The 72089-nt window shown below is 38.4% G+C and overlaps 2 protein-coding genes, 1 long non-coding RNA gene and 2 pseudogenes across 3 annotated transcripts; 3 read left to right on the plus strand and 2 right to left on the minus strand.

The window, feature by feature from the left end:
* Positions 1-9676: 9676 nt before the first annotated feature.
* Positions 9677-11477, minus strand: LOC110067857 (uncharacterized). Its single transcript, XR_002298705.2, has 2 exons — positions 10279-11477; positions 9677-10189 (listed from the first exon to the last, which is right to left on the minus strand). It is a non-coding gene; the product is annotated as an uncharacterized LOC110067857 (long non-coding RNA).
* Positions 11478-15911: 4434 nt separating this feature from the next.
* LOC110067885 (uncharacterized) lies at positions 15912-32149 on the plus strand. Its single transcript, XM_020775228.2, has 12 exons — positions 15912-16535; positions 17121-17172; positions 22387-22476; positions 24564-24704; positions 24950-25044; positions 25858-25929; positions 26876-26921; positions 27187-27219; positions 27514-27543; positions 28497-28520; positions 28824-28943; positions 29482-32149. Exons 1-12 carry the CDS (start codon positions 16281-16283, stop codon positions 29922-29924), a joined length of 1401 nt encoding a protein of 466 aa, XP_020630887.1. The 5' UTR covers positions 15912-16280; the 3' UTR covers positions 29925-32149.
* A 3585-nt stretch (positions 32150-35734) lies between these two features.
* On the plus strand, positions 35735-37237 carry LOC149102235 (uncharacterized). Its single transcript, XM_089274546.1, has one exon. It carries the CDS (start codon positions 35735-35737, stop codon positions 37235-37237), a length of 1503 nt encoding a protein of 500 aa, XP_089130672.1.
* A 15299-nt stretch (positions 37238-52536) lies between these two features.
* Positions 52537-55744, minus strand: LOC149102236 (uncharacterized; annotated as a pseudogene).
* Positions 55745-68243: 12499 nt separating this feature from the next.
* Positions 68244-70109, plus strand: LOC149102237 (52 kDa repressor of the inhibitor of the protein kinase-like; annotated as a pseudogene).
* Positions 70110-72089: the final 1980 nt, after the last annotated feature.

Consider the following 72089-nt stretch of genomic DNA (forward strand, 5'->3'; position numbering starts at 1 on the left):
CAATTGTGTGTCCATGCGTCGCCATGGCAACCGTAAATAAATTTTTATGCAAGTCTTGCGGAAAATCTTTGTTTTTTTACACAATTCTATATTTTTCCAGTTTTCTCCGTCATTGCAGAAATTCTTTTTTTTTTTTTTTTACATTTCACAAGCATTTTGGCTCGAATCGACAATTTTTTTGAAACGGATTTCACTATAAAAGTTAACGTTAAGAAACAACCACGTATATATACTTAATGTACTCTTTGCCCTTCTCTACCTTACAGCCCAGTACCTTTACAGTTCTCTTCATGTTTTTCCTGCTTGTGAGGGCTTCGTCCTCCGTTGGCGCACTTGATAAGAGGTCTGGAGACGAGCATGATGTCATAGGGTCCTTTTCTACCGATCCGGAAGAGGACGAAATTATCCTGAACGAGGAAAATCTTCGTCCTCAATATAGCCAAACAGAAGACACGGCAACCTATGACGACTTCCCGCTACAAGGAATTATGAGGAACCTCAGAGAAAAAAGAAACATATGCTATAAGCCTAAAAAATCAAGACTTTCACGGTATAGAGTTGTTCACGAGTGCAGCGATCACTGCAGATGTACAGCGCGTGTTAAGTGTGAATGAGGCAAATAAGTTGGCTGTACAGGCAGGATAATATGCTGGAGTTGACAAGACGATTAACGGATCAGGGCTATAACGACTCTACAAATATGATTTTGAAAGTGACATTGCTTTTCTTGGAAGATGTAACTTAAGTAGCTTTTTAGCTAGGCGGAGTTGGTGCTATATAAATAGAAAATTACATTACATTACATTACAATAAATAACCTGAAGTAAATAAAATGAAATAATTAAAGATCATATCTTGTAATACCAAGTATATTTGTATATGTAATATGACTACATGCTGTCCAATTTGGAAATAATTGGATGAGAAAAATTCCGAGGACAGCCAAAATTGGACGAGGCCGTAGGCCTATTAATTATATAGCATCCAAAAGCAGATGAACATGGCGAAAAAGCAGATGAACATGGCGAACTTACGGACTCGTAGTATGTTGTAACTCTTGTCGTTGTTCTTTAGATGGCGGTCTAAGGAGCCTTGCATAACAGCAAGGCTATCTGGCTCGTATTTATTTCCGTTTTGCAGTCTTGCCTCTGCATAAAATCGGCAAAGGACGTCGTCAAGCTCGTCTTCGGGAATCTCCTCAACCTTTCTCACTTCGCTTCGCTCAGCACACCCTGGTTTTTTTTGCTTCTTTGACAGTTCTAGTTGTGATTAGTCTCCCTCATCTCGGGTAAATCAGTCGCAACTATCTCTGGAAACCTAGCTGAAGACTCCATTTGAAAGTTTGAGACGTCAAAAAGGTGGAGAGAAAAGTTGGGAAATTCCGCCATTATCAAAACATAATAAGACTTAGCGAGCTACCATCGCTCGCTGACGTTTGATAGCAGTGATAATAGCTGCAAACTGATTGGCCAATACTCGGTTCTTTTATTTATCTTGGCATTTGATTGGTTGATGGAAAGTATCCAGATTTTTCTTAAATTGGACAGTTTGTTCAAAGCTGAACTAAACGTTCGAGCAAAAACTATCCAATTTATTTTAAATTTGGACAGTTGGCAAAAATTAATAAAAAATAGATCTGTTGGCAATATTGGATTTTGATGCAGCTATATAATTAACAATTAGTATATTCTCAGCTCCGACTATTGCATTTCTAGCTCTCTGATTGGCTCAAAAACTCCGACTATGAGCCATTAGTCGGAGTTTTACCTTATATGGAAAACAGTGCGCCAAGTTTAAAAATTTTCCGCTCTGTAAAATTGTTGAAATAAAAATCGGCGGCAAAAACCCGATTAAGAATATACTAAAACAATTATTCCATTCGACCTTGTTGGATATGAAGTGATCATAACCAACTCGCGCTACGCGCTCGTTGGTTATTTATCACTTCATATCCAACGCGGTTTCATGGAATAATTGTTAATTAGACCCGTAGCCCGCAAGGGCTACGGGTCAATAGCCCATGAGGCGAAGCCGAATGGGCTATAGACCCGTGGTCCTTGAGGGCGAAGGGTCTAATTGTTGTAGTACCACCCAACTAGTCGGACAGAAAAGGCAATAACAAAGTTAGCAAATGCAAGTTGGAGAAATATTTATTTGGGGATAAAACGAGAGAAAACGTCACGCTCGATAGCGCCAATTTCGCTACTCGAGGACTATTACTAATAGTCCTCTAGTAGCGTAGCCAATCAAAATGCAGGATTTGCATTAGTCCACTAGTTGGGTGATACTAATTAGTAATTAGAATCAGCCTGAAGTTTTCCCAGGTTAAATTTTAACTACCGTACTATACCCTTTGGGAAAAGTGGTAAAAGATTTTGGCTAACCGATAATCAAACTAAAAAATTTTTTTTTAGAAAGTGGTAGCGTGTATTCTCAAACAAAAAAAAAATAAAGATAAAAGTGGAGTTGCGAAAATCACCATTGAGCTGATCTGATTTCATTAATGACTGACGTGCTAGGTTAATAGTCTTCTGTTACTGCTAATGTTTGCGTAAAGGAGACCATTCAGCGCTATTATGACAAGCAGACGTCCTTCCTTATAAAACCGCTCAATGCATGCACCATAGCCTCTTCCAGGCGTTCAGTTACGAAAAACAGTGAGCGAAAAATAGGGGAGAAGGGCGGCGAGAGAAAGCGAAAGAACGCCTGTGGGCAAACTTAAGGTCGTTCCACTATACCAGGATCTGGTATACCTTCTGATTGGTTAATTTTGACAGGTTTTGTCAACTCTCGAGCATTATTGACGCAGATGAGAAATTCGGATATCGAGGCGGTCAGAGACCTTTCAACGAGTGACGCGGTGTTCAAATCTGTGAGAAGAAGAAGAAGCCCAAGGACAAAGCAATACTCTACAAAATACAGCTAACAAATGACTCCTAAGCAAAGGAAACAAAATGGTTGTTCCCTTATATGCACTGGAATACCATGACACAGAAACCGGACCGTTGAATCGTTCTTGGAGTTTCAGATTTTTCTCATGTCTTGCTAATTTGTAACCGTCACATCGTCAGACATGCTAGAATTATAAGCTGAAGTATGTTTCTACTAGAACGTCCTTGTATTTTCAGCTAAAACCTTACTTGTACTTGTTGTCGGTTTGTGAATCTTTCGTTTAATGTTAGCAAAAAAATATGCTGACAGCTGAAAACCGCTAGCCGGCAGTCATGTTACGGGCCTTGTTAGTTTTGGCAGTCTATAAGTCGGCGGACGGACTTTTTGTTAAGTTTGCCCACACGCGTTCTTTCGCTTTTTCTCGCAGCGCTTCACCCCTATTTTTGTGCCCGCCGTTTTTAGCGCTGCGCCCCAGCTAACTAAAAGCCTGGATGGGGCTACATGCGCCAGTAAGTAATAAGAATGAAACGTAAGAGTGGTGCTTTTCTCTTAGGCGAAGACACCATTTTAAGTAGATGCTGTGTAAGTACCTCTTACTAACCGAGTTCGAGGGCCGCACTGTAAGTTACGGACCGAGAAAACGAGGTTAGTAAGATATTTATTACATCTCTACTGTGTGCCTGACGGGTTCGGGAACAATTTCTATTCACGCGTATATTTCGCGGCTTCAAATTTCTGACGCACGGCTCGAAAGCAAACCGAGTCTATTTGGTATCGTTGTTAATGACAGTTAAGTCGTTAGCACGTTTTTTATACCAATTTCAGAAGAAACAGAAAGTTTTAAACGTTTACTTGCTAAAAATTAAGAACACTTGGCAATAAATCACGAAACATTTTTGCAATAAAAACAGCTTTAAATTTTAGCGAGCCGTACAGTAGGATACGGCCTGCTAAATTGATCAATCACAGCGAGTGTACTAACTGAGAGATATAATACTAGTCCGTAAAATATGATCAATAATAGCCAGGAGTCCCGCATCTCATAACACAAAACAAGTAGAAAAGGTTAACAGGGATGAATATGATCATACCCTTTGCTACATTTTGTAAGTTTAAAGTATATTTGACAGACATGATTTTATTTGCTTGATAGAATCTACCTGAGATCATGATAACGAAACCGAAAAAACATGGATATAGTTTATGTCTTTCACCGCGCTTTAGCCGTCTGAAAACATTTCGGTGGGCCAAAACCTAATTATAAGAAAGATAGAATCTTGTTTTGGGGCTAATCGTTTCTACAACAGACAGCAAAAAAGATAGTTTTGTTATGTCAACGAAGAGGATTGAGAGGCGAGGAGAAGTCCTCGAGTGTGGGCGATTGACACTTGGACTCTCTGTAATTATCAGTTATAATTGTGCCATTTGGTTGTCAGGCAAGACGGCCAACAGCGGCCACTGCGTGTGAAATTAAATTATTTTTATGTCTCGTCCACGGACATTTTAACAAGCCGAACAGCTGAAGAGATAAATGGTACATGGTGTGAGGATATGCCAATTGTCTAGATCAGCCAATCAGCATTAAGTTCAACCATGTGCTCGAGTTGTTGTTCGTTTTACATCATGGCCGTGTAGCATTGCGTCGTTCTCAGAATAAATTAAGTTCTGTTGAGTTTACTGTTTATCAGTTTATCGAGCCTGATTTATACATGATGTCAGAAGTAAACAGTCCAAGTAGCGACTGGTAAAGACGGTCTTCGTTTCATTTAGGCGACGTGCAGCTCGACACGTTCAGCGAAGACTTCAAAGTGCAGTGAAAATGCCAGCCGACGGTGAAAACGCCACTCCGCCATCGACAAGCGGTACGAGCACTACTAAATTTTCGTGTAACGTTTCTTTACCTCCGAAAATAGAGGTACGCTGTGAAAATCTCTTCAAAGAATGGAAACATTGGCGACAGGTATGGGATGCCTATGAAGAGGTTACCGAATTGCGAAACAAAACAAGCCTCTTTCGCGTAGCTACGTTTATTACTTGTAATAGAAAGGAGGCTCTCGAAGTTCACAAAGGCAGACATATACAAAGGCTGGAGTTATGGGCAAATCATTGGATCGGGAAAACAAACATCATCTACGAGAGATATAAATTCAATACGTTCGCAGGAACAGGCAAAATCAATCGACACTTACATCACTACGCTTTGAGCGCTCGCCGAAACTTGCGAGCTTGGAACCTTGAAAGATGACCCTATCCGCGATAGAATCGTTTGTGGTGCCCGTGATAATGGCATACGAAGAAAACTACTTCATGAATCTGGATTAACGCTGTCGAAATGTGTTGACATCTGTCGGGCGAATGAGGCTACCGCAGTGCAGCACAGCTGAAAGACATGGCGCCGAGCCAAACTACCTAACAAGGAGCGAACGCGATCAACCAGAAAGAAGGTTCCAAGAAGCCGAAGGCACCCAAAGAAAATGGTAAAGATCCAAAAGATCAGCTAAGCGCCGAATGCAAATACTGTGGTAATAAGCACGAGCGGAAAAGAGACAAATGCCCTGCATACGGAAAAACATGCTCTTCGTGTGTAAAAGCCAACCATTTTGAAGCAAAGTGTTCCAAGAATTCCCGCGAATGGAAGAAGAAGCGTTCATCACAGAGTCTTCTTATTCTTCAGAAGAAGAGATCTTGTCTGTGTCTTTGGACCACACCGCCAACGCCGTGGATATGTCAAAGTTCAAGAACAAAATTTTCGCCCACATGGAGATTGCAAATTAGTTACTGATGATACAAGTCGATTCAGGAGCTTCCTGCAATGTGCTACCCGTAAGTTTCTTCCAAGAGACACCGAAATTAAGAAGACCAACTTGAAGTTAACCACGTATTCTAAAATTAATTTGAAGGTGCTGGTCGTGGCAAAAATATCTCTGCGGAACCCAAAGAACAGGAAAAAGTATCGTGCTGAATTTGCAATTATTGCTGAAGACTACACTCCACTTCTTGGCTCTTCAGCAGCACAACAATTGGGACTAATAACTGTCCAACAGGACAACATCTTGCAAGTCAAGGAAAGTTATTAGGAACTTAATATGGAAAGAATCACTGCGACTTACCCCGATGTCTTTCAAGGTCTAGGTTGTATGGAAGGAGCTCTTCACCTAGAAGTTGATGAGAGTGCTTTGCCTTCAACCATGCCTCCCCGTCGCGTGCCTCTCACCCTGAAAGAAAGGCTGAAAGAGGAGCTAGCCCGCTTAGAAAAGGCTAATGTGATAAAGAGAGAAGAAGAACCAACAGACTGGGTGTCTAGCCTTGTTATAACAGAAAAACTAAATGGAAAATTAATTAAGAGTGTGCATCGACCCTCGGTATCTTAATAAAGCCCTTAAAAGAAGCCAATATCCGCTGCCAGTAATCGAGGACATACTCCCAGAACTAGTCGATGTCAAGGTATTCTCGAAAGCAGACCTTAAAGACGGATTCTTACAGATACTGCTTGACCAGGAATGCAGTAAGCTAACAACGTTCCAGACCCCCTGGGGCCGGTACAGATATCTGCGGATGCCCTTCGGAATCTCCCCTGCTCCAGAATGTTTTCGGCGGAAGTTGAACCAAAATCTTGAAGGACTTGAAGGGATCTACAAGGTAGCAGATGACATCTTAATTACAGGCCGTGTCACAAGCAAGGACGAAGCCGTGAAAAACCATGATGCCAATTTACTGAAGCTGTTAGAGAGATGCCGGGAGAGGAATTTAAAAGCTAAACCGAGAGAAACTATAGTTGAAATGTACAGACCCCCTTTATTGGCCATGTACTGACGCCTGAAGGAATCAAGCCTGACCCTAGAAAGGTGGAGGCTGTACTAAAGATGGAAAGACCCAGTGATGTGGCCGCAGTCCGAGGATTGGTAAGCTAAGTTAACTGCTTGTCAAAGTTTCTAAGCAAACTTCCAGATCTGTGTGAACCACTAAGGCGACTCACCCACAAGGGCGTCCAGTGGAGCTGGTCAACCTAGCAAGAGAAAGCCTTTGAAAGCGTGAAGCAAGCTGTTACTTCAGCTCCAATTCTGCGATATTTCAATTCTAGTAAACCTGTTGAGGGCCAAGGGGACGTGTAAGATTTGTGCTTATGCAAAATGGTCTACCAGTATCCTACTCAAGAAGAGCTCTTACCACAAGTGAAAGAAACTATTCTCAAGTTGAGAATGAACTGTTGGCCCAAATTGAGAAAGAACTGTTGATTAATCTTTCAAATCTTTGATTTACCTTTGAAAGTCAACCTTCTAGTCCTGTCCCAAGTTCCGATAACTAGTCAAAAATTTAAGGCTCAAGCTAAAGGAAAAATCTCTGACTGAAGATGTTATGCTATAGAAAGCACCAAACCGAACCAATAATTTTGGTTAACGTGATTATTGGAAAACTTCTTAACCTGCGGTGAAACCTGGGGTCAAAACGCAACTTTTGGCAAAGTTTAAAGACATTTTTTTCATGGAGTTCAGAGCCACCAAATTAAACTGAGGGTAAAGATGGCCCAATTGCATATTTCATGCTTAATTTGTCTAAGCCATCAACTTAACCTGTGACGGCATTTTATGTCTTCCACTGCAATCTTAAGAGATACGTTGAAATGTAAAAACTTTGGTGCTCTGTCTTGACCACTTATCTTTCTAAGTAATACCAGAACCTGTAATTTGCACCCCTAAGCGGACAGATAACGAATGTCCCGCCCCTTCCACATGGAGGTCCCCTAAAAAAAAAAAAAAAAGAAAAAAATTGTTCAAATGTTGTTGTTCAGTAGAGATCAATGCGCTTAGCTACCCCTAACTAGTCTGTTTTCGACAGTCTGCTTTCTTGTGGAAGTAAATATTTAACACTTATTTCACAGCGCGCGTTGGATATGACAAAGTAGATAGTCACCGAGGCGCGTGTGCAATAATTGTTTTATTAAAAGTGCCTCAAAATACAGAAAACTACAATAATAATAATAATAATAATAACGCCCCCCAAAATTACCGCACGCTAACCATATTTGTAGAGCATGGTATAATGGCTCATATACCTCGATCACTAAGTCAATGAAAACCTTGAATTGCATCCTCCAAAGATTCCATTTTCAATAAAACGAGATAAAAGCTGTCTATATGCCTGTTATCTAGTAGTATACGTAATCGTAGATTAAAGAGTGCGTTCGAGTTTTGGTAGGTTTGTAATGTTAAGAAGAGCAAAAATTCTAGAAACAGCATTTTGTGCCTGAGCTGTTACGTAGGCGTGAAATTGGCCTCCCTCAACGAATGTTGACAACGCGTTGACAACGCTCCTAACATAAGCTAATCATATTTTTGCGTTGTGAGAACAACACATAATTCAAACTCCCTGGCTTAGGCGCTAGTCCCTCCTTCCGCGCGCCCCTCGCCCCCAGGATGTCACGGGGCCAGTTTTTTCTTGTAGTTTTTCGCGTCACGCACGAAGGACTAAGCGAAAGAGGGACTACTGATATTCTAGGTGTTATATGGTTGATATTACGCATGACTCATGCATATTTTGTGATGAAAAGAATATCTACAAGGTTGTAATGATATTTTTTCAATTTAATATGGTTAATTTAAAGCCGATTTATAGGGTACATGTTTTTTGTAAGTGACGAGTTTATGTAAAGTCTATGACACGAATTGTTTTGTGTAAATCAATCTTGTCGTCGTAGGATGTTGAAACATGTATCGAAAGACTACCGACAACTGTATTGACCAGATCTAAATAAAATATGCTAATCGTCCTGGTACGTGAGCGTTTTCTGTTTCGCTTGTCACATCCGACAATCTCATGCATGTGTTACCATTCCTCGCTTCTTATGTGTAAGCCAGAAACTCTAAACGTTGTCAGTAGCAGGATCGATTTTGATTGGTTGACTAATCGGACGCAAAGGAGTTCGATTGAACCATGTTTTGCTAGCTTGGTGTGCAAGAGTTCGGTATTTTCGATAATCTTCTAGGATCGCTCGATTCCCGCCCGCTGGTCAAGCGTAGCGATCTCCCTGGGGAGAAATTGTACTAACTGCGCAAGATCCTAGTCTAACCTAACATACGACATAGTGTCTGGCGGTTCTTGACATTTGACACTGGAGTTTCCCAGTTGGTCATAAGGTTACTAAAGGTACCTAAAAGGGATCTAAGTTGCTAGTTGTTAATAATGAGTACTGCAGTTGAAAGGTGTGCATAAGTGTGCAGCCAGAATTTAAAAAAGATATGTTGTATAGTAATATAGGTACTATCTATTATATAGTACCTGAGCTTTGCAATCAATTTGGTTTTAGAGAAATTAAGCCTTCAGAAATTCTTAATTAAGACTCAAGTAATTTTAAATGATAAATTGACTTCATTGGACTCTACTCTAGTTAAGAGAAAATTATTTCTTTGGAACGGTTTACTAAAATTCCGCCAAACATTTTTAGTTTTGAGAAAACCTGAATTAAGTTAATAGCCTTTTTCAAAACAATCTCTTCGCGAAAAAGTATGTCTACGCGCCAGATGGCCAAGGGCGTTGGACGGTGAAGTAGTTGGGCATTCTGTTTTAAAGTGGTCTGGGTAAATTTGTGCTCATAAAACTTGCAGGATACGCAGGAAGGTTAGCATGTTTATTTAACTCAAACAACCTAGTAATGGAAAGGCATTCAGCGATGAATCATTACTTCGTTATGATTAAGGTAACATTGATCAGTTCTCATTATCAAAATTGAAACAGTTTTAAACTTTTTTAAATGTCGTTTTTCTAAATTGAGGACACTTAATGCTAGTAACAGCTTATTGTTGTTTATACAATTCGTTTTTATCTTTATAAACTTGTCCGTTGCAAATATCAAGTTCACTTCCGAGTCTTACTTCCTTTTCTCCGACTGAACTGCTTGCTAACCACTCAGGCACGTGGAAAGACATTTCTTACACACGGTCAGGGTGTGCGTGACCCTAATTGTTTTGGGGCCCTGACAACAGCAACCTGGCTCACATTGATAGTACGTGTACGTCTTGTCACCCTTCGTATATGGGTGCGGGCGCTTTTCACAGTTTTGTCCTTTCAACGCTATGTCTGAGGATAGATCGCAAGAGATTGCCGTATCTTCTTCTTAGTAAAGCTTTGCTGAACGTTTGCCTATGTCCTACATGGTTTCTGCTTCTCCTTGATCGGTAGAGTGGTTGTCTACCACATCAGTGTGCTCTAAAGCGTTTCTATAAAATCTGCTGCCACGCGATCTTGCAGAAGCTGCAGCGATGGCAAGTAGGTAAGCCATGAACCCTTTAAATGGGAACGTCTGCAAGGTATAGAAAAGGAAGGGTCGTGAGTATATATTTATGATACAAACGGCCAGGAAATGATTAATTAAAATATTATCCAATATACCTTAGAACCTGGCGGGAGTATGTTGATAACTTCGGCTGCACTTGTCCACGAGGATCTTAACTAGCCACTAAAAGTACCTATTTCACTGGCGTGGTTCTTAGTGAATATAGATCGCGACAGGTGAATTCTTACGCACATGCTCTTGACACAACACCTGCTCATGTGCCGCCTCCAAGCCTGGTCGGCGGAACAAAACGCTTCTTGTTTGCGAGACAAAAACAAGCGTGCTCTACAGTTGTATTCAATAACATAATTTAAGCTATAAATAGATACACAATTCTTACAACTTCACTTTGTAGTACCTCAATCATAATGACTCTTGCAAAATGACTCTTGTAGAACTGGGTGAATCATGACTTACTAGAGATGTCCGAGCCTGCGATGCAGCCGGACGAGTCACAAAATCCTATCAGAACCGGCGGTTTATATTGTCTGCGACGCAGGCTTGCCTGTAGACGTCCGAGCTTTGGAAAACTATCGTTTCGTTTTTCAGACCTAAGCCGGACATAGTAAGGCCAAAGAATAGACTGAATTGTTAGTTAGTAACTTGCATGCCATCAGGAAATATATTCTTCTTCGGGTTAAGTTATTCAGTTCTGTCAGCAAGCGAATAACAGGTGAATTAATAATTAATGATGATGCTTTCGACAAACTCGTTGCTTACTGCTCATTATCATTTTTATTTTCTGGTTCTTAGTTTGCTCGTTCCCTTTTTTTTTTTTGTTTTATTTTTTTCATTCGTTCGTGCTTTTGACTGAATTTTGTTGAGGTGAGAACGACTGCGTCTAAACTATAAAGAGAGAGAGGCCCGGATATGTGACGTGGGTCGGAAAGGTTGTTTAAAAAACGGAGCTAAGTGTAAATGAAAAACGTACTACTCCTCTTCTTTCAATAGCGAAGAGGCATTTGTATATTGAATTATAATTATACCAAAGATAAACAAGTAGGCCGTTTGTATATCCGACGAGTGAGAGTGTGTTCGGTCTTATGAGGCAAGGACTACCTGACAGTTGATTGGTATGCAATGATGCCTCAGTTATAGGAGATAACGAGTAGCAAGTAATGATTCTTCACGATTTAAAGGGATTGGAAGTTACCTGAAAAGTTATTCACCAGAATTACAAGTTTGACGTGATGAGGAAGAAGGCGGATGACGCCGTTGAAGCTGTACCAGCGATCCCACCTTAAACAAATTTTAAGCTGACCTGGTTCTATTGTTAACTACTGTATACTTAATTCACATTAGATGTAGGACGAACGAGATCAAATTTTATTGGAAGACGCCTACAAGAACAACAAAAACGACACCTGGGCTTTGGCCATTCAATTTTGTTTAACTGTTATCGCACCGCTCTGAGTTCAAGTTAGACTCCTTCTCTTAATTTATCGTGTAGTAATAAACTATTTTCGTCATAGAAAGCAGTCGTGGAAAGGTACTAGTTTAATTAAAACAGTGTGTTCACTGCAACAAATCACTAAGTTGTTAAGGGCCATCAATGTCTCAAACAACTTTTTAAAAAGGAAGCTCCTAACGCATGACATATTTACATTCAGATATTAGGTTTTATGATCATGATCTTTTACGGAGGCAGGCTGTTGAAACAAGATAATGAATAATTAAACTTTAACTAGGACATACGGAAGCCATGGAAATTTGAACCGAGCAAATAAGAGATGTTCAGCTGTAGGCGTGTTGAGGTAGGAAGACTGAAACTTTGTAAGTTTGACTTTTGGGATGCAATATTTCAAAATAAAGTGTATATAAATAATATCACCACGCGCGCGGAAAGACATACGATCAGCTAAAGGGGGGCCTCTTAATTCCTCGCCATATATCATACCAGCTTTCTTTTATTTTATTTGAACCGTTTCTTTATTTACATTGCATGAGCAAAGAAAATATAGAGCGAAAGAAAAATGAGAAATAACAGTTTAGAAAACAGCGTGTAAGGGAAATCGCATGCTCAGACCTGCATTTCTATTTCACATTTAGACTATTCCCTTTCGATTTCTATCGCGTGATAATTGACGATTGCGCAGTCCGAGTCAGCTATTACGCACAGAAATCGAAAGCGAATAATCTTATTGCTTTAGCATAAATGTACTAGTAGTGTTTTTAATCCAACATTTTACATAAATCCTCTTCAGAGACACTTCGAACACGCAAAGAAGCGGCCGCCATTTTGTTAACAAGCGTACACTGCTGGGCCACTCACTAAGTTCAACAGAATAGATAGTGAGTAGCGTAGCCACATGTAATCAGGGAACGGTATTCGTGATAGAACGCTAATAGATTTATACTAAAACTCGATACAAAGACAGAACTAGCACGAACTGTTGGCGTATTTTGGTAAAGAGACAAACCGACTAATTTTTTTCCTTTTCACGAAGTGTTTCCTTTAATTTAAAGAAATAAAAAGTAATTTCTTTTCGTGTTTCTATCGAGTTATAGAATTACAAATACCACGACTTTTCTCGTTCTCCCAAACTTCCGCTCGTGTTTGTATTTCTTCGCCCCCTGAGACGAAACCTCGTACAAAACAGTTTGACAGGAACTATATTTCCACGTGAATAGTTTCGCAAAGAGACTCGTTTTGACTTTGAGATGAGAGGGCAACTTGGAGGTAACTCTTTAAAAATAAGCAATAAGGATGCTGGGTGGGACACTAAGAAAATGCAAATGCAAATGATCACAAATGCAAACGTTGTTTGGTTCATTTCCATCTTAATGGTTGCTTTCAAGACAGCGCTTACAAGTTCCCCGCACAAGAATGGATTGTCAAAATAAAGTCGATACATCTTAGTTTACACTGGGACGGAAAACAATATTTTTCCAACACAAGAGTAGATCCTCGATTTCCCAAGCCTCACAAGAAACTCCGGTTCAAGAGTTCAAACTGAAATGTGTACGAAAGAGAAAACTCTAAGTGTCTTTATCATACGAGCGCGTTAGTTCAGTCAGCCAAACAGATTGCTCTGTTGCCCGGTAAGTTCAATATTTTCCAACCATTGCACTGAAAACTGTCTCGAGTGATCCCTTGCGACCCACTCTTGAAGGATTTCTCGTAGTTTCATAAGCCGGTCAGTCCGTCGATCCGTCGATCCGTTGGTCCGTCGGTCTGTCGGTCCGTCAGTCATTCATTCATTCATTCATTCATTCATTCATTCATTCATTCATTCATTCATTCATTCATTCATCCAGTCAGTCATTCATTCTGTCAGTCAGTCAGTCAGTCAATCAGTTACTCAGTCAGTCAGTCAGTCAGTCAGTCAGTCAGTCACTCAGTCACTCAGTCACTCAGTCAGTCAGAAAACTGAAGTTTTCCATCTGCCCGTTTCCATGACAATGTCCGGGCTTATCCCAAAACCAATTGCGACAGGCCGGAAATCTTTGGCCGAGTACGATCAGGCCCTCTTTTTTTTTTTTTTTCGGCCAACGGGGAAAAGGGAAAAAAACGCTAGATCGCGTTCTTTTGTTTTTCTTTTCCCCATTCGCAGAAACTGAAAGCACGTCATCGCAAGGAAGATGAACGTGGGAACCTGATCTCAACTGAGTGTCGTTCTTGATACCATACTGAAAGCTACAATAGCTGATCCATCATTGCCAAATGTAATCTCATGCGTGGCAAACAAGTGTGGTGCTAGTTTCCCAGATTAGGAATTGTACCTCGTTCTATCCGGAACTTATGTCTGCTGAGCTTAGCGTAAGAGTCCGGGCCAGTAGTGTCGGTTATGGCCTTGAGGGGAAGCTTTCTGACGGAATGTCGATCGTTTGACTCCCACGAAATAAACAGCCGTCGAAACGGAGTGATGGGAATTACTTTCGACCGTGAGAGGAGAATCGCTGTTCTAGACCGAGGGGTGATTTTGTCGGTTTCTAGGGAGCCATGCCAATCCCAGGCGTTATACAAATTTTGGAGGGCGACTCTGGTTCATCTTACGACAGACTGGGGTCGAGAGACCAAGTGATACACCAATGGGGGATAGTAGAGCCGCTGGGCAGAAGAAGTTGTAAAGTCCTTAATTTGGCGGTTATAAGAAGACATTGCCAGGATAGGGTTCAATGTAGAGACAATTGGGAGCCGGGATCAAATGTGTAACGGTTCTGGAGAGCTGGCCGTGCCGCTTGATTGTCTGCAGAAAGATGTGTTGAAGGTTGCTGTGGAGCTGAACTGGCGGGCAGGTTGGCATCTTCACCTATAGAGTCTGAAACCAGAGCTGAGCTGACAACCATGGGGATATGCCGCAGGTGACATGATTCTGCTTTTGTCACTGTCATTCTAGGGATTAAATGAAATAATGGAGGACTGACGTAAACTGATGTTGAGGCTGGTCCATTCCAACTGAGCGAGAACGTCCACGCCAATGGAGTCTGGGTCATAATACTGGCTGTTGCAGCAGTGGAGATGGGTATCTGTGAAACTTGAAAGCGATCGACGGAATGGTGTTCCCAGGCACGATCTAAGCTTTGAACGAGCTCGACCCAGGTGAAGCTGCCATTCGTAGTGAGGCAATAGGCGCGTTGCCGTTCCTACTAAATTCTTCGCGGAGAGCTCTATGCCTGTGTCTTGAGCCCTAACCCCACACTGCCAAGGGCGGCCAAGCTTAGACTGGATCAATCCAGTGGTTGATGTAGGGCACTGTGGCGTCATTGTTGGATAATACTTTCAGAACGTGAGTATTTCGCTTAGATAACTAATTGTGGACACTCAAATAATAATGACAAAAATAAATGAATAGACAAATGAATAAGTGATATACACATTTTAAAAAAGGTATTTGTGACTAGATTACATAAATTCATCAAGTGGCGTACATAACACACTTTGTGTACGTGCCCCCAATTAAAACAGGAAGGTCTCTTTGTCTAATGTTATTTTTAAAATTGTTCAGTGTCGTTCGCTGCCTATCACATGGGTTAAGTTTTGACCAGAGATCCGGTCCTAAGAATCTTATTGAACATGATGTTTACCATATCGGACTGAGGAGAAGCGAGGCACATTAAAGTCAGCATTTCATAAGGAATATCCCTTGTTACAGTCGTAAAAATTTCTGCCATGTAATCGAGGAAAAGGCCGTTTTTAACTTTGTACATTAATTAAAAATCGCAAAATCTTGCAGTCGTCTGCTGTAGCTGAGATGCCAGCTTTGTATGACTTAGAAGATTTTCATGGGTGTCTGTTTTGGAGCCGAGAATGACTCAAGCTCGTTCTTGTACCCTTTCTACCTGTTGGAATGCTTACAGAAATGCCATACAATATGGCAGTAGGTCAGGTTTGGAAGAAGTGCTGTTAGACACAACCGAAGTTTGGACTTGTATGGAATCAGGCTGCGGAGTCTTGCCAGCACCCCCTACTTTCCGGCTGGCCTTTTTGCATATGTCGCTTATGAGATCAGTAAAGGTGAGTTCTTCCAATTTGTTTTTGGTTTGAGTTCTTGATTATAAATTTTCAAGGTGCATGCGCCCTCAACGTCCTTGGCGCACTTTTGAGGCACTGTCGCTAAGACTTGAAATTTCTTCGGCTTAGCTTAGAGAAAATTTTGCCTTGGACCACTGCGATTCATTTCCTAATATAATACTTTGGATCGAGAGGGCGGAGATTACAGCTTCCGATAGTAGTAGCCGATATGCGCTCAGGCACCCATGCGTATAGTTTTGATTGACCCAGAACGCATCTGGTATCACGTCTGATGCGTCTGGCGGGAATCTTGATCACGAGGTGGCCATTTGCCCGCAGGCAGGAGACCATTACGAGTCAGTCGACGAGCTATTTGTAATGGCGAGTAACAGGGAAAACTTTTCCCAGTTCTGATTATCCATCCTAAACTCGTTAACGTATCCAGCTGAAGCTGCTTGTGACACGCAATCTCCTCACCAGGAGACATAAGTAATGTGAGCTATTCATATTATATCGTCGACGTAAATGACGAGACGTAAAATAAACCGAATAGGCGGTACTGATTGTCAATTTTAATTCACAATACTAAAATAACACAGCAACATGTCACGCGAGTTGTACTCTGATCAAGGAATAGGCACGAGAAAGGTGGCAATGTTGCTCATTGCAGCTGCAATTCTTTGCCTGCTTGGCTTTTTTCAGAGTTTTGGAGCTTCGCAATATCGAAGCACTGGCGGACGCGTAGTCGATTCCAAAGATTCTGGCACTCAACCAGCTGACTCAAAGGCACGTTGCTTACTTAACTGTGGCGTCCATCGCATGGATCCCAACTGGATGGATTCAAATGGGGCTTTCAAGGTATCAAGAGAACCTGAATACACTGTTCACTTCTACTTCGTTTAAATCATAATTTTAACTCGTTATTTCATGCATGACGCTTAAAACAGTCAAAGTACGTGCAACTATGCAAAATGTTAATTGAAAACGCCATGGAGTGAAACAGCACGTGTCATTGAATATGCAAGGAGGTTTGCATATATAAAAAACACTCAGTGATTTTTACTGCTTTCAGCTGTCTGCCCCACACATTTGCGATTGCAGTGATTTAAAACTAGAGGCTACTCTGAATAGTAGTACAACAGGACAACTAAATAACAAATTTGGGGCTAACCGATCGATAACCGACGTTTTTAATAGCTCTGACTAGGGTGATCACATGTCACATGTTCAAATTCTCGTGTCATTGAATAATACTAAGAGCAATGCTTTGCTCAAGGTGCGAATTGTGGGGATCAAACAAGGAAATGATACGTATCTGTACTGTTTTACTACTGATACATTACGATAAAACTAACTGGGGTATCCCAAGATCTCATTAAATACTTTCCTCCAAGATTGTAATTCTATCTGCGTAGACAGAGACCCATTACTTCTTTCCCACAGGCAGCAAGTCGTCACTCTTGTTTTGAAAAGTGTCTAGCAAGCAATAAACAAGGTAATTTTACTTTCCAGGCAAAAGAGATAATTTAATCTGATACACTTTTTGCTGTGGTCCGACACAACAACAACTTTTAAAATATTTAAATTAATTCATCATGAATTAATTAGAGCAATTAGTGCATAGGAGTCCAATATTGTGGATAGAATGAATACCGAGATCAGACTTCACAAGTGGAAATTTGTTTTTAGTTCAGTTTGAAAGGGCGATAGGCCGGCGTCACTGCGTTCCATTTTAAGGTATCAGTATCCCCAAAATTGACCATTTTTTCAAAAAAAATGGTTTTCGCTTTTTCAGGTAGATCCTTTTACGATCTTCCATTTAGAAAAATAATACGGAAAAAGATTGAGTCTAAAAAGTTGAAAACAGAAACTTTTCTTTGCGTTAATTACCTGTAATTGATAGCTGTCAAAGGGTTGTCAAGAGAAGTAAATTTACATCGCAATCGCGGCCTAGGACGAATACCAAACGTTTGTGTTTGGTATAGTCGACGAGCTGTTCTGAGTGTTCTCCCGCGAAAGTTCGTGTCCCCTTGCAAGTGCGAAGAAAGCACTCGGGGGGAAAAGGTTTCAAAAACATTCGATCAGAATTGAGCTGATACGTATCTGCGTAGGTTCCTGTTTCGAGTTGTTTGCACTGGACAAGAGAGACGTTTGACATTCTCTAAGCGTTATTTCCTTGGGGCTTTCGTCGTTCGAAGGGGTAACGGTAACATCTTCGCTCAATCGATATCACGTGTATTCCCTTTACATTTTGATACGTTGTTTACGAGTGTACTCTTCCGTTGTCTACGGCATCTCTAAAGCTTCGTTTTCACTAGCGACGCAAACACAAGGGCGTGCGTAAACACAATAATTCTTATTTCACCATGAAAATGGCCTTAATGCAGGCATAAGCACAAGCGCAAGGATCAAAATTTTCCTTTTTTTTGTGCTTGCGCTTATACTTGCGTTTGCACTGCAACAAGTGAAAACGAAATACCGCTCAGGCATAACACAAGCACAAGGATATTTACCACACTTGGTTATGTTTGGCCGATGAAAACCCTGGATCCAGATTACCTCGGGCTTAAACAGTTTTACAACATGGCGGAAGACTCGGATGATTTTGCTTGTGCTTATGTTTCCGTCGATTTTCGTTTTCACTTGGGTCATCTCAATCGCTTGCGCTTGCAATTGCGCTTGTGTTTGCGCTTGTGCTTGCGCTTGTGCTTGCACTTGTGCTTGCGTTTGTGCTTGCGCTTGTGCTAGCGCTTGTGCTTACGCTTGCGCTTGTGCTTGCGCTTCTGCTTGCGCTTGTGCTTGCGTCGCTAGTGACAACTAGGGCTTAAACTAAGGCGTTTTGCAAATCAAAAAGAACAACAAAAAAAAAAACAAAACGAAAATTATTTTCTCACTAGCCTGGGGGCATGAACAGTGGAATTCAGATCTTGCAAAGGATACCATCTCGCCAGAGAAAACATTCGCGACTCTCAGTTTGTAACTGATACGAGCTCTATTGGCACAGTAAAATGAGCCTTCACTATGTCGATCAACGGGTCATCGTTTTCAAACTTTTGTGTATTTATCGCATTACATCGGAAGAAAGCCCAGAGTATATTTTCCTTCGTATATCTCCAAACTCGTTCCCACATTTCAAAACGAAAATTTCATCGAGTGAGGCGCACATTTTGAGTTCGTTTCCGGCGAATTTTCGACGTTTGTAGCTGAAATTTGGAGAGAGTGTTGCCCGATAATTAGGGAAAAAAACGTATTGTGTAAGTTTTTGCTATTCTAAAGAAGAGAATACAAGTTTTATCAACTCTCAAAGTTAAACTACGTGTCAAAAACAAACTAGACGAGCAATCAAAATCAGAAACAAACTTGGTGAACCTCTCTACTTTGGGAAATTGGGCGCTGAATTCGGGACACATTTAATTTTAACGAATACACCTTCGTCAGTGATTCTTAAGCTTTCGGAAAATATTTGCGTCTAACGTTCGACCGTAAAGCGGCGCCAACGAGAGAGGGTTATTTGGGGTGCACGGATACCTTTATACACGATTAACAATACACAATATTTGGCACAACTCCGATGTAAAAATGGTAGGCTACCAAAATGAAAAAAAAAAAAAAAAAAGAGCTTAAAACTCGTCCAGAACAGTCAAGAGTTGGTCTCTTCGTCACGTCCTTATCGTACATTAAACTACAAATTCACGTCGAGACATTGTATCCTCTGGATCCTCTTACTGGGAGTTCATCGTTAGGTATACCAATTTTATGCTGCTTATATATAGAGAGGATATTACACGGTGGCGAGAAGATATGAATTTTATGTTCGAGTGGTAAGAACATAAAATTCATATCTTCGAGCCAACGTGTAATGTTCTTTTTATTATATGGAGACTAAATATTGAAACCAATTCAACAAAAGCAAAAGGCGGGAATCGTGACGTCATTGAACGATACGACACTCACAAAGGTGACATACGGAAAATACGCCACTCGGGTCCTGGATGAAGTGGCGTATGGAATCTACGAGTGGTTTAGTTCCCAGTAAAACACTCTTCTCCATATAATAAATGTATATATATTCACCGTAAAGATACTGTTATTGTGTAAGTGACTTTTCTCAATCCGTGCCGAACCAATTTTTACCCGTGCTCGGTATTGGAATAGAACTAGCTTGCAATGGAGGCTCATGCTGGGGAATATCATTAGAAAGGGATGAATCTCATTTGCATTTGAAAACACTGATTTCGTGTATTTTAGTAATTCGGTTATTAAAGCATGGCCCGCCTAGATTAGCCTTTGCTAGTTGCGGGCATGCCCTTTTTTTATTTAAATATGATTTGAAAATAACAAAGTTTATAGAGTGTAAGACTCCCCGCATTAGCCTCAGTTGCAAGCTAGTTCCAGCCCAATACCGGGAATACGAAAATGGTCTGCCAATTCCAATTAAGGTGATTCCTTAGTATTGCATTGTGCAACCCTACTGCGCACAATTTTTGCGTCATTAGTCCGCACACATTTCCCTCGACTACGCTCGATAGCGAAATAAATGCTCCTTTTCTCTTAAAGGAGCATGGTGACCCCCACTTTTTATGTCATAATTTCTATGAGAACAATATCCTCAATAACTGAGAAAAAAATTAGCAGAAATCTATGGCTACTTTTTTAGCAAATGAAATAAATACTACAGAGGGAGACATAACGGGCTCAACAGCGCGTGTCCAAATTGTTTCCTTTAAAGACGGTGCCTACTAAATACAAAGGTTTTTGCGCCAGGTTAGGACCATGCGGAAAAAGTAGATCTTTTCAAGGGCTGTTGAAATCCACAACGAAAACTGGGGGTAGCCACGCATTTTTTCGAGATAATTAGCCTTGAATCTCAACAAAAATGCTGACATCAGCATTTTTCTGAAAAAGAAGAAAAGAATATTTCCTGAGAGATTTCCTTTGAATTCGCCTTTGCATACAGAAAAGCAAACACATTTATAAAGACCTTAAAACTGCATGGTAAATGGTAACATAAAAACCATTTTTGATATGTTTTAATAACAAAATCGTTGCAACAAAGCTCTTAGCGTCTCTGACAGCCTTCCTCGGGCTCAGCTGAAATACAGTCTAAACACCTTTTGCTCACAACCAGAAACTAACCACGTGTCGAATAGGCTTGCCACTTCCATTTCGTAACATAAAATGTAGGGGTAACCACGCGTTTTTAAAAGTTATTCATCTTTTTTGAAAACCTTTTACGGTGCCCGTTACATTTTTCCCTGTCACCTCCCTGCTAAGTAAAACAATTGCGTATCTCGCACTTGTTTTGCGCGCGCACTACGTCATCTGCAGGTACGTGTTTACAATTGGATTTCAGTATAATTTTCGAGAGATAAGAGTTAGTTTTTCAGCCGGAAGACGGTATCAGTTGGTGCTTAGCGATATGCTACTATTGTGGTATTCCTGGTTTAAGCACAGGTTCATTAAACTTGATTTGGTCACAGAGGAAAATTTTGCTTTCATTTTAGTCGTGTATTTGGTAGCGTAGTTGATTGCCTCATTGTCAACCCTAGCGCGCGCGTGGCGCTTAAACCATGCCTTGCGTGATGCGCAGAATGTGTGCGCACCAACAAAAGTAGGCACCGTCCTTAAAGGATAAAAAATGCAGGCTATTTGAAGACATTTTCTCTGGGACGTAGATGAATGAACAATCAAAGAAAGCCAAACTCTCTGTGATATAACACGTTGCATTGAAAAATAATCGAGCTTATTTGTTGCGCACAGAGATTACCAAAAGTCACCTAAATAGCCGTATTTCTCAGCATTGTGGCGGGAAAACAAGGACGGTGACCCCCTCTTTTTACTACGTTTTTAATATCTCCTTGTCCTGTAAGAACAGCATACCAAGTTTCATCGGAAATCTATGGCGGGTTCTTTTACTAGGGAATCACCTTAAAAGTCAGCAGTGAAAATTAGTGCTTAAAATCAGTGAAATACCCTTACCAATTGTCCAAAAACATTTTCTAGGTGCATTCAACACTTTTAATCTTCTCCGAACTCTCACGTCAACTTAAAAGATGCATATGTTCTACTTATCGTTTGTTCCCAAGGAAATACAACTCGTATCTTGACATTTTTGTTATTACTACCTCGGTACTGATTTTAAAACTTGCTGTTTTCTTAGTCATTTCAACGACGTCTACACCCATCTCAACACAATTACTATCGACCAAATTCACACGAACATCGTGCTTTAAATATAATGTTCATACTAGGTGCAATGGGCTCCTGTACATACTTATACAGGGTTTTTTGGAAGTGAAAAACTCGTCATGTGACTTTTCAATGGGCATCAATTTGGTATCATTTTAAAGCTTAGTCCATCTCAACGGCTGCTACACCCATCTCATATTGCCAGTAGTTTTCACCAGTGGTATTGACAGATACCGAATTGGCAGACAACTTCGATTTAGCTTGGGTTCCGACGTCGTGATGGACAATTTTAAGACTGAATTATAAGACCCGCTGTCTCCCGAGACGAAATCCCTTGTGACTTTCTCCTTGTTCCTTGAACAATCACCCATGTACTTCCTGTAGCTCAGTGCAAGATTATGTAATTAATTAACTGTTCCCTGATTTGCGGGAAAACGAAACACGTAGCAACTGTCGACTACAGGTAGCCTGTCAACCGGCATCTTTACTGATCAGTGCCTGTTCGTGTTTGTAATTGCAGACAAATTAGAATTCTACGAAAAAGGCTCAAGTATCGTGGAAAATCAACTTTTATTACCATTTCCCAAGAGAAAAAGGCGTAATGTAAATGGTAAGAAAATGTATAATCAAATATTAATATTTACCTGGGGATACCAAGAATGGTGTTTACTCGCTTGGGACTAGGACGTTGAATATAAGAAGTGGGAGAAAATTGCTTTAAACCTGGGCTTAACGCCGTACTTTTCACCAGCCGAACTGAAAACGAGGTTAGATCGACCAAAGTTAATTAAGCTCGTCATGTCTAACGCTGAACTGTAATACAGGGAAGGTAAGTTTTCGCCGTTTTTCCCGCAGTTTTCCGTCCGAAAAGATCGCTGTAGGGTTTTGCAATCACGCCCTTGCATATCGAAAGCCAATAATCCAATCAGAAATAAAACCAAAACCCAATTGTGACTCGTTCCCACACGTTTTCCCGCGCTTCGTGTCAGTTACATGCATTTAGTTCGAGTTTTGATTGGTTCATGGGATTGTCTTTATACTTTGTGATTGGCTTGAGTGTTTACTTTGGTTTTGGTCGGTTACGAGAGTCAATTTGAAAACCGCTCTACATTGACTTTTAATATTTCGTCCCATGGAAAAGTCATTTCCGGGAATTTAATAGGAAATAGACCGTGTCAAGATGCCCAGAACGATGTCAGTTGTCAAAGTCTCGAAACAGACAGATTCGCAAATATGCGAAAAAAATAAATTACATAGTACTTTGTTATCCTTTCCTAAAGTATACGACCCTATACTGTAGTATGACTGTATCCTAAAGTTATGTAACTCTAGGTGAGGGGCACTTCAGAATTGGAGACAAGGCTGTAATGTATGCATGGTATTTGTGCTATGAAACTGTATTTAAAACTGGATCATTGGATAATGCAATTCGAGAGTTTTCATTGGCTTAGCCATCATGGGTTATGAGCCATTATACCATGCTCCAAAAATAAGGTGAGCGTACGCGCGAGTTTTTTTTGTTGTTGTTGTTGTTGTTTTTAATTTTTGACTTTTTTATTTTAATTTTAGTCTATTTTTCTATATTTTGGGGGCGTTTTTAATAAAACAATTGTTTCATTCGCGCCTGTTGGATATGAGGTGATTATTGCCAACTCATATCCAACGCGCGCTGTGAAATAATTGTTAAATATTCGAAACAGTAATAATAATAATAGGTTTGAAATAGGTTTTAATAGTTTATTTCTTTTACTTACTTTTACCTTGTATATACCAATTTGTATGGAATATGTTAATTAATGTTATGATGATGATAGTAGTATTAGTATTAGTTGTAGTAACCATGATATCATGATTAGATACGGAAACATGTTTTACAGGTTTAACAGACATCAAATTATGTAAATATTATAGCATTTTGTAAAGCTTAGCTCTAGTTTTTGTCACAATAAACACTCCATCATTTTTTTTACTAAAAAAAGAAATAAAATAATAATAATAATAATAATAATAATAATAATAATAATAAAAAACACACACGAAGAACATGCCGATGGCAAGCAAGGTTTCTTTGCCCGAGTCTCTGCAGGGGCGTAGCTGGGGGGGGGGGGGGGGGAGAGGGGGGTTCTGGGGTGCCCGTGACCCCCGACATGACAATCTGGTGAGAACCCTCATCTGGACACAGTGTGACCCCCCCCCCCCTTTGAAAAATCCTGGCTACGCCCCTGCTCTCATGCCACGCTGAGTAATAGCGTACTTCTTCACCCGTGGGCTCTCTGCCAGTTCCCAACTTCCGCAGTTTCTCAGTTTTGCTCAGATGCTTCACTACTCCTGTAAATGTTCGTGGCAGGACGGGTACAATAGTTTAGATTCTCCCACTAATCTGCCTTGTATTCCAACATGCGATCCCTTATCAACTCTTCAGTTTACGTACCTGAAAGGCACAAGTTGATGCGAGCCTACGTAGGTTGTTCACAAACTGATCAATCGTCTCTGTTTCTCCTTAATTTTGCAGTGTAATTCGTAGCGCTCTTAGGTAGCACTAGCTTCCAGTGAATCCAGATGCTTAGGAAGTTTGAGTGCTGTTTTCGTTTCCATTTCGTAGTCTTTCGTAGTCTTCGTATTGCCCATAGGGCCCTTTGATGGCCCTTTGATGTATTTTTTGTTACATATAGATATTTAGATTCTGATATATTGCAGATGGTCGGGCACAAGAAATATGTCCACAAGCTGCAACAAATGCCACCAAAAACAAGTACGCAACTGTGGAAAATATAAATTACTTTCAATATGAGAATTCAAACAGATGGTATTATAACATATCGTGGAAACCCTTAAACGGTAAGTCTAGATTACATTCTAATAGTCCGAGACCAGACGCATTAATTTACTCAATGAATATACAAATGCAAATTTTAATTTCTAAGTCAGCGAGGGCTGCCTGAACTCTGAGTTCAAATGAATCGATTGGACGCATCGACGGCTGCTGAGAACTTTCACATACTCTCACCATGCCAGCTCTCGTCGTAGTTCGTTTTGATCTGCATTAAAATTAACTTTTTGCTTTCTGGCCATTTACGCATTAGAATCCTTTGTGGACTTTACACTGACTGGATATGCCTTCATCTACTGGAATAACTATTTACGGAGTAATGCGATAAGATACATAAGGCGACAAAAGGTATCAAGAATTTTATTTTGAATGTTGTTGTTTTTTTAAGTGATTCTTCTGTTGCCACTATTAATTACTACTAATACTGCTACTAGTTTGCTGGTTCTACGTTCTCCTGCTAATTCAGTGAATTTCTGACGCCACCACTTCTTTCTCCTGTTCACACTACTACTGCCCCAGTTAATAATGCGGCTACATAAAGTCGCTACTCCGCCCTATATCATATCTGCTAAAACCAAGATATTCGCCAGGCATTTAATAGAAAGATCCCCTGTTAAATATCATCCAGACCCACGATTAATTAACCACCTATACTGGTTTGCCCGACTCCGCCAAATCGATCGTATGGAAACGTAAACGACGTCTATCCCCATGCAATCCCCATCTTACGCACACGGAAATTTTCAAATCTACTAGAGGCAGGGAGGTGTACATTTTATCAGGGCCGGGAAGACAAAGAACGTCGAACGCCATCGGGTTTGCGAAGCATCAGACATTACTCTCAGCTACTAACACTAAGCAATGAGGTGCACACTGTTAAAGTCGTTTTGCCCCTACTGAGTGCTTCTTTCCTCCTGCTTAAAAAGTAATTTTCGATACTTTTGGATATATTTGAAATACCTTCTTTATACTAAGCCCTTTTAAACCTGGGAATGCAAACGGGGTAATTATATATCAGTGAATAGACATAAAACTAGGAAAAAATTATTCCCAAATCATCTTGAAACATGAAGTATGACAAGCTGTATGGATGCTGCTTTGAGGTTTGTTAACTTGCTGATAACTGTTTGTTTGTTTGTTTATTTCTTTGCGCTCTCGAAGAACGAGACGTACGTTACCTATGATGAACCTGAATCAAGTATCGTAAACAACGACTTGTATTTCAAATTTTGTGTAAGTATTATAAGAATTGCAACAGTGACAGAAGTCTTCAGCGGTTTTGAATTTTACTTATTAAATTTAAATTAAATTCAGCGATGTAAATTTTGTGTATTCGGGTTCGGAGTACCACTATAGAGTGCGCAAATGAATCAGGACATATGCTTTACACAACTGCCTTATTAGAACTGAACAAAGCTAGTCTTATGTATAATGATATAGTGGTATAATCACGTGATTGCGGCCTAGGGTGTTCTAATCAATGATTACCGAGACAATGACGTTTGGGCTTAAAATGATGTCATGCATCCAGATACATGGAAAGAGTTTGTTATTTGATTTACTCGCCATCCTTCAACAAAAGCAGCAATTAGCTAGTTAGTAAGCCTGTTTTAACGTCAATACCGCATGGATGAATAAATTTTCAGTTTTGGCTATTCTCTTCTTTTACCATTCGCTCTTGTGTGACAAACAATGGCAGATCGCGTCCCTAAATGTTAGTGAAAACATAAATGTGAAAACAAACTTGGTGACCGAAAAATAAAACAGCTCTTGAACTTGATTGTCGCAAAATATCGTGTTTGCCAGTGTCTCGCAGATCAAGTATTTGACCGCCCTCGGCTTCCGCAAATAATTGATCTGCTCGCCACTGAAAAATCATAATATTTGGCTCGACCTCGTCCAATATTTGTGAATTATTTGTATTACAGAGGCCTTTGGCCTCATGCGTCTCATGGCGCCATAAGGACTGATCAAAACGAGTAAAGTAGAGCCAAAAGACTGTTGGAAGAATAATCAGCGTGATCCCTGGCATCATCCAGTTGATGGTTTGTTTAGATGAAATAAATGTATTATATTTTGTGAGTGTTTATTACTAACCCACTGACTTTTCTTTTCTTTTCTTTTCTTTCTTTCTTTTTTTTTTTTTTTTTTTTTTTCATTGTTTCCGTGATATCTAAAGGTTATTGCTCTTCCTTGTCAGTCGATCGCAGAAATTCATTTAAATGGTAAGTCAGCTGACAAATATGGGTACTTATTAATTGGGAGTATACGTTTTGTATCTTTCAACTGTGTTGGCAAATGATTCCGTTACTTGATCGCTCTTCATGATATCCATATCGCCTAAACTTACGGCGTCCGTTTTACTTTAAACAGGCATTTCAAATTAGTCAAAATCTTATGTGTAAAATTGTTCCTAGATAGTTTTATTACCATTAATCAGTCTTAATTTCAAAGTTATTATTTCTTTATTTTTTCTATTTTCTTCTTCAGAGACAGTACATCCAAGAAATGTTACACAGACAGGTAAGGCCGTCGAAACTAACATTGTGAAAGTTATAGCGGAGCTCCTGCGAGCCGACGAAGGTGCGCTAGCAGAGCCCAATACTACAATTCCTGGTAACCCATCGGACTAAAAAAACCTTAGGTTGTTAAGTGTCACGTTCATGCTCCATGATTACACATTCCTTCATGGCTATAATATAACCGACTGTTATCATGATTTTAATTCATTTGGTAATCATCCAGCGACCAGTGTACATTTGCCTTACATGAATATGATATATCAACCTAAAAAAGATGCTTTGTGTTTTTGTTTAGGTATATCAACACCTACACCTACACCTACAGGTGAGCTAAATAGAAGGAAGGAAAAACAGAAATAAACCGCACCTGAATAGATGATTGGGAGGTTCAATGGCCTTACCACCGTTACCGCGTTGCTTGTATTACCGATCGATACTGATCTCGGGGTCCCGGTCTAGACGCACATTTTCATAGGTTTTTGTATACTTGCACAGTTGTCCAAAAGACACAAACTGCCTCACTTAGGTTGCTAAATGGGATAAGGGTGCCGGCGAATTGCAGTTATAAGCAAAACCTGAAGCCCGTGTTAATTGTCCTTCCCCTTTGACTTTAAAAGCACTAAGGTGATTTCGATTGTTCTGGCAATTCTAACAAATAGAGTTAGAAGGTATTTAATTGGTTCATTGGTTAGCTTTATTATATAGAAAGCTGGCGGTAACCTGGTTAGCAATATGACATAAACTACTTGCATCAACACGTATATACCTATTTTCCAGTAAGAGTCCTCGATGAACACTCAGTAGCTACTTATTCTTACTTACAAAAGCCCCGGGATCATTCCCTTCCCTGAAGCCACACGAGTGTTGGTCATCTGAGTGACAGCACTAAAACAGCAGGATTCAGAAATTAAGTGGAGACCAGGCCGAGCCACGCATTGCTTTATACTTGGGATAAAACTGAATAACTCCCGCCCAGGGCTTTATATCGCACAGGTAGTTTTTCAACTTTAACATTAGCAAACAGTCCCGGTAGCTGTATTGTTTTCATTTTTATTTCGCTAGGTTACAGTCTAGCCTACAGAACAGGCGGATTTGCGGAGCAAAACGCGAGGCTTAATCCGCCTGCTCCTGAAGGCTACGCTTTTGCTGCATGTACAACTAACGCGTACTAGCGCGAATTCTAAAGGTGTAAATCTAAATTAATATTAGTGACATTATCTCAAAGTTCCCTTTCATTAATGATTTTGTTTTCTTCTTTTTTAATGAAATCAACCAAAGATTCTCCTACAATCAATAAAACAGGTATTTATGCATTCAAGGCTTAACGTTTCAGATTGTGTGTAGGAAATATGTCTGTGGGACGATTTGTAAGTTTAAGCGTTATTTCTCAGTTTAGCCAAGATGATGATGATGATGATGATGATTATGCTTGTGACACGCGAAAGGCGAAAAGTAGTATTTTTTAACGAAAATGTGTAATTGTGAATTATTCACACTCTATTTAAATAGCGTCTTTGCCTCAATATATAATAGGCATGGCCTTTGCCATTACCTACCTATGGCACAACCTTACAATTACAATCACTTTCTTCCTTTATTCAATAGTATACGTTATAATTGTCATCGGAACCATGGCAGTTATCGCCACGACTGCCTGTGTACTTCGTTACAAGTATTTCCGTAAGGGAGGCAGCAGACATTCTGGTCTGTCATCTTGTCCGGCAGGTTTGTGTCCGCTTTCATGTTATTTGAGATCAATTTTGTAAGTCTTTAGTACAAATGAAGTATATGGCCGTTGAACGAGTTATGGCCACCTCATGTATGTTATGGTAATACATACACATGACTTTGTTACATGATTAATCCTATTCACAACGGTCAGTCGCGTGAACGCAGCAACGGAGCTTATATTCCCTGCGTATATTCCGCCGAATCCCATTCACCTCTAACTCCATTCCATTGTTTATTAACCGATCAGGTACGAGTAGATGACTGGTGCGTGAGTCCAGACTAAATCCTTTGGATCGGATAATTTTGATGGCCATACTATAAGTTTGAATTTCTCTGCGTAAATTCTTGACTGATTTCCCTGAATTTACGGGTTATTTACAGGTTCAGTCCCTCTGAGATTGTTTAGCTGCATGCGGTTCAGTAAAAAAAGAGGAAATATTACTTCTTGCAATCACCATATCTTCTTACACATGCGCGGACCATTAATGCAAAAAAATTATTATGAAGAAATTAATGAATACTTTATTTTCAGACTTTCGTTACGACGCTTTTATAATATTCAACAATAGAGACCAGAGCTGGGTGGATGGAACCCTTCTTCCTATCCTTGAGGTGGAACATGGCTTGAAATGCTGCGTCCATTACAGAGATTTTGAGCCTGGGAAACCTTTTGTGGAAAACATGACTGACAGTGTCCAAACAAGCAGAAACACAATAGCGGTGGTATCCAAGAATTTTTTCACGAGCAAGTTTTGCAAATATGAGTTAGATCAAGCTATTTACAAAAACGTTAAAGAGGGATATAACAGTGCGATTGTCATAAGAATAGATAATGTATCCAAAGACAAGCTCCCTAGCACTCTCAAAAATAAGTCTTTCGTCGATTATTCCAATTCAATCGAAAGAAAGACTTGGCATTTGAAGTTAATTAAGGTTTTAAAATCAAATCATATGGAAATAGAAGGCAGGGTGTAAGTTAAGATTGAAGCTGAAGTATGTTTTACATCAGTCGTAAAACACTTGGCAAGCTCCGTAATTAATCGGATTTATAAACGCGCAGAACACTCACAGGTCATTCTTAGTTATTTTATAATTACTCGTAGATGTTTAGCACAGAGGGCCACTGGTTTATCAGTTCATACTATCATGTGTCACCCTCTCAGTAAAGTTTACTATTATTATTATTATTATTATTATTATTATTATTATTGTTATTACGCCCAGTTTGCCTTCCAAATTAAACGTCGCTGGTGTTCTCAAAAATCCCTCACGTTTTAAGAAGGCATAAAACAAAGAGGATAATACATGGGCGCACGTAGAAATATGAAGTAGAAGTATGGAACATCTCTACGAGTGTTCAACTCGACATCTCACGATTGAGCGCAGCGAACGAGTGAAATATAAAGTTGAACACGAGAAGAGATATTTCATATCTACAAGCAACCATGTTTCATTTGGTTTATCATATAAACAAATCGATAACGTTTTGGACGATTTTCCAAAGATTTCCGAAGATTTTCGAAGATTCCCCAAAGTTATCCGAAGGGTGCACGAAAGTTTCTGAAAAATTTCCGAACATTTTCGAAGATTATCGAGGACAACCGAAGATTGCCGAAGACTTTCGAGAAAGATCCGAATATGTTTCTATCATACACCAACAAAAGGACAGTTTAAGGAGTCAAACATGATATCAGTGAAGTCATCAATATTTTTACTACCGAGGATATGGAAAATACGCCCCCCGAGTCCCGGATGTGGTTTCGTATGAATTTTACGAGTGGTGTATTTTCCAGTAAAACGCTCGTGTTTATATGTTAAATAGCTTTGCCCCTTTAATGTATTAAGTATAATGTATATAATATAACTCGGACAATTCGCAGAATGTTGTTTAGGATCCTATTTTGCTGACAACAAAATGTTGCTCTGTGTAGCTCCCTAGACAAGTTAAAAAAAGGAGTTTAACAATGTTTTTTCATTTTCGATAACGACGTTTTGGACGATTTTCCAAAGATTTCCGAAGATTTCCGAAGATTCCCCAAAATTGTCCGAAGGCCACACGAAAGTTTCCGAAAATGTTCCAAAAAATTTTCCAAGATTATTGAAGACAACCGAAGATTGCCGAAGACTTTCGAGAAAGATCCGAAGATGTCTCGATCATACACCGAAAAAAGGACAGTTTAAGGGCCAATCATGATATCAGTGAAGTCATCAATATCTTCACTAGTGAAGATATGGAAAATACGCCACCCGAGTCTCGTATGAATTTTACGATTGGTGTATTTTCCAGTTAAACACTCGTGTTTATATAATAAGTAGCTTTGTCCTCTTAATGTGTTAAGTATAATGTATGTAATATAACTCGGACAATTCGCAGAATGTTGTTTAGGATCCTATTTTGCTGACAACAAAATGTTGCTTTGTGCAGCTCCTGAGACAAAAAAGGAGTTTTACAATGTTTTCTTCATTTTCGCTTAGTTGTTAGACTTACCTTAGCAAAGGACTATACTCAATAGCTTGTAACTGAACAACTTTCTCAAGTTTGGTCATCGAATCAGGGACAAGAACAACAACAAGCTTTATTACCAGATTAAAAGTTTAACCTAAATTTAGCTATTATTAACCGAGCAGGAGGTCTGTATGGGAGAATCTTGACCGAGGTCGTGAGTACAGACCGAACGCAGTGAGGTCTGTACACACGACCGAGGTCAAGATTCTCCCATGCAGACCGACTTAGCTCGGTTAATAAGATGTTTATTATATGGCAAAGAAGAAAACTATAATTCGTTTAATGTAACTAGTTTGCTGACATTTTGCTTGCGGACGGCGATGAGCTTAACTTAAACCTGCCGAAATTTGCTTGTCCTCTTTACTTTTTTATTTGTCATCAGGCTTTTTGGCACTTCCATAAATGACTGAGAAGAAAATAAAAGAAAATGGTGAACATTTTTGTATTTTAGTTTGCTACTTTTTCAACTCAAAATGAAATCGGTCTAGATGCCGGTCTAGACGGGAAAATCTAGACCGTGGTCAATATCGATTTCAGGCAATCAATTTCGTGAATTCGGTAGTTCCCAGTCCTTGTGAGACACAGCCATATAATAAAACTTCTACTAAAGACACAATTGGGGTTCTTTTATATGTTATATTCTTATATATCTCAAGCTCATTAATAGTTCATCAAGTAAAAACAAAGGAATTCATGACTTTGACTGTTTTTGGATCTCTGGCCTTATTAGCATAGATCTTTAAGATTTTATTTCTCCGTTTTCTCGTTAGTTTAAGTTTCGATTGAAAAAGCATGATATCAAGTACTCAAGACAGTGTTTGACCACATTCCCAAACGCCTTAAAGTTCGTCAAAAATTCTCCGCTACGAATCGTAGTTTCACCTCTGGTCTCGCGTGTTTGGAAACGTGATCAAACGTGACCTGACACTTGGTCAATAACCCATATATCGCTAGCTCCGTGAGCGGGCAAGTAGTTATATGAATGCCGATTTTAGGACTTCGTATAACGGGCCAAATACCCTTCAATACCCTCGCCGGGCCTCACCTCGAAAAACCCGATTTTCAAGTACTTTAATAGCACTTTCTATTCAAGCCCTCTCGCGAGCAAATTTCATGTCTCCCTGCCCTCGGTAAATCAAAAAAATCCTTCTGCCAGAAAACACTTCGCAGAGCCGGCTCATGATTAAAATATACTCTTTCCAGGTCTCTAGAAATCAAAAAATGCTTCGTTTCAGAAACAGCATAAAATGGACTGTCCCAGGCCTCCACAAAAAAAAAATCATTCACCATTTGCAAAACAGAGCTTTTGAAAGAAATCGAAAACATTGGTAGTAATGAATGTGAAAAATTAAAATTATTTTAAAAGACCTAACTGTAATATAGTAATGATCAATAAATCAGAATTGAGTAAATTGTCAAAAAAAAACAATTAATTGATCTATTATTAGAAGATCAACAAAAATAAAAAAAACCTATTCCAGCACCTCGTAAAAGTATTAAACAAATGGTACATAATTATGAGGAAAATATAATTGCACCACCTCTTGAATTTAGAGATAATCAAAAACCAATTCCAAAACCTAGAACTATTAAATCTAAAAAACCAATTCCTGCTCCAAGAACTAAAATCACACCTATTAAACAAGCTCTAAAATATTCAGTTAAAACTTATGAGATTGATTTAAAAAATAAAAATGATCCAATAATTCAATAATAATATACATAAAAAATTACTCCATTCTGATTGGCTGAGAGCAGTGCAGTTCAAGTGTAACACCAGTGCAAAAAGTGTAACACCGGTGCAAAAAGTGTAACAGCAAATTACACATCGTAATTCTGGATTATAATTGGCTGAAAGACAATAGGAAATTTTCCAAGCCAATGATATTACGTAAAATGATGACGAAAATGTGTTGTGGAAACTTTGAAAAAAGTTCTCTCGAATGCGAAAAAATGGCTTCAAGAAAGGTCTTCCGGCACTTGCTCCGCGCAAATCTTTTCATGTTTATATTATTAATAAGTAATCATACCGTTTTTCTCATTCAAAGCGGCTCATGCAATTTCAACTTTTTGGAAAACTCACTCGTGCAAATTAATTCCAATTACCTATACTTACAAAATACTAGACAGGCAATGAATGAGTTGCCAGTAATCGGATACCCGTGTTTGCGCGAAGAACTCTGGGATCGTCAGGGGGCAAACATTGCTAGTCCCTAGAAGGAAATGTATGGCGAAAAGTTGTTTCGAGGTACGAGAAAACGATTTTTGAGAGAGATCAACGCTTTTTCACTGTCTTTTTTATCGCGAATGGATTTGGGCAATGTTTATATGTCGAATATGTAAGTTTAATTTTTGTTTGAATAACCGTGAAATATGTGACAAAATCTACCGATAAACTCCGTTGCTTGCGTGAGGTTTATTGTGAAATTTACATCGCGTAATGGTGTGAAAATATTACAAAATTAATTAGGTATAAATCGAGAGAAAATAACCCCTTTTAAGTTGTATGTGTATTTTCTTAACTTTTACATAGGGTTTTCCATCTCCAAAGACGAATTTCTGATGAAAAGTTTTTAAGACTATGACAATTCATGAAGGACCGCCATATTTACAATTTTTCCCGCGAAAATTTTGTCCCTGCAAACCGCGAAACTAGTACCCAGGCTTCCAGGTATTAAAGTCCCTAATGATATGGGACAATAATTCTATCTTTAGAACAAATTGCGCCATCGCCTGCGGCACACGCGCGTACATGCTGCGAGGATTTTTGCGGATGTCGCACGGGGGAAATGGCGTCCGAAATTCCCGAAATGTTTCATGTTTTTGGCCCACAACTCAACGCGTTTACGTCTGTTGGGATTTTGCTTAATTATTTTCGTCGTAAGCTGCTCCAGTCTGAGTGAAGTAAGACAGTGTCGAATTTAGGTACGTTCCGCTGTAAGCTTATATATATCGCTGACCAAGTTGTGTTCCGACGGATGCTTCTTTTACATGAGCTGTACATTACTCCACTTTAAATTTCACATATGTTGAAGATTATCAGCTTTTCCATTACACAGCAAAAAACTAGCTGGATATATATAGATATAGCAGAGCTTCAGGACTTCATAGTTTCCTAGCTCCTCTTGCCACACGCTTCCGAGGAATTTGCCAGTCTATCGCGACTGAAAAGTAAAACAAAATAATTGCTAGTTTGGTCAGTTTGAGTTTCGCCTGAATTGTAAGCAACGCTTGATGTTTTATCAAGGCCCAATGACTTTACGATCGTAGATACTGCTCAGTTTTATTAGTGTAAAAATCCAATAAATTCTCTGTTGTCGATGAATGAGAGCGCCCGCCGATGCGTGTTGACAAATTGTACTTCCGCTGCACTTTCATGTGAAAGCGTACATCTAACTCAAACAATAACTCTATAGTTTTTAAATATGTTTAAGATTGATAAATGTTTGAGAACATATTAAAAGCTAAGCTGAAAATATGTGAATAAAGCAGAAATAATCAGCAAAGTTACGATGACGCATTCTTTAATCAACTTCGAATAACGATTTCGATTTTGTTTATCGAGTTATCAAAACTCCCTGTTGAAGCCCTGATTTTTTTTTTCAGGCTTCTTCTTTCCAGTTGCTTAAATTGGAAAATTTACTGCGATGATCACACTTCACTTTCATCTACTACCGCAGTTCAAATATGAATTATTTCATATATACTTCACATCATTTCACTCACGGGAAGATATGAACTCAATTAATTGACCTCGCTCCCAATGTGTGGCTTCATAGCTCAGTTGGTTGAGCATCGCACCGGTATCGCGGAGGTTACGGGTTCGAATCCCGTTGAAGCCCTGATTTTTTTTTATTTTTTATTTTTTTTTTTTCAGGCTTCTTCTTTCCAGTTGCTTAAATTGGAAAATTTACTGCGATGATCACACTTCACTTTCATCTACTACCGCAGTTCAAATATGAATTATTTCATATATACTTCACATCATTTGACTACGGAGTCCGGGAATGGTGCGTGCGTGAGTGCCATGGCGTCTTACTCGGTGAAAAGGCTAAATTTTCGAGTACTACAGTTGGTTTTCGAAGTACTTGTGCTTCTCTCAGCAAGTTATTACGATCATAACTTCTCTGATAGCGATTATATCGGAAATTTGGGTAGATATCAGCAGCAATGTGTTACGGCAACAAAGTAAGGCCCGACGAGCGCGGCCATTTTGGGACTAAAGGCAGTTTCAGCATTCCAACCGAAGAACTTCAAGCGAAAATTCTTTCACTCTGTGATGAAATATACTACACATGGTGTTTCAACTTTCAATCCTCGTATTTTGGAGCTCGAAATTTTTAAGGCCTATGATGTAAACCCGAATCCTGGCCCGACTACTCCAAGTGATAACAAGAATGACAAGACAGTCAATTTGTCCAAGGTATGTTTACCAGGAAAAGGTCTCAGACTAGGACAGTGGAACGTAAACAATCTAACGGACACTAAGTTTGAGCAGATAAGGTTATTACTAACCACTAGACGTCAAGAAATCGATGTGGTTTTTCTCCTCGAAACATTTCTTAAACCAAACAAACCTGACTGCGTTCTAGAAATACCTGGCTACACGCTCTTCAGGAAAGACCGGCAAGGAACCAAGAAGGGCGGCGGAATTCTCGCCTACGTTGCTGACAATCTAAAAGTCGAAAGAATTACAAGCCTGGAAGAAATGGATCTAGAAACCGTCTGGTTACAAGTCTATCCCTATAAATCAAATCGCCCGATACTCACAGGAGCTGTTTATCGCCCGCCTTCTTCAACGGCGGACACGGATGCCAAACTGGAGCTTAACATTGAAACAGCTTATTTAAGAAACCAAGAAATGTATGTGTTTGGAGACTTTAATATAAACTTCTTGGATACATACGTCTACAAACATCATCGATTAGCGAAGGCATTAAAAAGCCTAAATTTAAGCCAACTCGTGCACAAAGTTACACGTCCCGTGAGCTCAACTTGTCTCGACCATGTCTACACAACGCATCCTGGTTTTGTTACTGAAATCTCTGTACCAGATATTGGTCTTTCAGACCACTTGCCAGTTCTTATTAGACGTAAATACTCCAAAAAGCAAAGAGATCAAACCCACAGTACCATAGAATATCGTGACTTCAAAAATCTAAATACAAATGAACTATTACATGATCTACAATGTGCCCCATGGGACATTGCCTTTGTTTTTGATGATTTACACGATGTTTTGATTACAATGGAAACAATGCTAAATGACGTTTTGGACAGGCACATTCCACTAAAATCTAAACGCGTCAAGAAACCGAACCAGCCTGCTTGGATGACTAAAGAGATCTTGTCGTCTATGAAAACAAGAGACAAGCTGTTGAAAACGGCACGAATTTCAAATCTGCCTGCAGACTGGGAACGCTATACGCATGCAAAGGGTAAAACTACAAGTCTCATCAAAAAAACAAAGAGAAGTTTCTTCCGCAAGAAAATCGACGAAAACAAAGGAAATCCAAAAGGAGTTTGGCAAGCACTCAAAACATTAAGTGGGACTAGTAAACCTCGAGTTCGCATCGATGAATTAAACACAGGAAACAACATCGTTAGTGACGAAGCTTCCATTGCAAATGAGCTTAATCAGTACTTCGTAAACATCCTAGATCAAATTGGCAAGGAAAACGACGCTGGCGTAGAGTTTGATGACACCAAGCTGAAAAATTTTGTCTCTTCGCGATTGAATGATAATGTGGCTTTCAACATCCCTCCAATAACGCCTAAGTAGATCATTGACACCATAGGGAAAATCGCTTGTAACAAGGCCTCTGGGCACGATGGCATAAGTATTCGTGTACTCAAAATTATTGCACCAGCGTTTGCAAGTCCATTATGCAAATTGCTGAACCTTTCAATATCGACAAACAGTTTTCCAGACCGTTGGAAAGTCGCAAAAGTTACACCATTGCACAAGGGTGGCGCACGAAACGATATCAACAATTACCGCCCGATATCAGTTTTACCTGTCTTTTCGAAGATTATCGAAAAACACGTAGCCAGCTGTCTTCTTAAGTTTTTACATGACAACAACATGTTATATGAGTATCAATCAGCCTTCAGGTCAGGTCACTCTACAGAAACAGCTCTAATCAGACTTACGGATCACATCCTGAAAAACATGGACAATGACGGAGTGACCGGTCTGGTATTTATAGATTTTCGTAAAGCTTTTGATGTTATAAATCACGAACTTCTTCTAAAAAAGCTGTCTATTTACGGTGCAAGCCCTCCGTCTGTTGCCTGGTTTCAATCGTACCTGTCTCAGAGAAAGCAATTTATTACATTAGGGAAAACCACATCTGAACAGCTGACTATCAGACAGGGCGTTCCCCAGGGATCAATATTGGGACCGGTGCTCTTCCTCCTGTTTGTCAATGACATGCCTCTAAACGTTCACAAGTCAACTATGGATATCTATGCAGACGATACCACCTTGTCTTTAAGCTCAGACTGGAAAGCTATTCCTGCACTAAACAAATCATTAACAAAGGACTTGACCGAAGTTGAGAAATGGGCTACTGAAAACAAAATGTTTATAAATACCAAGAAAACCAAAGCGTTGTTGGCTACAGGAAAGCGTCTGCGCAGACGTATAACCCATGACGCAGGAAAATTTGAAGCTAGGATGCAAAATGCAGAAATTGAACAAGTTGGTAGCCATAAACTTCTTGGAGTGATAATCGACGAGAACCTAACTTACGAAGCACATGTTGACGAACTATGTAACAAACTTTCAAAACGAATTGGTCTTCTACGCCATATAAGCTGCTACTTGAAAAAGAATCAAAAATTGATCTACTATAACGCAGTAATCAAACCACTCTTCATGTATGCAAGCACAGTATGGACATCGTGTAACAAAGAGGCACTCGAGAGAGTTCTCCGTATGCAAAAACGGGCTGCGCGTATTATTCTTGCAGCACAACGTACTAGTCGAACTGTCACTTTATGTAATAAGCTAAACTGGATCCCCTTTTACAAAGAAGCTTATATAAATCGATGTGCACTGGCCTACAAAAGGATAAACAGAACTTTACCTGAATACATGAACACATCTTTAAGGAAAAACTCTGACGTCCATTCGAGAAGTACTAGAAATTGTAATTTAAATTTATTATGCCCCTCTCACAGAAACGCCTCTGAGGGAGGACGCACTTTCGCCGTCAGAACTATTAAAGATTGGAACAGTTTACCCCGGTCTTTAAAAACAGAGAAGTCCGTTAAATCGTTTAAGGCTAAATTATGTAATACTATTCTTAACTCTCAGAAAACTAATGGAATTTTTTAACTCTTATTATTCGTAGTATGTTTGAAATTGTAAGTCCAGTTTATTATTTGTAACCATTTTTAATAGTAACTTAATTAAGTATTTTATTGTAAATAATATCGTATTTTAGCATTTTATTGTAAATAATATATTTTTAGCATTCTAATTATTTTAAGCTGAGGGCCCCAAGTTTATCAGTAACTTAAGTTACTGTCACGGGTCACCCTCATTAAATAAAGTCTTTCACTTCACTTCACTTCACTTCACGGGAAGATATGAACTCAATTAATTGACCTCGCTCCCAATGTGTGGCTTCATAGCTCAGTTGGTTGAGCATCGCACCGGTATCGCGGAGGTTACGGGTTCGAATCCCGTTGAAGCCCTGATTTTTTTTTTTTTTTTTTTTTTTTTTTCAGGCTTCTTCTTTCCAGTTGCTTAAATTGGAAAATTTACTGCGATGATCACACTTCACTTTCATCTACTACCGCAGTTCAAATATGAATTATTTCATATATACTTCACAAAACTCCTTGTCTATTTTCATTTTCGTAGTGTAAAACTTCACTATGCTTATGTTGAAGAAACACACATGATGTTAGTAGCCTTTTTTGCGCTCGTGAAATTTGTTGCAGTATCTCAGCACAAAAGATAACGAAAGAAATCTTTGTCAAGATTTGTTGACAATTGAAAACACCAACTCGGACTTGAAAGTGCATGAGCTGCACTATGCAAATGAGCTAGTTGTACGCGTCAGACTTTCTTTTCAAAAACTTTAGCAAACTCACCAAACAAGCAGAAACAATAAGAAACCATCAAAACAGGTTTTGGTTATGATTAACCATTGTCTGAGAAACTCACAAATTAACTCGATACCAGAGTAGAGAGTTTTCTTGTTATATTCTTTAGTCAGAACAAATGCAAAAAACATACGTGTAAGCTTACAAGAACGCGAGCAGATCTTATTATTCATTCCCAGCGCGAGATTGAAGTCTTGTTTTCGACCCTGAAAAACCCGCCTTTTCCGTTAGCTCAGAGCATGAAACTACATATAAGCGCCCTGGTTCGTATTCCCTGCCTTATTCCCTGCCATCGCTGTGAAAAATACGCAAGAGAATCTCTCAAGGTCTCTTAACTCTCAACATTTGATCACGCAACCTGACAACATCCACGCGAGAGCCCCCGACGTGTGCGTGGATCTGCGCGGATATATGACGTCAGGGTGGCGCAATTTGTTCTAAAAATAGAAAATCTGTCCCATATCATAGGTGCGCGCGGATCCCAAGACTTACGGTCTCCATCCCCGATTATGGCTCCTGCTTTAAGTTTAAGAAACATTAATTCTAGAGTTTTATTTAGGAAAGCCTTAGACGATTATTAATAGTAATTTCTATTGTATTTTTAACGGTTTTTAATATGTATCTTATTTTATATATCTTAATAATTCTTGTTTATTAGTTTTTAATTCTTAACAGGACCCCGTTGATAACAGTACTTTGTACTGAAGGGTTATCCTGAGGAAATATTCGATTATTATTATTATTATTATTATTATTGTTAAAGATTTGCACGGCTATTGATGATATTGAAGCTGGTTTCGTCATTGGCTCCGGGCAACAACAAGTTGCCTAGGGAAGCCATGAAACACCCCTTGTTTGCTTTTTCTCTTCTTTCTATATCTCCAGCACCTTTCTAAGAATTCTTGCCGACCCCAACAATGCACATCTCTGGATCAGTCCAACAGGAATGCCCACCTCAATGGCTCTCAGATTGTCCTTCAATCTCAGTGGTATTGATCCCAACGCTCCCACTACCACTGGAATAACCTTTGTCCTCACACCCCACATTTTTCGAACTTCTCTTGCTAGATCTTGAATCAATAATTATCAATAATTATCAATAATTATTATTAATATCATTATTATTATTATTATTATTATTATTATTATCACGGTTATTCAAACAAAAACTTAAATTTTCCATGTATCAACATTGCCAAAATCCATTCGCGATAAAACAACGGCGAAAAAGCGTTGATCTCTCCCCAAACTATGTTTTTGGGCGTCGAAACAACTTTTCGCCATACATTTCCTTCTAGCGACTTGCAATGTTTGCCCCCTGACGATCCCAGAGTTCTTTGCGCAAACACGGGTATCCGATTACTGGCAACTCAGTCATTGAACGCTATTTCAATAAATCTTACTTGGAAAATAATAAAAATTTTCAATTTTATGAATCTTTGAGAATAACTTTTATTAAAGAAATTTCTAATAATAAAAAAAAAATGATAAAGATATTGAAGTTGACATTGATATTACTGGTGGAAAGCATTATGTAAAACGTAAAACAGCTTATTTCAATAGTCAAGCTCGAACTGTTACAAATATTATTGACTCAAATCAGAAGCATATCACCTCGAAGCGATTAACTCCTTTCCAATGCTGGGGTTTTTTAGCGAACCAATCAAAATTTTTTTCCTAATACCGAGTGTTGCACACAGTTACGTCACAATATCGTCGTCTCTGCCGGAGCAATGGCGGCACGGTTGTTGTTTTTGTGTTGGGAGTACATGTAGGTTGTCGTTTTCTCAACCTTTTTCTGTGCTCATCAAGAGAATCAAACGAGCTTTTTCTAGGAGCTGCTAGTGTAATGTCAAGGCCAGAGATTATCGAAGTCTCAATTGCAGGTAAGCATATTTTTGTATCATGTTTATGTCGAAAATGTTTGTTGAGCACACCGGCGTTTGACAAACAATCTTTTGGTGGTTTGCTGGGAGACAGGGACCAGTATAGTGATTATGTTTGCATGAAACTTTAGCTCAATTTTAAGAAAAGTCTGGGGCTCCCGTCGTTTTTACAGGGTTTAAACGGTCAAAAGCGCACTTGAAATTTGGGGCTTTTTCGGTGAATTGTGTCATACCAGGTCATACATTCGCGGTATTTCACGGGAGTTCGTGTGATTCCTACACGTTTTGTTGTTGTTGTTGTTTTTGTTTACGATAAGTGTATAATTTTGTGGCTCGGTTTGTTCCTTTAATATTTTAATGTTTTCTTGCTAATTTGTTTTTGTAGAATGTATGTAATCCGTTTGTTTAGCCGATGTTCGGACACTATAGTCACAACCAAGAGGAAACAATTGTTCAAGCAAGTATAAATAAATCTGCAAGAGGTTGGATCTCGTCAATGTAAAATTCGTTGCAGTGTAAATATATCGAATCGATTATAGTAAATTTTTCCGATCATGTTCACTGCCTGTCTTGAATTGTTATCTCAAATGTTGTTCAGTCATCTACAATAATTTGACTGCTTTTGAGAACTCCCAGTTCTTCATGGCGCTGTCAATTCTAAGCCCGCTCATCCCCACCCCCCCCCCCCCTCGGGCTTTTGACAGTTTGTTTTGGTGCACAGAAAATCTCCATGGCGGGGCCGTGAGATAAGTGCAGATGTTCCACCCATGGGATAGTATCCAAATGGCATGTTTGTTTTATAAAGATATTGCTCTGTACTCATGAGCACTAATATAACATGAAAAAGCATCTTCTATTTGGTGACTAACTTGTTAAAGATTAATATTTGGACTCTTCATATTCATGTACTCTACTTTTTCTGTTAAATCATATTGAAATATTGATTCATACGTGGTCAAAAGTAATGCACACTGGTGTCCTCAAATACAAACTCACAAACGTGATGTTTGCAGAGAAAACTCCTTGAATGTAGAATCCGTTGTTATTATAAAAATAACAATAACTTACTTCTCAAGGTGTCTTTTAAACATTCTAGGCCCTTTGGTCCTACATTGATTCTCTCGCGTGTGAAAGACCATCATGAATTTTTAGGGGTGGTGCTGGACACAAGCAACTTTACAAAGGGTTAAATCTCAGAAAAAGAATTTACATCTACATTCTTTACTAAGAGTTAATCCTTTTGATGTTTAATAAATCATGCGTTTGTATTTAAAAAGTACCAAATTGAATTTATAATTCTTTGTGATAAAATTCTTTGTAATGAAAATTGTCAAATGCCCCACCCCTAGGCAACCCTTTGAAAGCAAATGCCCCCATGGTGGGGACCTAATCCCTGTCAAATGCCCGGGGGGATGAGTGGGTTTGAATGACAGGGCCGTTATACTGTTTCCCTTTGAATTTTGGAAGTAGCACTTCAAGATAACACATAAGCTTGAATAATCAATAACTGTATGTTTATTTCAAATTACAGTGAAACCTCATTGATGCTAAGTCTTATAATACTCAAGGGGCCATGAAAATTTTGTCATATTGAACAGGGTGGCCTTATTGACGGTGTGGTGTCAAATTTCATTACAGGTCTATTTTAAGTACCTTCTTTGAAAAAGAAATTGTTTCATTAGTTAAACATTGTACAGATGATTTGAATAAAAAAATAGTCTCAGTATAATTCTCAATAGTTGTTTTGTTTGGTCTATTATTCATGAATGCGTTTTGGTTAAAGGTCATATGACAGAGGTAAAAGTATAAAGGATTATACAGGTTAACATTTCATATGTTTACGGTTTTCTTGTAAGAAATATTCTTATTAAAAATGGTCACCCAGAGGCAGCTTCAACAAGAGGGCAAATAGAAAATGTACTTTGATAATCCTGAGCTAGCATAAATTACTATTTTGCTGGCACAGAGCAGAGGGATCGGGGCAGGTTCGAGGTACGCAGTGTTCAGCAGTTAGTTGCCATTAGCAAGGCGAGACATTCTGTGGTCAGCCTTCAGCGTATACAGTTGTAAAGTTTGTTTTCCTATTCTTGGTTATGCACAGTCGTGACTTTCAAACTGTATATATTTTTTTAGTGCTGTCATTTTATTACATCACTGTAGTTTACTACATTTGTGTACACTACATTTAATTAGGATACCCTAAAACCCCAAGGGTGGCACCACTACCTTGGTCGGGGGCACGCTTTCCCTTATTTTTTCCACCCGCTGGTTTTTCGGGGATTTCTTTTCCGGCTTTGGTGCACTTAGTTTTCGAATCTTAGAAACATCTAGTAAGTATTGACACCGATTAAATGGGACAGTGGCTTCGCTGTCCAACCCACCCAATTTAATCACCATGTGTGTCCGGATAAGAAGTGGGGACAAAATCTCTCATTTACACAAACATTAAGCCAGAACCAGCAAGGGTCGGTCAAGGATTTTGGAAGAGGGAGGGGGGGGGGGGTGGCTCGTACCTCGGGGTTACACAGGGTTTGAACCCTTCTTCAGAAACAAATTTCCAGGACTTTTCTAGGACTCAGATTGATTTTTCCAGGACTCTGAAATTCACATTAACCCTTTCACCCCCAAGATCTTAATGTTAATTCTCCTTACTGTCTGCCATACATTTCATATTTTTTTACTTAAGTTTAACAGATTTCCAGAACTTTCCAGGGCCAGAAGCCCTTTTCCAGGACTTTCCAGTCCTGGAAAATGCCACAATAAAATTCCAGGAGTTTTTAGATTTTCCAGGACCCGTATGAACCCTGGTTGCAGAATTAATGGGACATGCCCATGACTCGTCCCCAATCGTCTTCATACAGGAGAGATACAGCGCAGGGAGAGATGGGTACCAAGAAAGGGAGCGCAAGGTGAGATGGGTAGGTCATTCCCTGCTCCTCGACCTCGCGCGCTGCCGTGTGCTACGTGAAGACGACTGGGAATGAGTAAGGGACATGCTCACAAAATGTTGCTTTTTGCAAATTGAGACCCACATGTTATCAAAAACTATTACACCAGAAATACTAACAATGCCACAAAGTAGAAATTGCAATGAATTATTAGGTACCTTTTCAGAGTGTTTGCCTTTTTTCTATGATAATCATAACCAAAATATTTTTTGCTGCGGAGCGAGCGTAGCGAGCGAGCAGCAACACAATCAGGATTTAAGAAGAATATATAGAAGGGGGTACGAATTCTCGAATTCATCACTTTTTACCAGAATGCATTGCAGTTAACCAGACTGCACTGCGCCACTTTTACTGGAGTGCATTGTGCCACGAACAATACAAGGATGTCATACTCGTCGAGCCGTCGTCCTTTTTCGCGTGGATTCCACTGAGAAAGTTTGCTCTGATTTACCTGTAAAGCGATGTGAAGGAGATCGTGCTTGACTTTCACAACTCTTGTTATGCAGTATGTGAAAGTTTGTAAATCTGGACGATTAATTGTGACATCTTAATCTTAGTATGTCATTTCTTAGCAGTCTCGCCTCCTCCGCCGAATCATAAATGAAGAGAAATCGTCGTTACTAAAGCCTGTAGAATAATTAAAACAAACGAAAACCGTGGAACACGCTGATTTCATAAATGCTGCAATCTATTCCTTTTCATAGAAACATGAATTTAAGCTAAAGCTTGAGCATTTTCACACATCGCGGTGGACACGTTCTCGACACAGTCTGTGTGTTCTTCTGTCGAGTTCTAGAGATATGTAATGCGTGCCAGTACAGAATTTATAAGTTAGATTTCTGCTCCTACAATTTCCACATCTTTCGATTTTCGCGATCTGGTAAAGGGGAGGCTGATGTGTATCGTTTTATGTCCAAACATACTTCAGATCACAATGTGCTTTTTTGTCTCGGTCCTTTGTCACACCTCGCCATCGATGCGTCATCATGCATGAAGTTGATGCATACAACGACAGATTTTAAGTGACACCACGATTTGACACTACTTTGAGAAATAACAGTAAATGTAAGTCGTGGAACGCGCAGATAAATGAATCACGGCGTTAAATATGTCACTATCAACAGAATGTGCCGCAGCATTACTATCTTTTAGATACCCTAGTCACTATTTTTATTTTTTCCTTCTCCATAAAGGAGTGGCTAGCCACTCAATCCAGCCCTTCCCCACCAAGTCTGACTCTAAACCAGCCAAAATATTTGAAGCAGATGCTAAATTACCAGTTGGTATTTTAAAAGACTATGGGATTGGGATTAACATGTTGGCTGTACTTCTCAAGAAATAACATTACTTTTTCCATCTACACTGTAGTTATCAAATGTGGAAAGCGGCAGCATGTCTACAATATCAAATTTAGAACCTACTGTATGTAATTGACCAAAAGAGAGTACTTAATTACCTTGCAACTGACTAACAAAAGGGCATACTGTGTAGTGATCACCAATTTTAAGAGCTACTGCAAGTATTCAAGACTAGACTTGCATCAGTTCTGCTTTTATTTCCAAATTTTGTTACAATTTGGTTATTTTAGTCAAAACATCTCAGTATAGATGATATACAACTAAACTTGGTCAAACTGAATTCAGTTTCAATAGTCCACTTTCAAATATTAAAATTCAGCTCGATAGTGAGGCCTAGAGGACACAAACAAAAGAAATGATTTAACGACAGAAACGATTTATTGACATCTTACTTCTACAGTTGCGCTGGCTTGATTTCATTATGAGGAGAGGTATAACACGAGGACTAGCAATGAAACCATGAGCCATGCTTTCGTGGCTAATTCACTGTACCCACTGAAGATAATCATCCAATTACTAACGACATATCATTGGGAACTAAATATTACAAGTGAAATAAATGGCGAATGTAACAAGGCAATGGATTTCTGATATCAATGCAATTGATTATAGCAATTTTTGAGGAGCAAGACAATTTAAAATAGAACATTTTAAGATGAAAAATTTACTTATAATGGCATCTGTGATTTCACCATCATCAGGCTAAGGCTCCTTCGGTTATTCCCTGTGATTTTGTCCTACAATGCCTCCGAAATATGGTGTTGTTTTGCTGTTTTAGTGCTAATAGCACTTGGCAATTCAGTTAAAAGAAACATCCTTGCAACTCAGTGCTATAATAAGGTAAGGTCATCAGTGTGCTCAAGTTTTCAAAGCTATTTTGATTTATATAATTCATGTGTTCATGCATAGCTAGAAGAATGTCAACATCATGTCAACGGATGTAAGTGTATGGGTTGAAATAACTTTGAATTTCTGATTGGAGATTACAATCATGCATTTGTAGCCAAAACACCATCTGGGATGAGTACTGCCTTGCTAAGTTCTAGAACCATAAATCTTGAGGAGTTTTCCACCAAATTAAACAACTGAAATCCAAATTATGGTTTGCAACGTTTCCAAACATGCAAATGTCCGCAAGAAGGGAATTAATTCCACTTTAAGCACAAACAGATTTCCTTTATCTACGTTTCGTAAAAAGCAAGACATATTCCTCTTTTCGGGATCCTCCATTTTCTCTGGGGGCCGTAAACGTTTTTTATATTCAACACCGGCCCAGAAACCAGCTTTAAAACCGAAACATTGTCCTCCACAATGTTCATTTTCTCTGTTGTCAAACTCTCTAAACATACAACATCCTTACCCTGCAACGGCATCTCCTTCACGATTTCACACTCATCCTGGCTGGCTAACATCTGACGAACAAACTACTAACATTTTACGTGAAGTACAACAGATTTATCATATGATTTACCTTTACCCTTCTCGGAAAATAAATCAAAAAAGGTGTCACTGTAGTGTTTTACGAGTCCACGAAAGGCACGAAACAACACACTCGATTCAAGCATCTACAACGTTTGACTCAAAGTAATCAAAAAAGTTCCCTGATCCTTTCTGCAGACCCTGTTGACAATATCAACTTCCGACAGCGCTTTCTCGAGAGGGTTTATGGCTTGAATTTTCGTTCTTAAGTGGTTTTGAAAACAGCCTCTCTGCAAAAAGCCCCCATTATGTAAACAAACGTACCTCAATCCGCTGATTCCATATTTGGGGAAAGAAAATTCCGTGGTTCTGATTGGTCGGCTAAAAAACCTCAGCACTGTTCCGAACATATAAGGAGAATTTAGACGCTTCGAGGTGATATGCTTCTGCTCAAATAAATAATTGAAAATTGCTCAAGAACAGATTCTAAAAAAGATTGGTCAGTGGTTATCTGAGGGTTCTGGCTGGATAATCGATAAAATTAATGATCATTATTTGAATATTGTTAAATATAAGCCAATGAAGGGAAAATCATACATCCAACTTCCAAAAGAATTAAGACATCATATGAAAGGCCTTATAAACTTACAAAGTAAAGATAATGAATGTTTCAGATGGTGTCATATCAGACATTTAAGGTCATTCCACTGAAATAGAGTCTGCACTGAGATTTTTGTGAAACTTTGCCTATTGATTGTTTATATTATAGAAACTTAAATTTTGAAATAAAAATGAGGGGTCCCCATGTTCGTCTAGGAGCAACAGCACCTTGTTTATACCCAATAAATCCTTATAATAGTACCATGATTGTAGTCACGATTGCTTGCCAAATTCACGTTTCCGACGATTGTTTTTTTGTTCTACACTGAGAATTGGTCCATATTTGTTTTACACAGAGAAATTTAATACTCAATTCAAAACAACCGAAAAAAATGATGGGTCACCATACTCGTTTGCGAGAAAATGACGATTTACCTTTATGGCGAGGACCAGCCGTAAAGAAAAAGCCGCCGTTTTTTAATCCGCGCGCGCTAATCACGCGTTAAATTATGCGCAGTAGGGATGCGCAACGCAATACTGGGGAATGACCTTAAATCCACAAGATGTTCATCCAGATAGAATAAAGAAATTTGACAGAGAATTTATTAAACATTTAGATTATTCTAATGTTGAATTTCCAGTTAAAGTCAATTATTATAATAAAATTGAAAAACAAAATAATATCAACATTAATGTCTTTGGATATGAAAATAAACAAAAATTTCCAATTTATATTTCCAAAGAAAAGTTTAATGATCATTTGAATTTACTGTTAATAAGTAATGAAGAAAAACAACATGTGTTAATCAAAGACTTCAACAGATTTATGTTTGATCCAACTAAACATCAACATAAACAACATTTTTGCATGTATTGTCTTCAACATTTTTCATGAGAAGATATTCTTAATGAACACAAAGAAAATTGTATGGTAATTAATGGTGAACAAGCCATTAAAATGCCTCAAAAAGGTGAAAAAATAATGCTTAAAAATCATCATAGGCAATTAAAGGTGCCGTTTGTTTTATATGCTGATTTCGAAGCTATCACAGAAAAAGTGGATTCATGCAAACCAAATGATAATGAATCCTATACTGAAGCATATCAAAAACACACAGATTGTAGTTACAGCTAAAAAGTGGTATGTTGCTATGACGATAAATATACAAAACCAGTTCAATCTCATGGAGGTGAAAATGCAGTTCATAAATGCTTGGAGAAAATGCTCGATGAAGTTAGATATTGCAGAAACATAAATACAAATTCAATAAACCTCTGAAGATGACAGATGAAGATGAAAAGAATTTTAAACAAGCAAAAGAATGTAATATTTGCAACAAAAAATATAATAACACAGATAAAAGAGTTCGTGATCATTGTCATGTTACTGGAAACTGACAGAGGTTCTGCTCATGAGAGTTGTAATCTTAATTCTAAATTTACTGATAAAATACCAGTTATATTTCATAATTTACGAGGTTATGATAGTCATTTCATTATGCGACAAATAGGTGAAATAGCTAAAAATCATAAATATATGAATAAAAATGGAGAGGAAAAAGAAATATTGATAAATGCAATTCCAAATAATATGGAAAAATATATGGCTTTTATGCTAGGTAATAATCTTGTATTTATTGATAGTTTCCAATTCATGAGCTCCAGTCTTGATAAACTAGTGAGTAATTTACCAAAAGAATCTCTTAAATATACATCTGAGATTTTTAAGGAAAAGCACTTGATCTTATGTCAAAGAAAGGTGTTTATCCTTATGATCATATGGATTCATTTGAAACGTTTAATGAAACAGAATTACCTTCAAAAGAACAATTTTATATGATTGACTATTACACGTCGTCGAGCAAAGTTACGTTTTATCGGTTTCTGTAATTCATCAGCTAATTTGTCTTGCCAGTTTACTTCACTCGATGGCTTTTTCCGTTTTTTGATACCCCAAGACCTAGTTTTTTTTTTTTTTATCAATCAAGAATCGTGCCGTTGATCCCCATTTTGGCATTTCACCACATGGAATTTCATGATGAATTTTCATGATTTCAAATATCATGATGGGCTACTATTTCATCCACTTTGTTATATGGTTGTACATGCCATTTTGTAATTTGACCCTTATATTTTATCATATTCCAGTTGTTTATCCAATAGATTATATGGTCCCATATATTTGTACTTTCCTGGTGTCCATCCAGCCTTTGGTTTTGGTATTTTACCAATAGCTTTGTGGATATCAATTGCACCACCAACTGGCATGGACTCCATGTTGGTTTACTTGCGTAACCTTGGTCAATGGCCCATTTACCTAAAGTCTTTCTTCCTCCTTTTTCTCTATACTCTTTGTACTGTCTCTTATATTCAGCAACCATTTCTTTTCCTTTTTTCTCGGACACATTAGGTCCTTGGAATAAAGTGGGATCAGTCAAAACTTTCTTTGCACCTTTCCAATCAACTTACACTGATGTACATATCTGCATCAAGATCCATTCTGTCAGTTTTATACTTATAATTTGGTCTCACTTTGGTTGATAATTGATCCAATGCTTCAGATCCAACTTTTTGAATGACAGGAGTTGCTTTCTTTATTCCCCAATCAATTGCTTTGTTCTGCAATTTTGGATTTCTCATGAATTCAGAGGCATAATATCTTCCAGCTTCTGTACCTTTCTTGGCTAAATAAGGAATTCCTTTGCTGATAAATAATTCAGCAGCTGTATCTCCAACAGAACTCAATATACCTGATCCGCTTTGAGAGGATTTCAGCCTTGGCTTGTATTCATAATCGCCATTTTTTATGCCTTCATTTATATGTTTATTCCAAACGTCTCTGTAATAATCTTTGATATATTGTTTTGCAGCATTTTTTTCCTTTTTCATGTCTTTCTCATAAGAACTTTTCACCAATGATTCTAAATAACCTGGAAAATGTTTGTCCAATTCTTTTCTGGTCTTTACAGTTTTATAACCTTTTGGGTAATCTGGGTAATATTTATCCCATTCCTTTTTCGTAAATCCTTTTCCTCTCGTTCTTTTTTCAGCTTGTTCGGTCAGTTTTGCAAGTTCGTAACCCAAGTCCATTGGTTGAAATATATTGCCCCGTCATGTTGCGAGGGCGAATTTAGTTTAAATTGCCACCTCTGTAATAATCAATATTGTCCTTCACACCTTTGAAAGCTTGACCAGCTAACACTCTACCAAGAGCTGCAAAACTTGGAGCCTTGGAGCCTTGGACCCTTATATCTTGTTCGAGCTCCTCCAATTTGATTGTTTTTCACAAACTTGGTTTTAGTTATTCCACATTCTACACATTTACATTTTAACATTAGTCTTCCATTTTTAACTGACATATTTTTCACTACCTGGAACACATTCTGTGACCTTTTTCTGTTTTACGCAATAAGACTTCATATATAATATATATTACATAACATTTTTGAAATATCTCTCAATGAATTTTTCATTCTTCATTGTATCGTGTATGTCAAACACTTTTAACAAATCCAAATATGATTTCCCTTTATTCATCTCGTTCAGAAAGTACAAACAAACGTAACCGCAAGTTGCTGTTAGAAGATTTTGAATTTGATTATTTTGATGCAATAAAGTTAGGTTTTTTCTTTTGGCATGATTTGCAAGTTCTTGAAAGGGCGGCATTCCAAAAATATCAAAATAATTTATTTTATCATCCTTGACATATGTTTTAGCCCAATGAGATCCACTCATCTATGAAGGTTCAAGATTGTAAATAAATAATGCTTGCATATGATTATGAGGTACTGATTGATCTCTCGATAAAACAATCATATAATCATTGATCGGTATTCTGAGATACTTGCACCACTCTACTAAATAATGGTTGCTCATTGGAATATTTTTGTGAAATTTGGGTTTTATAATATTGCTCCTATCAAAGGAATTGAATTGAATGGGCTGTTTTTTCCTAATAGTAGTCCTTTTCCTTATCAAGATCTTTTTTTGTTGTTGTTCCATAACCCATTGTTTTATCCCAAGTAGCGATAAAAGGAGGTGGTTGTCCTATTTGTGGAGCTGAACCACCTTTTGATTATGGTAATGAGGGTGCTCCAATTTGTGGAGCCCCACTACCTTTTTTTAAAAGTTTGCTAACTAAATCAACAGCTTTTGGGACACCAATTGAAGCAAGTAAGCTAGCCAAAAATCCACCTGATTGAACTCTTGTTGGTCTTATTGTAAGACTTCCACCTGTTTGTAGAGCATTCAAAATATCTTGTTTCTGTTTTGCAGTTAAAAGATGTTTATAAGCTATCAACTGATTGATTTTGTTTTGTGGAATCAAAAGACCACGTGTTTGACCTCTTCCCGTTATCTTTTTTACAAGTTGAGAAGCTCCTTCTGAAGCCAAACCTGATAATGCAGATAATCCAAGTGTTTTTGCTATTGTGGGTGCAAAAGTACCACCAAGACTAAGGATGCTTGTCAACAGACTACCTCCAACTTGATTTCTTATATTGGTCTTAGCCAGTTTGATGTCAATTCCTTTATTCAGCTGTTTATTCCTTTGCAATCTTTTGGCAACATTTTGTGGAACGTATAAAATGTCATTACCTGACAGAGCATCTTTTGAAAGCCTGAAAACAACTGTTTCTCGTTTATGAAAAGCACTAGCAAGATTCTTTTTCCGATTTGGCGTTAATTTCACCCTTATTTCATAAAGTTTTGTCATATGTTATATATGTTATATAAAATTGAAATGACAACTTTTTATACAATAACTAACTCATTACCCACTTTGTTAATCACAACCGTCTCTTCGTAAAAGACAATTGCGTGAACGTTAAATGCAGCTGCTGGAGCAGCTTTTATTTTGTATCTAAATATCAATTGTTTGGGATTTCTTGTAACTTTTTCTGTTTGATTTGTTAAATCAAAATATATCATACCATAAAGACTATTAAAATTTGCAAGATTCAGTTGTGTACCAGTAATATAATCATTTCTTCTTACGGCATAAGACATCAAATCGTTAAAAATTCTCACCTTACCTTCTGTATCATACTCAGTTTCTGGATAAAATATTCCGTTACCGTGTTCAAGTCTACATGTTGTCAGAAAACTATTAGCATCAGCGGCATTCAATTTATATGTATCAAATAAGTAAGGATTTTCTGCTACGACATTTGTTTTATTTCTTTGGAGATATACAAATATGTGTTTAACATTATCCACACTTGCTGATATTTGATAAACACCACTTGCTTTTGAGGGAGCAGACATTTGATACATCGCTCTCAGATAGGACCATTTAGTTTCTTTCAAAAATGAGCTAACAAAATTATCATATAGACTATCCTTCGGAATTAATTTTGGCACCCATAAGAGAAATCTATTAAGGACGACTCTTCCATCATCGGCAGCATCTGCTTGTTGAATGAGCTCATCATCATTCTCAAGTGTTCAATTAAATTGTAGCTGCATTGGTATAAGCATCTTATCTTCTAACACTTCGAAGAATGAACATCTACTGACAGGAATAATAACTTTGACAACTGCATTTCCCACTGTTAACGTTCGTCTTGCTTCAAATCCTGCATTCTGATTAGCATTAGCAATCTGATGGGTAGTATCCAAATACCAAAGACTGTTTTTTCCAACTGATCTGCTGAAATCATGAGAATATTCCAACAGATTCTTGACAAAAGTAACCTTGTGGAGATTATCTGTATCAGACGATTTTACCAGCACATTTGATCATCAGATGATTTATGAAAGAATGTGAACCATTAATGACCCTAATTCTATCACCTCCACCATAAGCTGTTCCATCAGCGAGCTTTTGTACTTGAAACTGAATTTCAAAATAGGCATTATACCAATCGCAAAACGCTGATCTGTCATTGATTGTAAATTTGTAACCATTTTTATTTTGGTGTTGACCACTAACCCGTGCTCTGATTGCGTCATCTAACTGGTATCTTACCAACTCATCTCGTTGTAACATTTCACTTGATCTAAAAGCCATTATAATGATAGTTTAGATAAAAATTAGTGTTTTATTTTTATAATATTTGTCCAAGTATTGGAATTGAGTTGAATGGACTGTTTTTTTCCCAATAGTAGTCCCTTTCCTTTTCTTTTTCTTACACCTTCTCCTGATATTAAACGATTCAATATCACATCAGCACTTTCTCCTTCGTTGGAAGTGCTGCTTTTTTAGCAGGTGTTTTTTTGTCTCATATTTCCCAATCTCTTCATTATCAGATCACCTGATTTTTCTGCTGCTTTTTTTTTTACCCAAACGCTCACCAGCGTGTTCTACTCCAGATTTTATTGCTTTTTTTTGCGATTGGTTTGGGAACATTTTGGAATACAGATGATGCTATACTTCTTATCGGTTTGAATATATTGTCAACAATCAAACCGTTTCCTTTGTGCTTATACACAAATTTACCCCTTTTAGGATGGTAAAACCTTTTGAATTCATATGGTTTCATATAAATGGATTACATAATTCTTTTCAACAGTAAGCTAAAAGCTGTATCTGCGCCATTAAGATTTATCTGTCTTCTTTTACCATCGGTTATATATATTCTTATTCCCGAAATGGTGTTCTTATTCTCAAGATTAAATGTAACTCTTCGTGGTGCTATAGTGAAACTATATGACGGTTTCAAGATGGATGTGTAAAAAACTGTATATTATATTTGTATCTACTCCATCAACAAGGCCGCTATTAACCAAATCATCGTGAATGTTTAGTATTTCTGTATCTTGACTTAAATTAGGCATTCGTGACCCATAATTTTCAGCATCTTTGATAATCACTTTGTCAAAGCCAATAAGCTCGTGAAAATTTGATCCAGTCAAGTCAAGTTGGTAACCTGTTTTCAATTTTATTAATACTCTGAAAGTGAAGTATTGAAATTTTAAAATTATTGGATGTTTATCAAGATCATCATCATATCATCATCATCATCTTTTTTCAGACTGGTTTTATCTTTCAAACGTGTTGAGATTAGCATAATTATAAACTCCAGCTGGAAATGTAAGTTCTTTCCAAGTTGAATCATTATCTGAGCTGCATTTTATTTTCTGATTATTATAACCAGGATTGACGTTGAACCAGGTAAATGACATGTTTATTATTCTGTTTAATGCAATCATGTACTCATGATTACTATCCAAAATAATTGGTCTATCAAAATTGGTCACAAAATTGGCTGGTGTATTGTTTGCACTACTTTTATTCAAATAACTTGATAATACAATTTCTCGTTCCATATACAGTTATATTATGTGAAGTTTATATGAAATAATTCATATATTATATTGCAAAATAGCTTTTGTGCAATTTATTGTATTGTGATTTATTGATTGCTGATATGCGTAACAATGTGTCTAGAAAAGCAACTCCCGTGTTTCTCATCTTTATTGATGTATTACCAGCCATAATCTCTCCTATTATGATTTCTAATTTTTTGAGAAACTGTTTTGGATCGTTGAAAACCATAACGTTATTCTTTTGTGGCGTCATTTCAGGTTGATTCAATCGCATTTCTACATCATCATAATTTGTTGCACCAATATCATCTAGCGTCTTGTTAGCCATGTCTTTATCAGCTCTCTCACAATCAGGTACTTCATCATCGTCATATTGTGGAGGCATTTCTTGTGGTTCTTGAGGCAAATATTGAGGATCAACATAAATCTCTTTTTTACCCTCCAAAACATCCTTCAACGATTCTTCGTAAGGTGGTGGTTTTGGTACTATTTGTTTCTCTTGCCCAGGAGGTACATAATCCCCAAAGTCTATTAATCCCTCGACATCCATATCTTCATACGGATCAACTTCAGGCGCATAATCAATACCACCATTTGCTGCTTCCTTCTTCTTTGTCCTTCTTCTCATTGGTGGTATATTCAAATTACTAGCCACAACATCATCCAATTTAGTTGTAATCGGTTTGAACATCTTTTTGAAAGATTCATGACTTGTCTGTTTATCAATATCACTTTGCGTTATTGTATTATGAACATAATTGATTTTATTACCCAATTCAGATTTCTTTTTTGCAAGTTCTTTCCACTTTAGTAAACTCATTATAATATTGAATTAGATAAAACATCATGTACAACATCATGCGCTACACCGTGTAGTACTAAAATCATGTACTAGTATAATATGAAAATACCAAATTATGATATCAAAGAGGATGTTGGTAATCATAAACAATTATACCAATTTATGCCTGACCGTTGTTTCAGAATGTTAATATGCGGGCCTAGTGGATCAGGAAAAACAATAGTTTGCTTCATATGATAATGAATTTACTGTATTTCGATAAATGTTATCTACATGCGAAAAATCTCGAACAATCAAAATATGAATACCTGATGAAGACTTTCAAACCAATTAGTAAAGAAGCTGGTTATGATATATTGGAAGTTATTAATGATGAAATACAACCAGTTTCAGAAATGAATGGTGGTCATCGAAAACTAGTCATATTTGATGACTTTGTTTGTGAAAAGAACCAAGCACCATTAATCAATTATTTTATAAGAGGAAGACGTAAAAATTGTAGTGCGATATATCTAAGTCAGAGCTATTATAAAACTCCAATGGATATTAGACTAAACTGCTCTCACTTTTGTATTTATGAATTCCCAAGTGCTAACGAAAAATCACTTTTATGTCGTGAAAACAATGTTGATAAAAAACTGTATGAAAAAGCTACTAATGATCCATACAGCTTCCTGTATATTGACAAACCACGAAAATTTACCGCTAAAAATTTCAATTAGCGATTGTAATTTCTAATCTAAAACAATTGGGGTATAATGTCTTATTCAAACGGAATATTAGGCTGGTCAGGTGAAGTTGCCTCATCTGAAACAGTAATAGTGAAGGGTGAGAATGGAGAGCCTGAAATAGGTTTTAAACTAACTTCTGATGGCAATTATGACTTGCAAAATAAGAAAGTATTCAATCTGGACATTCCTGATGATCATAAAGTTGATGATGATATTACAACACAAGAATCAGAGATCTCAAGAGTGCTGTTAACAAAGAATATTTGAACGACAAATTTCTGAAAAAAGGATAAAATTGGTAATTATTTTAATTTCAAACAACAGGTTATCAAAAATACAGAACCATATTATGATGGGTTATACGATGATAATACCTTAGTCAGCAAGGCCTATGTTGATGCAGAAAACAGTAAGATATTGCTAATGCTGATAAAACCAGCAAGGCTTATGTTGATACAAAAAACGGTAAGCAAAACATTGCTATTGCTGATAAAACCAACAAGGCTTATGTTGACAACGCTGATACGGCTCTTCTAAAAAATATTATTGGAACAAAAGAAGCTCTATGAAAAGTATCCGTAAAATTGGATCAAGGTTTGGACAAAAAATTAAGCATTCATGGTGGAAATTCCATGACTGTTGATTTGGATATGGGTAACAACAAAATAATAAACATTGCACCTGGCAGTAGCACCAACAATTATCAACAGTTAACAACCGAAGCAAATGAAAATGAAGCGCTTTTACTTGACGGTTCAAATAAAATGGCTGCTGATTTAGACATGAGTAACAACAAAATCATCAACTTATCCACTGACTCCCACAACGTGCTGTCAGCCACCAATATCAGGTACGTAAACGAGGTCAACGGGACTATGATTACAACGCTGACTGATTAAAATAGTTTTACCAAAAAATAAATGAGCCACATATCAGCGGCTCAACTGGTAAAAAAAAAAATGTTTTCCAATACCTTATGAATGGTGTAAATCAATCAACAAGTGAAAATAACATTATTGTTGATGGGATCGCAGACTTTTCTGATTCACCTCATGATATCAGTAAAAAGCTTACAATTTCAGAATGGGAAAAGGAGCACAAAACTGGTATGCATCTCGACTGGGTTTCAACATGTATCTACTTCCTGAGGGTGAATTCACTTTGGTGATTGAAGTCTTCCCACCAGCTATGGATCAGGTGACAGTGTCAGTTGTTTCTACTTCCTTGAATATCGGTCAACAAGCAACCAGGCTGTTTTCAAAATACAGTAGATCCATCATTCACCTACATAAGTACGACGTTACTCCGCCTGAATACACCTATGTTGACCTGAAATGCCAAGGTATTGCAAACAGTCCGTCTCAGGGGCGTGACCATTTGGTTATTTATAGAATCGAGGGAAAACAGAACGATGTGAGCTCAGATGTCTTTGATGAGCTGAATTATTTAGAAAATGGACAATTGACATTCAAAACTGCTGTTGATTTTATGAAATCCACCAACTTCAATGAACACATGAACATGAATAATTATCAGATAAAAAATATTCAAGATGGTGTTGAAAATAATGACGCTGTAAATATGAAACAGTTGAATGAAAGTGAAGATAGTCTCGTAAAATTTTTTAGAAGAGAAATACAAACCAAAATCGGACTTCTGAATGATAAAATTACTGAAGTGATAACAAAAGTAGACGCTCTTGAAAGACAAATTGCAAGAGTATTGAATTCACAAACATATTATTATAAACAAATATTTGAGTTTTATGCTAGCACACTAGATGCTGATGAATTTGGACGAAGTGGGAATAATATTACTTCGTTTAACGATTCGGTATTGAATGGAGCTTGACATATGGTTTTAAAAATTTGAATGGCGATATCGGTTCTGGTATTGATTTCAATGGAAATTGGACATTTTTTGCTGTTGTAAAATTATTAAAGTTGAATCCGAGGTCAATAGTAGGAGATTTCCACGTCACATTCGGTGTTCATCCTACTTCCCACCAAGAAAACGACAAATTTATTACATCATCATTACACGAAAGAAATGGATCAGTATACGTAAATGCAACTTATGGTAAAGGGCCACTTACGTCTAGTTCACCTGATTCTTTCCAATTACAAACTGTTTCTTACAGCGATTTGAATCTAAAACAAACTATGATTTGAATTGTGAAAAACGGTAATAGTCTCAAAATGAATATAGGAGGTCATGATCATGAAGATATGACCTTAACATTACCTGGCACAATTAGAGGGAATAGAGCTGGATTATGTGTATCTAATAATGCTTATTTATCAAGAGCAGGATTAACAACCAATGTTTACGATTTACCAGGTAGTACAGAATGGAAGAATATGTTCATTAATGAAAAAAATTAGGTACTTACTTCACGGGTTAAATAATATCTAAACCATATATATGAAAGCATCCAAAACTATTTTCATATTCAATCATATCGATAACAATTTAACCGAAGCTGAGATATCAGAGTTGAAAGCTTTGTACAAATACTATCATAAAAAATACTGGCTATTCAAGATGACATACAAGTATTTCAAAAAAATAGGTCCGCAATGCGAACTTGTGTGGGATTTCGGTCAAATAAAAGTTGATACTTTATGGATAAATCAGAGAAATTGTAGCTTTACTGTAAATATTTATACTTTTTGTCGTGTTGTAGTGATGAACAATGAGTAAAGATACCGTAAATTCCTGATTATAAGACCCCGGGCTGCAGATGAAAAAACGGTTACGGGAGAAACATGTTTAGACTTTAGTTTCCAGGAAATTCGCTCCTTTAACGATTAGTAACACGGAACTCTTTACCGTGGTAAATGACCCTTTTACCAGTGAGTATGACCAATATTTCCGGAGGTAAATTTCCCGTAGTTAATACCCATGGATACATCAAAAAGATCACATGCAGCGCCCTTGACATTTAATGTGGTCATTTGCTTTGGTGTTTTGATGTCTAAGGTATTATGAGCAAATTACGTTTCTCTGTTTGTCATTAATATATAACCGAAAAGGAAAAATGTTTTTCCTCCATGTGCCATATTTGTTACCTTGGCAAAATCCCGTGTAACCGTTTACTAAATCCCAGCAAAAAACAAACAAACAAACAAAAAACAAAAGTCAAGGTGGGGGGGGGGGGGTATTGAAAGAGTCATTGAAGTAAACACATTTTGCAGGTTAGGCTTGTTTTTCGCAGCAGGGGCGAAAACAAATGACATCATCGAAAAGCAAGTGCACACGAGACGGTTTAGTTTTTGGTTGTGATGCTGGACCGTGCAATGAACAATAACGTGGCCTGTTTCGTCGGGATGCCAGTTGACCCGCTACATAACTGGGACAATTAATGTTCCCGAACACAACTTTTCAATCGCGTTGGCTTGGGGATGTTTACTGTGGGAACGGCTTTATTTAATTAGCTACATTTGTCCTGGGATTTGTTGATTAGTTCCAATGGAGACAAATAGATTAGTTAGCCTTAGCTCTTACGCAGATGCTCCCCCTCCCCCCGTTTCATGAAAAATTCAGTCTGTATCCAGTCGAAATTGTTCGGAAAAGTACTCTAAAGCCATAAGAGTAATGTACCAAGGAACACGTAGGGGCCAAACCACCCCCCAAATGTTTCGTCAGTTCTTGGGTATTTCACATTATTTCGCATTACTTAAAAAGTATTGACTCTTTCTACACCAAACTTGGCAGATGAGCAGAAGATTTATTGCCAATTATATTTACGTGAAAAATGTCAGTAAATGTCAAAGTTGTGACGTCACAGTGATGACGTCATGTTTTTTGCCACTTTTGAAGTTTTTAATATGCATATTTTTTACAATGTGTTCGAAAGAGCACATCAAAGGGAGTTGAAACCTGAAAAAATTTTGTCCATATCACAAAAATTAAATGAAATATGGCATTTTTAAACATGAAAAATAACTCTGCAAAATATGGGGTCCCCCCCTTGAGAAAAATCCCCAAATTGGAGCCGTAATTTTGTTCCAGCAAATGCAGCTATGTTGCACATGTGATGTGCCAGATGACTAAAGCAAAAATAAAGAAGAAAATCGGAATAAAAAATTATCCCTCTAGTGTTATTGCGTTAAAATTATTTTTGTTACGTCATAACCTGTGACGTCACCCGTTTTTCTACTGTTAATACCATCCTAACAAATCCGAAAATCAAATTTCTAAAACCATACGATTTTTGACAACATCAAGCTTTCTATTTTTCTAGATTGTTAGCCTTCCCAGAATAAAACTGAAAAAAATAAACCAGAGAGACTGACTTAAGAAGGACAGCATGGTTAAGCAAATTCCGGGGGGGGAAACAAAAAATATTTAACTTATCATATCTTAAAAAATAATCACCATAGCAAAAAACGGTTTCCGGCATTTTACTCCTTAAGTCAAGGCCTTTTCAATGACATAATCTTTTTATTAGATTTTACAAAAAATTATAGCACGTTTTGGTGACGTCATCAATTATGACGTCATAATCTGACATATTGTCGTAACTTCCAAATTAAAATAAACTGGAGAACAAAGAAAGCTCATCTGTCAAACTTGGTTCAGAAATATATAAACCAAGCAAATATAGCCTTCATGAAACATTAGGGGGGTGGTTTGGCCCCTACGTGGAACGGCAATAGAAATGTTGGCCACTTTTATTCCTCAGCGGAAATATTAGAATCGGTCGCTGGTTGCACGGAGTTTGCTCACGATAAATCAGGTCTGATTGCAAATGTCAGCTAATATGCATGCTTCCAGCTGAGAAAACTGTATGTAAATTATACTTTTAGAAATTAGCTTTTGTGCTTAAACATGACCTGTAAATGTGAAAATGTTTAGCGTGAAGTTTGAAGGCAAATGAAAATAGTTAGTCGTTTTAAACTTGTGAGTCTACGGAAACTGCACCGTCACGCAACGTATCAAGAACTCATGGTTTATGAGTCGAGAGGACCTCAACTTGCTAACCATAAATGGCCGTCGATAAAACCCGGAACATAGAACATTCCGGAACATCTCGGAACATCGAATAATTATCATAATTACGCGAAAACTATGTAAAATAAAATTTTAAAAAATTAAATCAAACAAAAATAAGCTGGTATCAGCTCGGAAAATAGAAACAAAACAAAAACATAAAAAAAAAAGGAAAAAAAGAAAGAAAAATGAAAGTGACTGCAATGAGTGAAGGCTAGCAACTAAGAAGACTAATCCATTCCTTCCAGCCGTTCACCGTCAGTTTAATCACGTGACTGTCTTTTATTCCCAGATTTCGTTCTTCACAGAAAACTAAGGTGGTGGCGTTCGAACTCATTAATCGACGGCCCTAAAATTATGGGTACACGAGTGTGATTCCTTTATTCAATTCATTACGTCAATACAAAGATATGCGTATACACGATTTCTTATGAAGAAACAGTTTCTCCATGAGATAGAAATAGAAACTCTTCGGCATCGAGTTTCTTGTCTAAACTAGTTCGGACTGCTCGACCTCTGATGACAGTGCAAACAAATACAAACATAAAATTTAAAAACATTTGGCGACGCGCCCGCTGTCTTGCGGGGTCGCTGGTCAAAACTGTATTGTCTCTAGAAATATTTGTTACAAGTGTTGGCGATCTGAAATTGAATTCTTAGTGTCGCCAACAGTTCAGATGCATCTCCTGGAAAATGTTTGTCCAGTACAAGTAAATACTTAAGAGCTTCTGCCTGAGAGACCGGGGCAGACTTGGAAATGAAGGTCGGCCGATTTTGCTTAAAATTGGTACACAAAGTCGCTATGTGGACTCATGTAATATGCCAAAGTTTCAGGTTCAACGACCATTTTTTAGCCGAGTTCTGGATATCACCCCCTCGGGGGTCCCCAGAGGCTGATTTTCAGTGTAATTTTGGCCACTTTTCAATCTCTCTTTTAGCAACGTACAATTAATTTCAGACAAAACCAAAACCACATTTGTAATGCCCTATTCTTAGGCGTCTATGGGTGAAAAACATTAGCTCACAGGAATTTTTCGTTAGCCTGTGGCTGTTATCACACCTTGGTCCTATTTGAAACATATGGGAAGCAACCGGAAATGGTCTGTTTTTCAGACCACATATTTTCCATGCCCATGTTTTATATCGTGAACTCTTAGTATTCCTGCAAAGTTCAGCCCTTAGTTTAGTAAAATCAAGAAAAAAATACTAAGGTTGAGGCTTTTTTACTACGAAACACTTTAAGAGAAATTACCTACTACGCACTTCCTGTCAAAGTCTCAATGCCTTATTAAGAGAGATTTTGAGACACCAGCCGCACAATTAACAAACAATCAATGATCCCAAAATAAATTATTTAAAGGAAATATATATTTCCAGACCATAAACTAGAAATTAATTAAGTTTTTTTCTTCTTCTCCCTGCCACAAGATCACAAATACCTTGTGTTACCGAGCTGATAAAAAGTGCCGTTTTTTGTCCACTGACTTGTATATTTTGTTCGTTTCGGCTAACTCTTAAGCCTTCATCAGTTGAAAAACGCTCGATGTTACGCGCTATTTGAAAACTTTTTTTAAAACGAAACGTTGCTTGTGCTGTATGCGTGTGATTCGAGAGAATTTTAAGTGCCTGCTAGACACTTGTAGACTTTTGGGATGACCATGTGGTCATTCCTAGCGTTCGGGTCTTTTACAGACATCCAAACTTCTGGGAAAAGCCGCTGATGGTAATGTGCCTCATGTCCGACGACTTCAACGTTTTCAAAATCCATGTGATGATGACAGCCGAAACGTCTGGCCAAAATATACATGTCAGTGACAAAAAACGGCACTTTTTATCAACTATGTCATTTCCTGACTACATTTACTCAATTTTTAAACACCTTGTGTGACTAGTGGTACTGAAATTTTCGACTTAATTGCGATACACCCAGAGGTGCTTTCCTTCAAGCTTCGGTCTTTGTTCCTCTTTGGTATCGATTCTAAATACGAATACCATCGTAACGATAGAGACTGTAAGTAAGTAAGCCTCGTAATACAATAGAAGGCCAAATTACTTCCTATTTTCGCCTGGAGATTACATTGTTTGAGCATGACATGCCAAGCGTCTCCGTTGTGATTTAATATTGGGCATGTGAAACTACTTAATTCATCTCCAAGCCCTTTCGACTTTTCAAGTGAAACAACAATATGGCGTCGAAAATGTTAGCGATTGAATTGTGGGTGGGTAGACAATTTAAGTTAGAGGTATTTTGTTCAAATGTCTATGCAGATGATGATGGAACAACGATCCTTGAACCAGTGGAACGAATTGAATACATTAAAGCGTGCAAAAACAAATATTTGAAAGTGCAAAATAAATTATGTCTGATGAACATGAATGCAGTCACTCTACCCCAGGATACTTATGGGATGCAATGGGTATTACAATGCCGAACTCCTGAAATATGCCATCTGAAACGTGTGCGGTAATCTTCTTCGGTTTCTTCAATTTCTTTTTCCTCCTTGACGGAAAAGGTGTTGATATGGCCCACTTTGGTCACGCAAACAGGTGAATTTTCGGCAGTGACGTGGGCAAATCACAAGCTTCTTTAATTCATACTTTAACTTCCATTCATGGAAATTGTCAACTCTGTAGGAGGCGGCTAGTTTATTACCACCAGTGCCCACTTTAATTTGACTGGCAGGTGGGTAACATCTCGATCTAACGTCGCTAATGGGAGAGTCACAGCAGGCTCTGATGGCTTGTTACCTCATGCCCCGCATATGTCATTTTCTTTCCAAAAGGGGCACCGTATACTCACGTTTCTAGTTTTCCGGGAGACTAAATTTTAATAGCCAGACTTTCGCTCCTCTTCCTTTGAAGCACACTCAAATGAAACAAATTTACCTACAGACTGAATAGATTTAATAAGTTTAATTAATTGATCGCAGATAGTTTCTTTTCTTGTAAATAAACAATCCAGCCGGCAAGATGTCCACGTGCTGGCCATTTATCCAGTTTGCGGTTGCATTTCATCAATTTACGACAGACTGAAGTAAACATGTAAAGAAGTAACGCATTCGGATTCTATAGAAAACTGGCAACTGTCTAGCGCATAGCACAGTCGCGGCCTAATGGTTAGCGGGCTAAACTCCAGATCAAGCGCTCCTGGTTACTAGGACGTTGCCATGTCGTCTTGTCGGGGAAAGGCAATTTTCGTTTACAATGCCTCTCTCCACCCAAATATGCAGTGTATAAATGGGAGCCGGTGATTATCATCCTGTCTAGGGAGGAAGAGCAATAACCAATTTAAGCTTCAGCATGTACGAGGCACTGGACCTTGTGACGACTTACCATACCACCTACAGCAAGCATACTGGTCGTCATGGGGATTATCGCTTTTTATATTATGGAAATCGGAGTTAAGGGCCAGCAATTCTACAGCTAGGGGTGCCATAACAGTAGTCTTCGAAGGAAAATCCACTCCTCCCCTGTCCTATCTTTGGATATACGCGGTACACCGCTTTAGTCTGATTGCCACCATGGATCTGTGCTGACTGAGGAAGCAACAAAAGGAAAATCCCGATAGAGAAAGGGAAAGTGTGCCAATGAGTAATTTTCTGGTAATTTGGTCAGACATTCAGCGACTTGGCGGGGAATACGGACCGTCTTGGACGTCCTCAATTATAATACCTAGGCCGTTTGCACTGGGGGACTGGGTGTGAATAAATATTCTGTAACATATCCATTCGTTCTTCAGGTTCTCATGACCTCTCATGCAAGTTCTATACCTAATCATTCCCTGCAGTATCAAGGAGACGAATCTAGACGAGAAAAAAACTGAATTCCAAGTCAATCATAGCTAGCAAACTACAGATAAGTTGGCGTATCGTGACGTCGACACATACGACATGAATCAACCTGAATTTTCAGTACTCGCAACAACGCATTCACGACCAATTTATCGCTGGGGCTAAGGTTTTTAACGTCGCTCCACTTTTAAGGGATTATAAGAAAGGGGCATGCCTCTAAAACTGAAGCCAGGTAAGCGTTTATAGTAACTGAATTTATCCAGACACTTTGCATATAGACTAGAACTAGTGAGACAGCATTTTGTGTTAGACAATTAGCTATAATTATATTCATAATTTCCTTAAGGTTCAAAGCCGTTATAAAGTAGTGTTACGAGAGACGTTGTGATTGCATTTAGAGTCACTGATAGTTGCTTTCCTTCAGAAAAGAATTCCCAGACAGGTGGGTTGTGATACGAAATGGGCACCACAAAGCTTGGCGGCTTATTTCCTGATTAAAGTAGTGCTTCGTTACTTGGTGCACAGACTTGTTTCGTTGAACGGGTTGAATGTTAAAGATAAACTAAATATTGCAGTTTGGACCAAAAAAGATGGAATGGTGCATTGTAATTAAACGGCAAGAGATAGATTGTTAGGTATATATATATATTTTTTCACAGTGACTCCATTACCTGCAATTTTCAAGACTTCTTCCACAAAATTTATAACCGTTGCCGGACCAAAATCTGATCGGTCCTAAAACAATAACATGAAAATTTCTGATTAACGGTAAGTCTTTTTGGTTGCAATTAACTTCAGAGTCTCTAATTCATGACTTAAAAGAAAAAAGGTATTAATCGAAATTAATGGCTGATTTTTACAGACACGCTTTGTTGAAACTGTAACTGGAAGTGGCCTGATTAGTCATTTTCTTGTAAGTTTTTTCTTCTTAAAAATGCTTCAACCTTAGTATTTTTTTCTTGATATTACTAAACTTAGGGCTGAACTTTGCAGGAATACTAAGAGTTCACGATATAAAACATGGGCATGGAAAATATGTGGTCTGAAAAACAGACCATTTCCGGTTGTTTTCCATATGTTTCAAATAGGACCAAGATGTGATAACAGCCACAGGCTAACGAAAAATTCCTGTAAGCTAATGTTTTTCACCCATAGACGCCTAAGAATAGGGCATTACAAATGTGGTTTTGGTTTTGTCTGAAATTAATTGTACGTTGCTAAAAGAGAGATTGAAAAGTGGCCAAAATTACACTGAAAATCAGCCTCTGGGGACCCCTGAGGGGCTGATATCCAGAACTCGGCTAAAAAATGGTCGTTGAACCTGAAACTTTGGCATATTACATAAGTCCACATAACAACTTTGTGTACCAATTTTAAGCAAAATCAGCCGACCTTCATTTTCAAGTCTGCCCCAGTCTCTCAGGCAGAAGCTCTTAAATAATTAAAAATACTTTTACTGCAGGCTATAATCTACTCATCGCTAGTTCGACTTCACGTGCAAATCGTTATCTGACATTCGATGAAACTTACTTTTCTATCGAGCCATTCGAACACCACCAAAGTAAACCAGACATGCGAAAACCGCGCGTGAACGCGCTGCTCTATAAATCTTTGATTACCACTAGTTTATTAATAACAACTTGCTTGTTACTCGGGCTTCCGGAAAGGCCGAGTCTGCACTTAGTGGGTCATAGTGCCAGGCGTTCCTAACGGAGCGGCGCGAAAACTGGGGATGATAAATAGCATCATGAAGATGGAATAAGGACAAAACTATGAATACTGACTTAACAAGCAACTGTATGATGCTTAGACAAACACCTCAGATGTTGAAGAAATGAGGGATCAAAAAAGGAGACGCAATGAATTACCTGGCATTCGTCGTCAGAATCGTCCATGTTTGTGTTGAAAAACAGAGTGCTGAAAAGCGACGTGACGCAATTGGCGGGAAAGAGGAGAGGAGCCTGCACTCATTGTAGTCAGTTGAATGCATACCCAACGCTCCCTATCCCTCTGCTACCGACTCCCCTATCCCCAAATATATCTTTTCATATTTCAAGCTGATACCAATTTATTTTTGTTTATGTTAGTTTTAAAAATTTAATTTTACATATTTTTCCCATAATTATGATAATTATTCGATGTTCCAGAATGTTCCGGAATGTTCCGGAATGTTCCATGTTTCTGGTTTTATCGACGGCCACTATAAATATACAGGAAAATACTGGGCTTTGTCATTATTATATCCGTCCGTAAAACTTCGGTTGTTGATATAAATATGCTGATTTTAGCAATAGACTGGAGTTGAAAGTAATGAAATCAGTCAAGTGTAAATTTTATTCCGACGGTTGCAGACTGCGCGTCGCGACAGCGTCGCGACATGCACAATGTTTGCTAGAATTCATTTTCCGCAGAAATTGTCGGGATTTTCAGCTGATCAAAGGAATTTCAAAGTGACATAATTTAAATATGTAATCGCAGAAAGTTCTGTCCGAGAACTGGAACTTTGTATGATTGTTGTATGATTGATTGATTGTTCCTTATTCATCCAATAATTTCGCGCATATACAGAAAGCAAATGTTTACCCACCTGATAATAAATGGCGCGTCAAAAATAAATACGGCAGCGAGTGTCTGAAAAACACTAAGACCTGAGGCCTAAGACTCCCTCTGAATCTCAAAATTCGCCAAAAAACAACACCCGGTAAGAGTAATCACACATCTAATGGTTGCCGCTCAAAAACACTCAACCTTTTGCAAGTGGACCCAGTCTGCCTGCCAAGTAGAAACCACGTGACAAACGCTTTGCTCTCGTGGACAAACAAATAAATAATATCCCTGGCGTTGACAAAGTGTGGGAAATTCCACACAAAAATGGACCTGACATGTAAAATCGGATCTGTTGGATTGATAGCAACAGGGACAATAGCGGGAGCTGCAACATTGAACCCCATTGCAGGGGCGTAGCCAGGGGAGGGTTCCAGGGGTTCTGGAACCCCACTTTTGGGTTATGAAAATGAATATTATTCAAGAGGAAAAAGTATCGGAACCCCCCTTTCGAAATTCCGCGAGACGAGATTTTCGTTTTTGAAGAAGAGCAAAAGGAAATCAATTTAAAAAAGCATCACATGCTACATCGCAGGTTACAATATTATAAAGGTGCATAAATTGGCTATCACTTGTCATACGTTTTGTTAACAATGATGGGTATATTCACGAGGAATTTTTAAGATTCAGCAATTTGCAGAGGGTAACCGGGGAGGCGATCGCTAGCGCGATACTGGATACCCTACCACGGTGGAACTTGGGCACAGTGGACAAGGGTATGATGGAGCGTCAAATATGTCATCCTCTAGGCACGGTACACAAGCACTGATACGGGAAAAAAGTCCAAAGGCTGTGTACACACACTGCAGGGCTCATTGTCTAAACCTCACAATCGTTCACTCCTGTGATCAACCCCGTATCAGAAACATGATTGGAACATTCAATGAAGTTTGCAATTTTTTCAGGTATTCACCGAAGCGTAACAAGTTTTTGCTTGCCGTAAATGAGAAAGAAACCCCCGAGGCCAGCAAAACAACGTTGCTCAGCTTGTGTCGAACACGGTGGGTTGAAAAGCATGAGGCACATGAAGTTTTCTTTGCGCTTTTGCCATCTATACTAAGAGCACTAGAAGCTATGTCAAATAAGCGGCTGTTTGCAAATCAATTCGGGGAAACTGCCTGGAACTGGGACACTGACAGCAAAAGCAAGCCGAGGCAAACAGCCTGTTACATGTAGTATGATCCAATTTTGAATTTATCATCACCCAGATTACGACGATAAAATGCCTTTCGATACTGAAGCCACTCGGCATCAAGCTGCAAAAGCGAGACATCGATGTCTATGAAGCGTACAACCACATCAAGATTTCAAGGGTGAGCTACAGGATATCAGAGGAGATATCGAGAAAGATTGCTCGGATTGGTACAGCATGGCTACCACCACAGCGAGGAAAGCAAACATCGAGACATCTATGCCACGCGTTGTTGGTCGGCAACACCACCGAAGCAATGTCAAAGCAGGAACACCGAAGGATTACTACAAAAGAGCGCTCACAATTCCTCTGTTGGATCATCTTATTTCTGAGATAGACACATACTTTGACCCCAACAATGATGCTGTGATGTCTTCCCTCGTGTGCCTACTTCCAGCCTTGCTAGTTTCTCGAGAAGGAAACCCTGTACAAGCCGCTTTGCAGTACTATGCAGATGACCTACCATCACCCCAGGTTTTTGATGTGGAACTTTTCCGTTGGCGACACAAGTGGCTAAACGCGGATCAAGACCTACCCAGCAGTGCAGTTCAGGCATTAGAAGAATGCAGCCATGAATTCTTTCCAAACGTAATAAGTTGTTGCGCATGTTATGTACGTTGCCAATTACCTCTGCAGAATGTGAGCGATCGTTCAGCACATTGCCACGATTGAAAACTTATGTGAGGGCGACCATGACCAGTGAGCGAGAGTCTGGCCTTGCGCTAATGAACATCTATTATGGTAGGCAAATTGACATTGGTGCAACAATCGACATTTTTGCACCGAAGCATCCACGGCTCCTATATTATCCATTTTTAATTCTATCACGGTCCACCTCTTCAGGAAGTGAAATTTACAATCCTCTCTTAGAAATACTAGCTACGTTTGGCGCTGAAATTATTGGAAATTTGCGCTCGGAATCAAGGAAACGCAATTTCTGAAGACACAAGCAATATACATTAGGAACCCCTCTATGCAAAAAGGCTGGCTACGCCCCTGCATTGTTCTTGGGACAATATCAGATGCTGGTCTTATTTTGAGCGCATTCACAGAAGCTAAAAATTACAAAATAAAGATTGAGATATGTAAATTCGCTTACACTTCATATGAAAAAATATTGACCAACATAAGGTCATTTCTGAGAGTATTAGAATTCGATGACGGACGATTTCTAGACTACATCAAAGTTGTCGATGAAATTATAATAGATATGTGTCCATTATACGACAAATTTGAGGATAAATACAATAAATTATTTACAACTTAATAAGATTAATTATTTTATTCCAATAATATTCATTCATTAGCAAAGTTTTTTCGGACCTATTTTATCAATCGGTAAATCCAAATTAAAATAAAATTAATGTTAATCATTCGTTTACGATCACCATTAATTTGTGACAGTATCCTGTCCATTTTTTGGAAAATATCATGTATTCTATTAAGATTTTGTACTGATATTTGCCATCCATTTTTACTAGAAATATCATTTATTACATTTTCTAAATGTTATTTTCTTTGGTAAACTGATTTCTTTACAAACCTATGTTTATTTTCATAAAAATCAACGTATTCATTGGCTATACCATACTGTTAACTGTGCTACAATTACGGCATATATTGGCGCCTTTGTTATTTATCATGTCTTGTTTTGAATAACAAGTAAGGTATATTGTTGATGGTTGTTGTAACTGTTGATCACAGAATGGACAATCTATGTAGTCCATTTTGATCATTTCATTCTGTATTTCTGTATTGCAGTTCATTACTATTACGAAGTTACAATAAATTCAATCAGAATCTGTTGATTGTGAAGAATCAGGTGACCATTCTTCACCCGAAGATTGAGAATCCCAGGTTGAACTCTGACTTCATTGGCTTGATTGACTTAGACTTTGGCTTGATCGACGCGATTGACTCGATTAGCGTAATTGACTTGACTAGCTCGATTGGCTTGATTGGCTTATACTTTGGTTTGATTGACTTGTTTCCCATGATTGACTTGAACTATAAAAAACTCTTGAAAATGCATTTTTTGAGTTGAGACCCCACGAGGGTATTTTTTGGTTTGCGGGGGCTGTTGAAGGGTATTTTTTTATACGATGTCCTAAAAACGGCATTCATATAACTACTCGGGCAAGATGAATCAAATCCTACACTGTGATTGGCTACCCGAGCGGGCAAGATGGAGCTATCTTGCCCGCTCGAGACTACCCGCTATGTCCCGCAAGAGAAATATAATAAATCCTTTATTAACCAATCTTGTTCGGTCAAGATGGCTTGATATTGGCCTCGTTCTTTTTTTGTGAGTTTATCGACCTCGACTCCGTCTCGGTCCACGCAAAAAAAGAACTTGGCCAATATCCAGCCATCTTGACCTCACACTCGCTCAATAATCCATATATCTAGCCTAACTGAAAGATTTAGTCCAACTGACGAGAATTATTGAATAATAATTGCATTTTAATTCACGCACTACAGTCAACAGATGCCCAATCATCACGATTTTCATTGTTATTCGTTCACGTGTTTTCACTATCGACCTGGTACTGGTTGCAGATTCCGGTACCCTTTCCCAAGGCCTGTCCGCGTGGTCAGTGTAGGGTTTGCAAGGTACATTGCGCTGTATCATACATAATATACTTAAGCGCGCAATGTAAGTTGGGAAGTTGATTATTAAAGCAGCATGGCGAACATCTAGATTTGATTCGTGTGTTGTGTCCGTTTATTGCAATAATCCAGTTCCATCGGTTGAGGAAAGTGACATCTGGCGACGAGGACTGGAGTTGCAACTGCCTCGCTGGACCATGGCGTCAATTAAAATAGACGATTTAACGAGTGTAAAACCCTTCGACCCGCATAGTGAACCTTCAGGCGTGGGAAGGCGATGGCAGCGTCGGTTCAAAAGTTTCTCGGTGTAT

Source organism: Orbicella faveolata, unplaced genomic scaffold (genome assembly GCF_042242905.1).
Source record: "Orbicella faveolata isolate gen_17 unplaced genomic scaffold, um_ofav_v1 contig_36, whole genome shotgun sequence".
NCBI lineage: Eukaryota > Metazoa > Cnidaria > Anthozoa > Scleractinia > Merulinidae > Orbicella > Orbicella faveolata.

Coding starts and splice junctions, on each gene's coding strand:
- LOC110067885 (XM_020775228.2), top strand. CDS start 16,281: ATGTCACGCGAGTTGTACTCTGATCAAGGAATAGGCACGAGAAAGGTG. Junction 26,922..27,186: donor CGCAGAAATTCATTTAAATG/GTAAGTCAGCTG, acceptor TTTCTTCTTCAG/AGACAGTACATCCAAGAAAT. Junction 27,544..28,496: donor ACCTACACCTACACCTACAG/GTGAGCTAAATA, acceptor AATCAACCAAAG/ATTCTCCTACAATCAATAAA.
- LOC149102235 (XM_089274546.1), top strand. CDS start 35,735: ATGAAATATACTACACATGGTGTTTCAACTTTCAATCCTCGTATTTTG.